A 62538-nucleotide genomic window follows, 5' to 3' on the forward strand; every position below is an offset into this window, starting at 1 on the left:
CTCTTGGCCTCCTTTTTAAATAGTCTTATTTGTCATGAATTGTTGAGCTTAAGCAATGGATTTGTTCTCTCTCAGGAAAAAAAAAAAGCAAAGCATACTTTTTCAAAGGATTCGAGCTCATGAATTTTGATCCTTCTTTGAAATTCTCATGTTGGTTCTTAAATTTCGAATAGAAAAGAAATGAGAATGGCATAAGTCATAAAGTTAGTGACATAATATATACTTAACAAAAGTATATGTAAAGGAGGTCAGCAGGGGAGTAACGTACGTAAATGAGGTTCAATCTCAAATCATTAATAATATCATACTACATCAGTCATCCCCTATATTATTATGTAGGAAAAATTGATTTAAACAGTCTCAACTATGGGCGTCCTGACAAAAACAGTCCCAACTATCGTTTTTTATTGTTCAGTCCCAACTTTAACCCCACCTTTACACTAGTGGTCCAACTGGACTGGTGACTTGCTAAACTGGTAAAAAACGAATTAACCCTTATTTTTATTTTTATTTCACCAATATTTTTACCCCTCTTCTAGTCCTTTCTCTTTCCTCCCTACTTCCTCCCATTCCCCTACCACCCCCACCACCATACATCCACCAATGCCACCACCCTCAGCCCTCCGCCCCGCACATCCTTCTCCCAACCCCCACCCCGCAGTCCTAGAATGCCCATACTATGTCCGTCCACCCTCTAACTCCCAACCCAATCCCCTAAATCCTCCCTATTTTTCTCTCATCTTCATCTTTAAAAGTTTTCGAGATGTGGCTTCAAAGGTGGCGGAGGTGTTTCGAGGGTGGGGCAGGTGTTCCGTGGGTGGGGAAGATGTTTTGGGAGTGATTTCGAGGGTGGGGGAGGTATTTCGAAGTGACTTCGAGGTGGTGGTAGCGGGACAAAGGAGTGAGTTTTAGGGCGAAGGAGGGGTAGCTGGAGCAGGGGAGGGGTTTGGGAACATAATTGGGTGGCTGGGGCAGGGGAGTTGAAGGAATGAGAGATTTCGGGAGAGGGTGGCTGGAGCAGGGGGAGTGGTGGCATGGGAGGGGTGGCAGGGGAGGGTCGGGGTTTCGGGTGGCAAGGGATGAGAGTTGGCAGGTCAGGGATGGGTGGCGAGGGAGGATTGGTTGGGGAAGGGGGTGGATAGCGTGGGCAGGAGGAGGGTTGGAGGGTGAGAGGTTAGGGGAGGTGGGGGATGGGGTAGTGGGTAGTGGGGTGGAAGGTGAGAGGGATGGGTGGCAGTTGAGAAGAGGAGGGAGCAATGAATGAAGGATGTAGGGAGGAAGAAGATAGGAAAAAAAAGGCAAATTACCTGCTACAACAGGTTTTTTACTTGCTGGGACTACTGTTATAAAACACCCTTCAAAGTTGGGACTGAATAATAAAAAACGATAGTTTGGACTGTTTTTGTCAGGACGCCCATAATTGGGACTGATTAAATCAATTTTTCCTAAATAATAATAATAATAATAATAATAATAATAATAATAATATAATAATAATAATAATAATAATAATAATAATAATAATTGTATTGTAGAGGGATATGGGGTAATCCCAAACCTTGGAGGGTGGTGGGGAATCAATCTAAGGGGAAGGAGGGTAATACTAATAAGAAAAAGGGGTAAAGGGTTTGGAAAAACACACTAACCAAATACTCACAAAGGGAAACAAGGAACTCAATTCCCTTTTTCTTTCTTGAAACCCTTCAACCAAACGCCCCCTTAGTATCTGTAAATGCATCTGGCAATTGGGTTGTAATACTTTGTTGATGAACAATTTTCTTGACTTATTGTTCACATGAATTTGTTCTCGAGTCTGAAAACGACATTTGCGATGCGTTCCATGTAATTTATGTTTTAATATTTTGTGGGTCTACTTTCTCTCCCCCTAAGGTTGGGAATAATGACTCATCAAAATGACAGTCGGCAAATCGTGCCGTAAATAAATCGTTGGCTCTAAACATTTGATAATTGATGGAGATTCAAATCCAACAAATATTCTCATCCTTCTTTGTAGACCCAGTGTAGTACGTTGGGATGGAGCAATAGGTACATGTACAATGCACCCAAAAATTCTCAAATGTGAGATATTCAGTTCTCGACCTGGTTGATTGTAACGGTGAGAATTTGTGATAGGTTGTCGACCTTAATCTTATCAATGATGTTGCATGTAATATAGCATGACCCCAAGTAATAGAGGGCAATCTTGACCTCATTATTTATGAGCTTGTAATTAATTGTACTCTCTTGATTAATGATTCAGCAATATCATTTTGTGTATGTACATGAGGTACAGGGTGCTCAACAACGATCCAAATAGACATGCAATAGTCATTAAAAGTTTGGGATGTAAATTCCCCTACATTGTCTAATCTTATTCTCTTTATTGTATGATAAGAGAATTGAGTTCTTAATCGAATTATTTGAGCCAAAAGATTTGCAAATGCCACATTTCTACTTGACAAAAGGCTCACATGTGACGATCGAGTAGAGGTATCAATTAATACCATGAAATAGCGGAATAGTCCGCATGCAGGGTGAATAAGCCCACAAATATCTCCATGTCTTCTTTCTAAAAACGTTGGAAATTCAGTGGCAATCATATTTATAGATGGTCTGATAATCAATTTGCTAAGTGAGCATGCAGAGCATGTTAATTCATTTGACCGAGAAATTTTGACATTCTTTATAGAGTGTCCAATTGATTTTTTAATGATTCTATGCATCATTCCTGTGTCGGGATGGCCTAATCGATCATTAGGGTTGTTCAATGTCGGATATCAGATCGTATCCGATCCAAAATTTCGGATCGGAGGAATTGCGATCCGAATCCGATCCGAAATTTTCAAATATTCGAACTTTTTGGATCAGATAACCGGGTTTTCGGATCGGATCAGCGGATTTTCGGATCGGACCGTTGACATTTTTGAAAATTCCGATCCAAAAACCTTAATTTTTTCGAATATCCGATCCGAAATCTTAAAATCGGATTGGATATCCAAAATTTTTGAATCAGATCGACGGATTTTCGAATCGGATATTTTTGAACAACCCTATCGATCATGCCACATGGATATCATATTAATTTCAATCGGACGTATATCTATGCGATATAGTCCCGACTAGGGATGGCAATGGATCTTGGACCCGATCCGGATCCGTGGACCTAGATCCATTTGCAGGGTCTCAACCACATGGATAGTTCAATGTGCCCATCAGCGCCTGACCTTGAGATGTGAATCATCCAAGGCACATTAGCATGTCCCAACGTATCACATAAGGAAGATATTGTAAAATTGTTCGGTTTTATCCCAAAAATTTTGACCCGATGAATCCGGGTTGGATCTGGGTCCAGATCTTATTCCCAGACCCGGATTCGGATTCGTGGATCCGTTTTTCCAAAAGAATAGGTGGGCACTGTGGGTCGTTAAAAAAATTATATGGGCTTATTTTTTTTATTTATCCACTCAAAAAGGCAAAACCCTAACTCTCTGTATTCACTCACAACTCACAGGTTTCTTTTCTCTCCAGCAGTCATAGATAAAGCCCTCCCTTTGTATCTCTCCAACCCCCACCGCCCACCTCAAGCCCCACTGCCACCTTGTGAATCACCCATAGAAAAAATTTTGGGGCTAAGGGTCGAACGTTTGGCAAAGACCTTTGACCCATGGCCCGAACGTCACAGGTCATGGGTCAAAATTCCTGGCCACATGTTCGCCCCCTCAATTCAAATTTTTTTTGTTAAAAGTCGAACGTCTGGCCAGGAAGTTCGACCCATGGCCCGAACGTCCAGATCAGACGTTCGGGACATGGGTCAAACGTCCTAGACAGACGCTCGACCCTTAGCCCCAATCAAAATCATTTTTTTACGGGGTGGGTGGTGGTAAGTGGTGGCAAGTGGTGGTAGGGAGAGGTGGATGGTGGTGGGGATGGCTAGTGGTGTAAAAAAGAAAAAGGTAAAATAGTAAATTTAAATTGGGACCGAGACGGTTTTAAGTAATTTTGGGACGATGTTTAACAAACTCCTTACAACACTACCCAACAAAACTCTACTGGTCTCACCTAATTGGGCTCGATGATGGACACATTTACGAAGCTCATGCCACTGGATTTCCAAAACAAAGGAATTATTAATCATTTTTAATGCTACATATAGAACTCAAAATGCAACTAAAAGTTAAGAGATGGCTACTTATCTAAATTCTAGTTAGTTAACTTGGTTCCATTTATCTAAAGAAGAATTATCTTATAACTTCGTTATGTGTAGGGTTTACAATTGCAAAACCTTATCATCAAAATGCATGCAAAAGTGTTACGATGACCCTCCTATCTAGGGATGGAAATGGATGATAGATCATCCATCATTCGCTTAATCCGGTTTTATTAAGCAGGTGAACACCCGAAATAAATGAATGAAAAGCAGATGGCGGGTGACGGATGCGGGTTGGATACAGGTGAGATTTTTTCCGTCCGTCACCCGTCCCATCACCTGCATAACACCCATCCATATTATCAATTACACATATTTATTTACTTACTTTATTAATTTTTTTAGTTGAAATTTAATAAGTACATATCTAATGACATAATTTTTTGTAAAAGTTCTAATATATCTCCTCACCCGCTAACCACCCGACCCACCCGTTCAACCGGTACATCATGGATAGATGGATGCTGGTGATGGATGGATACGGCTGAAACTCCACTCGCCCCGAACCCGATCCATTTTCATCCCTGCTCCTATCTGTTACTTTCTCAAGCCCCTTTTGTTCATCCCAAATTCTTTTTGGGGATAACCCTAAAAGATTATCTCACACTAATAAAACCGATAATATTTTTTCCATCATGTAAAATATTTCATGAACTCCACCCAACAAAAAATAACAAAACTCGATCATATGAACAAACAAACAAAGACGAATAAAATATTTAACTAACTAATATTCAGGCAAATAAAGTCTTTTTTTTTAAAAAAAAAGTGATTTAATAGTCCTTTAAAAGGGAGAAAAACAAAAAAGAAGTCTACATAGAAAGCATAATACTTCACACAAAAAAAAAGGAAAATTGAATTTTATAACCCAATCTTTAAGCAGTCTTCTTCAAACAGTCCCACTTATAATTTATTTTTTAATAATTTAACCTTTTGTTAGTATCTTCTCATAATGGTCCTTGACCTGTTTTGATCGGCAAAACAGGTCAAGTGTGACACGTGTCACACTATTATTAGTCAGACCATTTTCTCCCTCCTTTACCTCTTTTCCTCCACAACCACAACCACCTAGCCACCACTACCACCACCCCATGCGAGCCCCTTACCCCATCCCTTGCAGCTCTACCCCCCCCCCCCACTAGCACCCTACAGCTGGGGGTGTTCATTAAAAACCGAAATCGTACCGAAATACCGAAAAACTGGTCAAAATGGGTGTTAACCGTACCGGTAAAAATATATTTTAAGTTATCAAACCGATAAAATTAATGGTTAAATGGTATGGTTACGATTGTGCTTTTTGATGAACGGTTAACCGAAATACCGAAATATTTTTTTCTCTATTTAATTATTCTGAAAACACTTTCAAATAATTACATTAATATTAATATTTGTTACTAAGCTACAACAATTAGAGTAGGTATGCGATTATTTGGAAACGTTAGTACTAATATAAACACAATAATTAGGAAATGGAGTGAATTATTAGTGTTAGTTATGTTTTTCAATAGATTTATTATCTACTTTACAATACATTTTATAGTAAAATATATATAATATTAAAATATATGTACAAAATATTTTAAAATATATATGGACATTAATTAAAACATAATAGTATAACTTAAATACGGTTAATGGTTAACCGAAAAATCAGTTAACCGCTTAGGCGGTTACCGGTCCAGTCGATTACGGTTCGAAAAGAGTGAACCGGAATATTGTTTTGGAATGGTTAACCACCCATGAAAACCCCTACATGCAGCCCACCCCACCCCACCCCAAATCCCAGCAGCCCCGTCCCACCCCACCCCCCACCGACCCCAGCTTGTTGTAGCATCACCCCAACCCCACTCCCACCCCATCCCGCTGCAAACCTTAAACCCGACCCCCATCCCAGCCCCTACCCGGTTCTAACCCCCTGAACAGACCCCCCGCAATCCCTCCCACACCTCTCAGGTAGCCAACCACGCCACCCTCCCCCGTCTCGTATCCCTTCGTTTCTTTCCATCCCGTCACCCCTTCCCCTATGCTCTCCTTTCATCTCTTTTCACCCCGTATCCTCTCCCCCAATCTTTCCCGACACCATATTGTTAACGACAACGACCACCACCACGCACAACCACCACTACTGTTAACGCCGAAGATTACAAAGCGATTCTAGAAGAGAGAGAGAGAAAGAGGAAAGAGAGGAGAAAGAGAGAGACATGGACGGAGAGAGAGGGGGGCGAGGCCATTGGAAGGGATGGTAGTTCAAACTATAGATAGGGAGATGAAGGGGGGAGGAGAGAGAAATTAGTAGGAGGAGGAGGAAAAATTAACTGAAGTTTAGGTGACAAGTCACATGGGACCATTTTGAGAAAATACCAGCAAAAAATTGGATTATTAAAAAATAACTCATAAGTGGGACCATTCAAAGCATGGGGTAGGGGTTATGGTTAGGGATGACAAATGGGCGGGGCGGATGCGGATACCCCTAAATCCACACCCACCTCCACCTAAATTTTCCATACCCACCACCTACCCGCCAACCATGGCGGGTACAAGTTTCCATATCCACCTCCGCCCACGTGGGTATAAGGTTATACCCACACCCGCTCCACCACCCAAGTGGATATCCATTACCCACTTATACCCGCCCATCACCTAGGTGGATTTTCCATCCGCCCACCTGATTTATTTTCTATATATAATCTATTATATAAATTAGTTATTACAAACATCCATTTCAAAGAAAACAAAATACACATTCTTAGTATTCATATTTCTTAATTATTTTTTACAATTTTTTAGATTTATGAACATAATTCTTTATTTTATAAAGGGTAAATTAGTAAATATTAAAGGGTGCGGATGGATATGGGGCGGGGCGGGCGGATATTGAGCGGGGCGGGTGGATTTGGGGCGGATGTGACCTCATATCCACCACCTACCCACCACCCATGGCGGATTTGACTTTTCGTATCCATACCCACCCACTACCCACCAAAGTCATATACATACCCGCCCCAACTGGGGCGGATGCGGTGCAAAACCCGCCAAATTATACCCACCTGCCATCCCTAGTTATGGTGATGGTGGCGAAAAAGGTCAAAAGGGAGGAGGAAGCAGGGGGGCATTGTTTTATTTTAAAAAATATTTTCTAGCCTAAAAATATAATTTTGATTAAAAATTAAACAATTTCAAGGGAAATTGAATAGGTAATTAGTCATTTGACTTATTAAAAACAGAAGGGTATGGAACTTTTACTTATCCAAGGATAATTGAAGAGATGATTAATTTTCAACGGACAGACCAAAAGCTGGCTTATTTTTTGACAATTTTTCTAGAGCTGATCATGTTGGCCCGGTCCGGTTTTGGGCCGGATTTTTTTGACCCGCGGTCGGGCCCAGCCCGAATTTTATTTGCTTTTGACGGGCTTGGGCAAGCCAAAAAAGACTTTTTTTAACCCGAAATTGTGGGCTTTGGGCCAAAATTTTGACCCGAATTTTGGTATGGCCTGGTCCGATCCGATCAAGGGCAAATTTCTTTAGGGACGGTCTCGTCCATGATTACCTCTAAATTTTTTCCTTAAAATAATCACTACGTACGAAAACACAGAACCAACCAAAAGACTAATAAGGACTTCCTCCCCCCCTTCCCCTTCCAACCTCCCTCATCATTCATCAATTCAAACAAACAAACCCTTCTTCTTCACTCATCCCATTCTTCTTCCCCCACACCCTCATTTTCTCTCTCCTTCCCCCCAAAAACAAAACAATGGAAATCACCTCTAAATTCAAAGACAGAGATAATTCATCTCCTCTTAACTCCCCCACTAGTTGCAGTAACAGCACCAACAACAACAACAACAACAACAACAGTCTATCTCCATTACCCATTACCAGATCCGACCCAAATAGCCCATACCCAACAACATTCGTAACAGCAGATACCACTTCTTTCAAACAAGTTGTCCAAATGTTAACTGGATCCTCCGAAATCACATCCAACAACAACAACAACAATAACAACAACAACAACAACAAAAACCACCCAAAACACCAACAACAACCACAACACCACCATGAAAACAATCTTTCAAAAACATTTGTAATTCCCCCAATAAAAACAACCCCCAAAAAACAAGGTTTCAAACTCTACGAAAGAAGAAACAGCATCAAAAACTTAATTAGTCCATTAGCAGCAGCAGCAGCAGCACATAATAATAACAACAATGGTTTCTCTGTATTATACTCACCTCGTCATCAACCAGAGATTCTTTCCCCTAGTTTACTAGATTTCCCATCTTTAACTTTGAGTCCCGTTACACCCTTAGTTGAAGATCCTTTCGATAAATCTTCACCATCAATTGGTCGTGGTATTATTAATGCTAATGCTAGTAACAATGGAAGTAGTTCTTCATCATCTGAAGAAGAAAAAGCTATTGCTGAAAAAGGATATTATTTTCACCCTTCTCCCATTTCTACCCCTAGAGATTCTCAACCTCAGTTACTTCCTCTTTTCCCTCTTTCTTCTCCCAGGTGAGATATATATTTGAGATTCATTTCTCAAAGATTATATATATATAAATATATATTGTTGTTATTATTATTATGATTATAATGATTTCAATTTTGTGTAGTGATTTGTAAAACTTTGATTATTCCTCACTTTTTAATGTAATGTATGGTGGATTGGTGGTGGTGTTTCTATGAGCTAATATTTGGGGTTGGGCCCTTTTATAATCTAGCGCTCCTGAGTGTCCGTTAGCAGGCTTTATATATATTTATGTAGTAGTATAATGTGAATTTTGATTGAAAATTGTACAATGTAAGTCATGAAATGATGAAATTGTCATGCACTAGTTTGGATTTTGTTTTTACTTTGATAATAAAGATCAATTTGTATATTATATACTCAATTTGTTAGGCAACTTAGTGTAACTTGTTGCATATTTACTCATTTGGAGTCACAAAATCATCATTAGTGTAGTCGAGAATAACACTACAATTGAGAGAAAAATAACTTGAAATGTACTTGGGAGGAGCTAAGGTCTTTTTAGCATTAACGGATACTTTATAACTGCTAATTAATTGTGTTAGTTTGATTTACTAGTTGTTTATATTAGTTGATTTCAGAAGTTGAAAAATGTTTTGTGTATGTATATAATAGTTGATGGTATAAAATGACCAAATTGTTGTGTATTCGGTATGGGTCATTATTTTGGGCATATTTGTCATTTCATCTCAACATGTCCAATTATCTCTCATCAGTAGCCTTTTTAAAAACAAATTGAGATAGGTTCAAATAATTCTTCCAATTCTCTGTTATCAAACAACAAAATTTAGAAGAATTAGTAGTTAGTTTTTTGAACGGAGTCAAAAACACTTAAATTATACTCAATCCTCTATCAACCAAACACGCCATGCCTTGGATTTTGTATTTCCATTGCTCACTCTTTAGTTTTTGTATGAAAATGTAAAACTAATGCTTAAATATTGGATTTATTATTTCTATTGCTCATTCTTTAGTTTTTGTATGGAAATGTAAAACTAATGCTTAAAAATTGTAGGAAAAGTGATGCAATAGAGAATCATTAGAGCTCATTTGGTTACGTTGGAACTTAATTTTTATGGAAGGTCTTATTTCATGGAAAGTAAATTCTCTTGTCTATCTCTTAGGAAATGACTTTTGGTGTTTGGTTGAGCATGGAACGTAATTTTCGTGGAAAGTTTTATTTCGTGAAAAGTAAATTCTCTTGTCTATTTCCTAGGAAATGACTTTTGGTATTTGGTTGAGAATAGAAATTTTTAATTGACACAAGTATTTTTAATCATTGTTGGTGATTAATTTCCTACACTTCATAGGAATAATAAAGTTCCCATTTTGTACTCACTCCGTCCCAAAATATAGCTTCCTTTTTTTTTTATGGTAATTTAGGCAAGTAGAATCTAAGAGGAATGATAAAGATTTTTTGTTTATTTAAATAAATATTGTATTGAAAAAGATGATTTTAGGAGAGAGAATGGAAAATAATTGGTGAAAGAGCATTAATTATAACATTTTGGTTGAATAAATAAAGGAAAAAATAAAATTCAATAAGCAAATAAATGATGGGATACGGTTTTTGTTTTTCTAAACAAATTACGAAAAAATGTGGAATCAAATATGGAAATGGGAATTATATTTTGGGACACCCAAAATAGAATTGAAAACTATATTTTGAGATGGAGGGAGTATTTCCTAGAAAATCCAAATTCCATTGGAGTTTGAGGTGAACCAAACGTCTTAAATATCAATTAGCTACTAGCCTACTATGGTAACTATTTTTTAAGATTTTGAGTTTTAGTGCCCGTTTGGTTGAATGTAGGAAGCGCAAATTCCTTGGAATATTATTTTCCCATGTAATTGTATTTCCTAGGAATTGCTAGATGTTGTTTGGTGATTCAAGGAAAATGAAAATTCTCGTGGGAATTTCCACTTACCTACCTAGGTCCCCCTAGGTAAGTAACTTCCTCCATTTTGTGGAAAATGGAACTTCCTAGAAATTTTTACTTCCCATAAATTTGTCAACCAAACAATTCCAATTCTTAGGATTTATAACTTCCTATGTTAAATAATGTTAACCAAACAACCCCTTAATGTCTTTATCGTACCCAAGTTGCCAACTTGGTAAGCATTCAGGGAAGTATATGGCAGATGGAAGTATGAAATTCGTCAATCACTTTTGTAGCTTGTCATAAACAATTTAAATCACTTGGAATCTCACTGTGTCAATTTATGAAGGTGGTGCTAAGCTCTATAATTATTCTTAAGACAATGTAAAGCACTATATATTTGGTAAAGATCCTTTTTCTCGACTTTAGATAAGTTCTCTTTTTTTTCTTTTGGTGGTGGGAAAGGGAAGAAAAATTAGTGCATGATCTCGGATCATTGCTAGTTGTTTCACTTGGTTGATTTACTTTCCTGTTTTACATTATTGATTGATTATATTGACACTTCGATTATTAATAATAGTTGCCTAATTGTTAGATTGATTATAACTGTGTGCTTGTAAAAATCAATCATTTGTTGTTTTATGCAAAATAATATCAAAATTAATAATTTGAAGTATATTATCAATAAAAATATTATTAATAATTGTTTTATTGTGTGTTCAATTGTCTGAAAACATTGTTATTTTGTCTAAAATATTGTCTGAAAAAAACTTTTTGCCTGAACTTATCCAACTTATTTGTAATTATTTATATTTGTTTGAAATAAGTCAAAAGAAGTTGAAGTAAACAAGCCTTACCTCTAATTGGTATTTCAACTTTGAACTCATGATTCATTTTTGTTTTTTTTTTTACAATTTCCTTATTAATTATGCCAAAGCATGACATTGACCATTAATATCGTTTTATATGAGTTTGTCTTGTAAGAGACTGTTTACTTTTAAATTAAAATTAGACAATAATAAGCCCAATTTTAAAAAGAAAATTAGCCCAATAGCAACTAGTTTAATTTCTTTAGGTGACTAGTTTAATCCATTTAGTAATTAGGTTTATTTTTATATTAAAATTAAACCGTCTTTTTTAATAATTTTTGCAGATGATAATGTCACTTTTTAGATATAAGTAACTTAAAAAGTTAAAATGGTCAAAAACAAATATATAAATAGTGTCAAAAATCGACTAAAAAGCTGAAGGAAGTTTTCATCTTTCTTTTTTTTTTTTTTTTGGCTGGATCTTTCTTCTTTTTATTACCAAAATATGATATATGATCAAGCAATCAGCAACTTAATAGATAAAGCATATAAGTTGAGTTCAAATTGTAAAAAAAGATAATATGTTTATTACCCAATTTGACTTATTGCCAACTCTAGTTTGGCGACGTGAAAAGACAAAAACCAACTAATTAAACCATTGTAAAGCCAGTCATTAAATGCTCCATTTATAAAAGGGTGAAAAATTACACTCAACTTAAATTTAGCTCGCTAAATGCAATCCGTAGATTATACACCAAGGTGTAGGATGAGCATCCTACACCTTGTCCAAAACTACGTAGTTTTGATGGTTTTAGGGGAGCCAAAAGTTGGCAGGCTTTTGGTAGTATTTATGAAAGTGGGCCAGCTCTTTGTCTCTCATCACTCACTCATTCCCTCCCTTTCTCTCTCATATATTTTTCAAGAACCATTTCAATTCTCTCTCTCTCATTTATTTTGTTCTTCATTTATTTCTCCCTTATTTTCATTCATTTGTATTATAAATTTCCAAATGTTGATATTTGATTTTATTTTATGTTTTGCATTTTTAAAACTTTTTTTGATGTACAAATGCATATGGTTTGATGTACAATAATATACGAGTGTACATTTGGGGATTTTCAGTGATCAAAGTAATGACCATCAGTGTACATTGTGATTTATCCTTATTTACATTGGTTGCGGTACCTTTTTTTTATTATTAACTCCACCTACAGTTGCATGTACATGCACGTACCTAGCATGTACACTTTGTTGACATTCATGTACATTAACTGGGTTAACGTTACAATCATGTTGTTATGTGTTGACCTTTTGTTTTAATACTCGTATTGAGTTTTTTTTTTTGTTTTGGATGTCTATTATTGTTCATTGTGTGTTATTGACGATTTTATGGGGGGATGTCATTGTACATTTTGATTTTGTTAATGAACAACCACGAAGCCAAGAATGTACAAAGAAACATAATAGAATAAAAGTAACCCAATTCCTAAAGCTGATGTCATGAGTAATTTGCAATCTTTGTACACTGGTGTGTTGATGTTTATTCGGTAATGAAATTCAATATGTACAATTACAGTCCTATACCTCATAGTGCTCCAGGTGCCACAAAAAAACTCAATATGGGTATTAAAACAAAAGGTCAATACATAACAACATGATTGTAACCCAGTTAATGTACATGAATGTCAACAAAGTGTACATGCAAGGTACGTGCATGTACATGCAACTGTATGTGGAGCTAATAATAAAAAAAAGGTACCGCAACCAACGTAAATAAGGATAAATCACAATGTACACTACTGATGGTCATTACTTTGATCACTGAAAATAAGGATACATTATTGTTTGATTGAATGTTCACTGGATATGACTCAATGTACAATTATTCTAGCAAGATTGTTCAATTATTAAGCCTGAATGTACAATGTTGTTATGACTGAATGTTCAAGTTATTTTATAGAGCTGACTTTGTTCTGTGTACATTAAAATTGCGTTAATGATCATTGTGTATGACTAAATATACATTAGCTTCACTAACATGCATGCATAACATATTCTATAGACACAAACAAAACAAAAAAAAAAACTCAATATGGGTACTAGATTAAAGGGTCAACACATAACAATATGATTGTAACCCACTTAATTTACATGAATGTCAACAAAGTGTACATGCAATGTACGTGCATGTACATGCAACTGTAGGTGGAGCTAATAATAAAAAAAAAGGTTCCGCAACCAACGTAAATAAGGATAAATCACAATGTACACTGATGGTCAATACTTTGATCACTGAAAATCCCCAAATGTACACTCGTATATTATTGTACATCAAACCATATGCATTTGTACATTAAAAAAAGTTTTAAAAATGCAAAACAGAATATAAAATCAAATATATCAACATTTGGAAATTTAAAATAGAAATGAATGAAAATAAGGGAGAAATAAATGAAGAACAAAATAAATGAGAGAGATAATTGAAATGGTTCTTGAAAAATAAATGAGAGAGAAAAAGAGGGAATGAGTGAGTGATAAGAGAGAAAGAGCTAGCCCACCTAAAAATTCTGCCAAAAGCCTGCCAAATTTTGTCCCTCCTAAAAGCATCAAAACTACGTAGTTTTGGCCAAGGTGTAGGTTCCTCATCCTACACCCTGGTGCAGGATCTAAATTGCGCGCTAAATGTGAGATAGAAAAATGTATTAGCCTCACGAGTCACGATGGACTCTGATTACAGTATTGGACTCAATATGGACAATGCTACATCTACTCGATGGGTAGTAACCTATTAGAAATAGAACATTAAAAAACTATTAGAATTGATGAGTTGGATTCCACTATTTATTTATTTATTTCTATTAGTAGTGGGTTGTTGACCCACTGGGTAAATAAAGTTTTTTCCACTCAGACTATGTTCAGTTCACCTTATTTTTGCTTATTTCAGATCAAATCATGCTTATATTTAACAATCATTATTACTATTAAATATCTTTTATTACATATTAGTAAAAATTATAATAATTGAATATTAATAAAGTACTCATTAAGACGAATCAAACAAGACCCCACATGACTATATTTTTTCTTATATATTGAGAAAAATCTAAAGATAAGATTTTGTAATCAGATCAGATCAGTTCAGATCAGATCAAATCAGAAAAAATAAATTCAGATTAGATCAGATAAATTTAGATCAGAAAATTTCAGGTCAACTAAACATAGCCTCAACATATACTCAAGAGACAATATATTTCCATTGTTTCAGAGAACTACTCACTTTATTTAATTCTCATTATAATAAATGACATAATAATACCCCTTAATAAGCTCACACTAGTCTCTCCTTATTAAATAAAGTAGATAAACTAAGTGGATCCTAAATTTTATAATCTCTCTATTTTTAAATTAGTAGTTTTTTCATGAGATGGAGTAGTTTTTAACTAATTAAATTTTAGCCAAATAACCTCACTCAAAAAAGTAGAATGTTTTTACTCTTTTCATGAGAGTACATAGGCAAGGATAAGAGTTAGCTCAAGTGGGTAGAGCGCTCCCCCTTGGCCCCTGAGGTTAGAGGTTCGATCCTTACCCCCAGCATTATGTTGGGGTATTTCCTTAGCATGTTATGCATGTTTTACCAGCCAATGTGTTGGTGTTTCCTACAGGCTAGTAGTCTTGTAGGGGTTAGTCCTTGGGCTGACTTAATTTCCTAATAAAAAAAAAAAAATGAGAGTAAATAGGCAAAAGTGTTTTAGGTGTTGAAATCTTTATAACTTTTATCATACATACGAGTGTAATATGAGCATAGTGCCAGCATTATGTTGGGGTATTTCCTTAGCATGTTATGCATGTTTTACCAGCCAATGTGTTGGTGTTTTCTACAGGCTAGTAGCCTTGTAGGGGTTAGTCCTTGGGCTGACTTAATTTCCTAATAAAAAAAAATAAAAAAAAATGAGAGTAAATAGGCAAAAGTGTTTTAGGTGTTGAAATCTTTATAACTTTTATCATACATACGAGTGTAATATGAGCATAGTACACTTAGACTATTTTATTACTTATTGTTCATTTAAAAATGAGCAACAATTGCAGCATTGTAAAAAAGTACCAAACAAGCAAAAAATATTAACATTGGATGTATCGTATATAGTCATATAGTAGAGTTTGTCTTGTAAGAAACCGCCTATTTTAAAATTAAAATTAGGTAATGTAAAGCCCGATATTAAAAACTGAATTAGTCCAATAGTGATTAGGTTAATTTCATTCAGTGACTAGTTTAATTCATTTAGTGACTAAGTCTACTTTTATATTTAAACTAGTTATTAGGCTCGGGCTACGCCCCGAGTAAGGAAAGTTTTCATTTATTAATATTAAAATTTAAGATGATAACACTAAATATTATTTGGTCTAGTGGTTAAGACTTTAGTGTATGTTCTTGAGGTTTCGGGATCAAACCTTACACTATGCAATTTCTAATTTATTTTATTGTTGTGGATTATATGTAGTAAAACTTCCTTAGGGAGAGCGCCACGTGGCACCGTTTCTGACTTAAGCACGCCTTTTAATATATTAGTATAGATTAGATCGTCTTTTTAAATAATTTTTGTACATAATATATATGGGATGAATGCAATCTAGTCTTTTTAGTTGAATGCCATCAATTTCTTTTTCTCCTTTTGTCACTTCCGTTTTTTCGATATCTTATATTTGGAGGTGGGGGATGTTAGGAAAACTGGAAAGTGAGCTTTAATAATCTACAAGTGGAGTATTTTTCCATGAAAAGGTATCTAGTTCTGAGTCATGTGAGCAATGGTGAAAGTGACGTAAGTCCAGAAATAGAACATAGGAAGTTAATATGATCCGAATTCTGAACTGCAATACAAGAATTAAATTTGCCTATTAACATTGTATTGCCAAAAATAATATTGTGCTTAATATTTGTAGATCTGTTTTCTTGTTGCTATTACCCATTCTTTAGTTCATTTTTGTAAACTTGTTTGAGTTGGTCTTGTGTTAGATGCTTTGACTAAAAATATGTGCTCATACCTTTTTAAGTTTTTTCTTTTTTTGACCTTTTTCCCTCTTAAATTTTATATATTACTATTTTACAATTTACATCATTCTTTGTAAATTACAATAGTTTTCTTTTGTACTTGCCATTGTGATACTTTGAAACTTAATTTCTTTAGATAATTATTTGTTATTAAAATATATATAAAAGTTGATATCTTAAAATTTGTTGTCTGAGATGTATCTAGTTATATCATATGACTCAAAATTTATACCCTACAATAAGGTGTACCATAGACAAGTAATCATGGTGAAATGAGAATAGTGCACAATGACAATTTTATATGATATAGAAAAAAAAAGTGAAAATTACTTCCAAAAACACATTACTATATTTTGGAGATTCTCTAAAATACTCGTAATTTTCCTAAATTACACAAACATCCCCCGTGATATGCATGCTACTATTTACATATCATCATGATTATTTAAGACAATCTCTTTTTTTCACATTTGGAGTCCTAAAAATCAAAATTGTGCACCCTTTCAAAAAAGAAATTAGCAAATAATTATTTTCAAGTGTATAGGATAAATTGCAAACATGACTAAATATATGATTTTGCATAAATTGCTAACCATGAACAAAATGAAATTTGTGAAAACTGCAACAAACAAACTATTGCAATTGATAAAGAATTGAGACGGTATCCAACATCTACAAATTAAAAATTGATACTTCATGCGTTCTTTTTTAATTGCAACGTACGTATATTTGGAGTTTCATATTAATTGCGACGTTCTTTTTTTTGGTAATATATTATCACTATCTCTCTCCTATTATATGACCCCGCTATGTGGATGTCATCTAGCTTAGTTGGTGAGGGATATGTGGTAGCTTAGTGTAATACCACCCTGAATTCCAGGGCATTGCCCAGAGTTCGAATCATCATCGCAATAATATGTTTTGGCATTTACTTTTGGGTTGTTCAGCCTTGCACCCACCCTCTGAGTTGGTGTGTCCTACAAGCTAGTAGCCTAGCAGGGTGGTTTGCAGACCAATTATCTTTAATAACAAAAAACAATCTAACTTAGTTGGTAAGTTCTTGCGAGGGTGATACTCGAGAGTCGAGACATGAGTTCGAATCTCGTATAAATCAATGTAATTGCTCATTTACTCCAAAACAAAATATGGTTTCCACTATCTATCTCTATCTCTAATCTATCTATCTCATCACCAAGTAGTACTTGGTCTAGTGGTTTGGTTTGTATTTCACAACCTTGAGGTTGTGGGATCAAACTGCATTTGAGGCACTTTGGGGGTGGAAATTTCCCCTGCTCCCAAGAAACCTTGCATGTAAATCCAAATCGAGTTGACCTGTGCGAGGTTCCAGTTCGGTTAGGACGCCTTCTTCTTCCCTTAAAAGAAAATCTTTTTATCTTGTCTTCACATGAGTTTGTTAAAAATGCATGAATAATTTATTGCGTGCAATTATTATGAAAAAGAGGAAATATAAATTTCTTAACTACTATTAATATTTGTTTTAACTTGTTGTCGTGACCATTAAACCATATTTTCAAAAACTTGGCAACTTATTTCTTTTATTGATCACTATTCACTAGTGGTTTGGATATCAATTACTCATTTAAGTAGGAGGTGGGGCTACAAAAGTTAATAGTGTTTTATAGTGGGAAAAAAGTCTTAATGGTCCATTTATTTGACAGAGCACTCTGAAACTGTAGAGACTAGAGTAAGTGAGCAGGCAAGCAATCAAAAATTCATCAGTATGTAAACTTAAACTCACTACTACTGTCTACTAATGAGAAATGATAAACCTCTAACTGCTAGATAAAAAATTGTCAGTATACATGAAAAAAAGTTATCAGTCAAATAAAAAAGTAATCTCGAAAATTGGGCACTGTCAGAAAATTTCGATGCTAATATATAATGTTCATGCTACTACAACTTATGTTCGTGTAACTATAACTAGTGTTTATGCAACTAAAAATAGTGTTTATGTATAAACAGATAGTGTTCGTATTTTTTTAATTGGACACTGTCAGAAGATTCCGATGCTAATATACAGTGTTCATGCTACTAGAACTAGTGTTCGTGTAACTATAACTAGTGTTTATGCAACTCACAATAGTGTTTGTGTATAAACAGTTCGTATTTTTTTTTTTACATATCTAAATAAGAGATAGAGAAGAGTAAAATAAAAATATGATGAAATTATATCAAGATGGATGTCTATTTGTAGAGAATAAAAATATATGAATATTGGTATATTTTTTATTTTTTCTAAAATATATTTTTTGAGATATACAAGTTTAAAAAATTGGAAAAAGTAATTTGTTTGAATAAAGAATATAATGACATGTGTACCACTTATATGTTGCCACATGAATGTTAGATGTTTGGCAGTTAGAGGTTTATCATTTGTCGTCTACTAATACTATTCTATTGAACTGTCTTTAGAGCTTTTGTGGGACTTTCACACTGGATCCATCTTTCAAGACTGATGGAGTGTCAAGTGTGGGTCCCACTCTGACCCAATCTCTCTCACTGTTTTACGCTGTTAGATCTTTTTGTACCGCAATTTCACTACTTTTGTTTTTCTGTTTGAAATTATTCATCGCACCTTCGCAAGTACATGCACCATGTCTTCAAAGTTCAAAGGTATTGACATAGCGAAAACAAAATTGTTTAGGTATTTACAAAAAGTTTGACTCCACATTCATATCTTAATGTCTCTAATAATAAATAAGTAAAAATTTTAAAAAATTGATATTTAAATCATCCACGTTGAAATGAATCTAATAAGATTTCACAATTTTTTTCTTCCATGAATAATATCAAAAGAAATATTAATTCCTCCTATGCGCTAAACTTGAAATTAATTCCATGAATACCGTACACGTAGGACAGCACGTGAGAAATTTTATTTTCGGCAAAGCAATCCACTACTCAGAGTAGCAGTTAACTTTAAGTTAAGCCGCTATTGTTGGTAGCGGTTTACGAGGTAAAATCGCTACTCAGAATGCAAGAGAAGAGGAGAAAACACAGGCCACGTAGGATTGCGTCAGACACACTGGGATTGCGCTCCGCACAACCTTCCGGCGCTAGGCACAAGCTAGCTGCACGCCGATGCAATCCTACATGGCCTGTGTTTTCTCCTCTTTTCTTGCATTGGTTCTGATCTGTAATTTATGTGCGTGCCTTATACCTTGCTTAGAGACAAAATATAACCGCTATTTGAAGTAGCGCTCAACTTCGCATTATCGGAATTAATCGCTACTTGAAGTAGCAGTTTTATTAAAAACCCAAAAGTCTAGCGTGCTGTCCGACGTGGACAGATCCATGGAATTAATTTCAAGTTCGGCGCATAGGAATAATTAATACTCCATTTGACATTATTAATGGAAAAAATTCGATTTCACATGACTATATTTTTCCTTAAGTACAAATCACAAGAGATAGTCAAAGTCATGTGTGTGAATAGTGTCAAAAGTTAAAATGGAAAAACTAATAAAACCAGATAGAGTATATACTATACAGGTCAAAACGGGTGCGGTTTCAAGTCAAATTTTTGTGAATGTTTTTGTGAGTATGGATTGACGTTTTAGTGTATTGGTTGTAGTTTGTAAATTGATTTTTTTAGTTTTTGTAAAGTTTCCTCATTTGAGTGATTTGTATAAAGTTAATTATGCAATTCTATGATTTTAGTTGACTTGTGAGTGATTGTTATAATTTTATTTTCGGTATTTTTGTTTGAAGGCCCCCTTTAGGCTGTAAGTGAATTTGCGATTTAGAAAGACAAGGGGGGTAAAATAGTCTTTTCATTCGGGGACACCATAGCTCCCCTCCTTCCTTTATATAATAGAGATAGTGTAAAAAAATCTCAACATTATGATTAACACAGAACTGAGGAAGTATCTAATAGCATACCACAAAAACTGTGTTTTTCATATATGTTGACAAATTTTTGTATTCAAGATTTGATGTTATTTAAGAACAAAAGATTAAAAAAAAAGATAAGAGGTGTCTTGTTAAATTATAATTGGATTTGAAGATAGGCTTAGATTATCTATAATTAAAGTACAGATCAGTTAAATCACTTATAAACGCACCTAAACGAGGCCAGTGTCCATACATTTTTCATATATGTTGACAAATTTTTGTATTCAAGATTTGATGTTATTTAAGAACAAAAGATTAAAAAAAAGGAGTATTAAGAGTGAGTTCTTGTTAAATTATAATTGGATTTGAAGATAGGCTTAGATTATCTATAATTAAAGTACAGATCAGTTAAATCACTTATAAACGCACCTAAACGAGGCCAGTGTCCATACATTTTTCACCTGCGATCCTCTATTCCGTCATTAAATGAGGTTATTTTCTTACAAGAGTAGAATGTCTTAAACATATTAAGGACCTTTTGTTAATTACAAAAACAGACCCTAAAAGTAATACCACAATTCATAATTTATAACATAAAATGATTTATTACAAAATGATCATTTCTAGAGTATTTTTCCATAAAATAAATCACCTTAAAATTTAAACAGGGAGACAAAGAGAGGAAAGTGACAAATGTTTGACAAAAGTACATATTTTACTAAGTACTTTTACTAACAATGTTTAATGAGCTAGTTAATAATACTACTATAATTTATGTGTGTTTTTGAAAGGTAAGGTGCGTGCCCATGTGAAGAAGGGGGGCGGAGGAAATTCCTCATCATGCTACGGATAGATTCATTATTTTCCATCGCACAATCAATTGAATTCTACACCCATCTGAAACTCGTATATGTAGACTTGACTTAGAAAGACAATGCTTAAATCATAAATCCAAAGTCAAAATTATAATAGTCAGAAGATGTTGGGGATAAAGAGAAGTCAAAACTTTGAACACTTAGTTCAGGATATGTTTGATATGCTTCTAAGGGGGTGTTTTGTTCACTAATTCAATGTATGAGGTATGGGTTTGGAATGAACAAAACCCATACTTAGTGTTTGTTTAATTTATTTCTTAATTGTAAACCCATACCTCAAACCCATAAGGTATGGGGTTTAGAAACCTATGGGGGGAGGTGGGTATGGCTCATACCTTACCTCTAAGTATCAAATAAAAGAAGATTTTTCATTCCTAAATGAAACCAAACACAAGGTATTAAGTATCAAGTTCCAAACCCATACCACCTTGGTTTCATTCCTGATTCCAAACCCATACCATTATATGAACCAAACGCCCCCTAAGTTCTATCAACCAAATGTACTACTCTCTCCATTTCTTAAAGATCTTTCTTGTTACTGTTCCTACAGATACTAAGGAGGATTCATTTATGTGGGGTATGGCCGTATGGGGTGGGTAAAGTAGGAGAGAGAAACGAGTTAAGATAAATAAACAAATAAAAATAGATTAAAATAGGAGAGAGAAAGGGAGTAAAATTGAATTAATAATGTGATGGTGGACCATATGAAAGGGACATGAGAGAGTAAAGTAAGGGCCTGTTCTCCCCAACTTATTTTCAGTTTAGTTCAGTTCAATTCAGTTCAGTTCAATTCAGTTCAGTTCAGTTCAGTTCAGATCAGTTCAGTTCAGACCAGTTCAGTTCAGTTCAGTTTAGCTCTTGACAATACTTTTACTCTCACATATCACTATTCATTTCAGTTCAGTTCAATTCAGTTCAGTTCAGATCAGTTCAGTTCAATTCAGTTCAGTTCAATTCAATTCATTTCAGTTTAATTCAGTTCAATTCAGTTCAGTTCAGCTGTTTTATGCCAAAGAGAACAGGCCCTAAAAAGAGAAAAAAAATTCTAAATAAAGAATAAAGTAAAAGAGAGAAGATCTTTACGGAAAGAGAGAAGATCTATAGAAAACGGAGGGAGTAGTATATAATGTTTTCCATAGTATAATGTCATATTAAAATAAATCAGATTAGCCACCCCTTGAAATGGTGTGAAACTTTTACAAATCAGTAATCAAACCAATTTATGTAGTCTGAAAATTTTTCAGTTACATACGTTAACTTACAAAAAAAAAACTCCGATATAGATAATTAGGATTTAAAAAAACTCTACAATACAATAGTCTCTATATCAAAGTTATGGAGTCTGCATGTCTTATCAATCCTTGTTTTTCTAATGTATCTACTACTCCATTTCTCTCACATCCTTTGTGATGTATTTATACTTGAGACTTTTTTTTAAAAAAATAATTAATTGTCACTAGCTTGAAGTTTTAATGGATGTTAGTGCTTGTCATTTATGAAAATTTTACTACATATTATTAATTTTACAATTGATGAAAACTGAAAAGCATAGCTAATGTAGTGGTTGCAACCTTCCAAAATGTAAACAATAGCTAGTTACGGGTACGAAATTTCTTAGCCATACCAAAAGTTATAGCTGGAACAATGGCATCTAGTAATATGCAAAGTTGGCAACACATTGCTAGGAATACGTACTAACAAAACTCTTAGCGGCGCCAAAAATCCTAAGGGGATCAACAACCGCTTGAGCCGCTTTGGAACGGTGGTCGTCAAGCCTCTTTCCCTTCCCCTTCACTTTCCCTTGTTAGCTAGCCAGGTTTTTGAAGTTAGTTGGGTTTTCGTTCGAATATGGTGGTCCTCTCTTCAAGCATCTCTGACGACGACGTGTTTTAGGCGTTGCCAGGTTTCGTGTGTCTCGTTGTTGTTACCTTCCCTGCGTATTTCTTTTTCCCTTCCCTTGTGTCCTTCTCCTCCGTGTCTCTCTTCGTGCCTCCCCTGTTTGGCTCGCGCAACTGTACACCTCCCTCCCCAGCTGTCCTGACCAAGTGTTCCCCTTCCCCAGGTCCTTGTTAGTGCTTAGTGGTTCTAGATTTAGGTATCCCCTCCCATTTTCCTGGTTCTCGATTTTCAAGGTGTTTTAGGCACTAGGTTCCCTTCCCGCTCCCCTGTTCTAGGTTTAAGGTGGTTAAGTCTAAATCTCCCCTTCCCCATCCCCCTGTTTAGGATCAAGTTTAGTTTAAGTGTCCCCTTCCCCGTCCCCCGCTAGTGTTAGTTGGAGTCAGTTTGGTTAGTTTGCCAAGGAAGCATTCGTTAGGTTCGTGAAAGCTACGGTGTAGACTTTAACGGTGTTGTTACAGGCGTGGTTTTATGAGTCGGATGGTAGGTGTTTTAGTTTGTTGTGTTTCCGTTATGGTTTAGCCTTAGTTTCGTATTCTCCAGAACCAAGTATGCATCGGTAGAGGTTCGAGTGTTGGGTAAGATAAGAGGAGGTTGTCATTTTAACTCAGTTGTGGTTCGATCTTCTAGTTTAGAGATTGCTAGGTTTGATCTTAGGATCCGTAGTTCGGGTGAATCTTTTCATTCTAATTCACCCCCAGTTTATGTGATGACTTTTGAAGTCATTACAGTTCAAAAATGCATCTTGTGGGAGGCTCTTCAATTTAGTTTAGGAGCATGTTATGACCTCCACACATTTTGAATTTCAGTCTCATGAGACTAAACTCTAGAAAGCCTTCCATAAGGGTCAAAAGTCACCAAAGGATGTGGCTTCTTTGTTACTTCAATCAATAGAATCCCAGGAAGCTATTTCCATTCAAGGACCTTGGGAATATTTGTCTAGCATAAATTGGTGTCTGTTAGATGGGATGCAACAATTCGTTATGAAAGATCGTCTTGGTCTCGCCTCTCAACAGGTTCCCTCTCATATCGGGTGTTCTTCAAGACATTCAACCCAACCCTACCTTCAATCGCTCGTGACAAGTTAAGTTGGATTGGACTTGTAATAGTTTGTTTTTGTTTCCTAGAGTATGTAAGAGCAATTGAAGCTCCCTTAGCTTTGTTTGCTTTATTTTATGTTTCTTTGTATTAACTTTAGGTTGTACTTTCTTCTTCTAATTGATGCACGTTTTCTTGTTGTCAAAAAAAAAAGAAGTTGGCAACACAATAGAAAAAACAAAAGAAATAGATTTTTTTTAAAGGTCAGTAGAAGACGCCCTAACCGGACCGCAACCTCACACAAATCAACCCGACCCAGGTTTGCAGGCAAGGCCTTTTGGGAGTAGGGGGAATGGTAAGGGGAAATCCCCACCCCCAAAGTGCCTCTAGTGGGGTTTGATACCACATGAGATACAAACCAAACCACTAAACCAAGTACTACTTGATAAAAGAAATAAAAATTAATGTAATAGTCAAATTCAATTATAATTACTACTACTCTCTTTTCTTTGTCTCTTTAGGATTATAAATTTCTTGTTTAATCATAAAGAATATGGTTGGTCGTTTGGTCATTGATTTCATTATACATTTGGTTTGAACTCTTTTATAAGGAAGTTGGGTGTTTACTCTTTAGTCTTCTTAGTTAAGCAGTCCTTTTTTGACTACTAAGAGACCAAGGCTAATCTCAATGAGTGGCGAACACATCGTGTTGTGGACACCAAGGTATGGATAGATTGAAACAAGGAGTGACGACGACAAAGACTTTCATGATGATAATTGAAGATGAAAATAGACCATTATATTATTTATAAATTTAACTTTCAATTCTGACCATTATATTATAGTCCGTACTTTTTTTTTTCTTGACTTTGTACTCCGTATTACTTCCTTCATTTTTTACTTTATTTTATTAATTTTTATGTTTGACAGTACACTATTTTAACCATTTATCATGTCAAAAAAAAATCTTAATCATTTATTTTTGGACTATCTATTAGTATAATCATTTATTTTTTGACTATCTATTAGTAAAATTAAAGAAAAATTAATCTAGACATATACATTGAGATAAATTAAATAATGATTTACATGATATATTGAGTAATTTTCTTGAATAATGATGAACAAAGAAGTAAATCTCACTTGCTCTAGCTTATAACTTATTTATCACCCTACTTTCAAATAGGCTTGATCACTAGAAATATTACGGTTGTGAAGGAGTAAATTTGTTCACTAAAGTCCCTACTTCAGGTTGCGATTTGTATGGAATTGCTATTTTAGGAGCCATTTTTGCCTGTATTATTTTAAACAAAATTAAAGAAAATTGAATGTTTTTACTTCGTCCATTTTTTTTTTACTTGCAATATTTTTTTTTCCATCAATTCCATGTAAAATTTGAGTACGAGAAATGTAGAGAGGAAGAAAAAAAGAGAAGGCCCATGTCATTTGAGAGATAGAGAGAAAGGAAAGTCAAAAGTAAAAAGTGTTGCAAGTAAAAAAAAATGGATGAAGTAATATAGTCACTTGTGGTACCATGCCTTGCAAATATTTTCTACATTCATGTTTGTTCTTCATGATTATTCAGTATTTTGAATACTTTTCATAATTTTCTTTTAATTTTGATGCTATGATTCAACCACAATATTAATTGATTAATTGCTAGTCGAAACCTACAACATTGAATCACATCTAAATCAGATAACTTGGACAATCAAATCAACTTTTTAGTAATTTGACTTTAATTCAAAGTGATTACCAAAAAAATTTAGATCTTTAGCATTATTATATATTTTTTTGTTGCAATTAATTACTTGTAAAGATTAATGATATGTTATTAATATCTTTCAAAGGCCTTTTTTTTAGTAATGTGGTTCATGGCCTAATTGTACCCCCAATATCCGTAATCTAGTTCATGACAATTGCATTAAAATTGTTAATGGGGGTAACCACAGTTGGATTAGTCCCAAGCCTTCTTCCTCTCTACCCCTCTTTTCTTCCGCAGGCACGATCTTCTTCCCTCTCCGGCCAGCCATCTTTCTGGTCAGCCACCATGACTGACGGCAAGACCAATTTCCAACCTGCTCTTGTTGTTTCGAACATTCGAAACTATATTTCTATTACTTTGGCCATGGAAAATTTCCAATATTCCACTTGGGCAGAATTATCTAAGATTCATGCTCGTTCTCACAAAGTCATCTGTAACACCCCCACGACTCCTCCTTTTATAAACTAGGAGAAATTGCGGGAGTTGTTATGCCACGCATGATAATACGTAAGGCTAATCAGATAATACAGCGGAAGTCTTTTAAAATAAACTGAAAATACTTTAATACAACGGAAATAAGAAAGTATGTAAATGAATTACAAACTCCGAGACTATCCCATACTAGTCCCATTTCAAAAGTCAAACCTTGACCCCATTGGTCAAGTAAAGTCAAATATAAAATTCAAGATAACTTAAATAAAAAGTACTCGTGTACTAAAACTCCCATCCGGATGCTTATGATTTCCATGCACATCAAGAACTTGTACCTGCAACTTCTTCTCTAAACTCTGCTCACCAAATGGATCATCACAGGGTTGTTGAGGAAAAACAACAACCAAAAGAAACAAAGAAACACATACATCAGCAACGCTGAGTACATAACACAACTAATAATAGCGAATAATAATGCATGCAATCCTCAATCACTTCGGCTTGCTCTTCTTACGACTCTACATGCGACAAGCATATAACTGAACTTATAAATACTTTCTTTATTATTATTATGGCAATGAACGGGCACCGTCCTCCTCTTGGAGTCATACGGGCTACTATTTCTTGTGTAAGAGATCCCACACCTCTTACTAAAGTTCCATGAACTTTAAATAACTTGACTCGAGAATTTTAAGCTTGTTAGTAATGAAAGAGGGTGAGAGTGAGCCTCTAGACTCAACATCTCAGAGATAAAGAATACGAGTGACACCTAGTCCACTCAAAGATCTTGATAATTGGAATTCCATAAACTTGCTTGATAAAATAAAAGCATTAACATCGTCATGCTAAGCTATATGCAGGAGTATAGTTTCACACTAACTCCCCCCTTATGTTCAATACTCATGGGGATCCATCCCAAGAGTTTTATTGCCAAAGCCCATTATGTGAGACACATCACAATAATACATCTAGCAAATAAATTAATTTCTTATCTTTCTTTAACAAGTGAATGCAACAAACACCATAATTAACTCAATTCTAAATTCTTTGAGACCTTGCTCATCTTATTACTTTAATGACTCCATGAGTCCTTTTTCTTACTTTCTTAAGGATCCATGATCCAATCAATTGAGTCCTTGCTCAATGATTAAACTACTTGTGAACCTTGCTCAATAACTTTAACTTATGAGACCTTGCTCAATAACTTGAAACTTGTGAGACCTTGCTCAATAAATATATATAACTTCTATGAGACCTTGCTCAATAAATATATAACTTCTAATGAGACCATGCTCAATAAAATATATAACCTCAATGAGACCATGCTCAATAAATATATAACCTCAATTGAGACCATGCTCAATAAAATATTCTAGGCAAGCCCTAGCTTCAAGAATAACTTTAATAACTTTAATCATGCTCAAAAGCAATAACATAATACATGCTTTTCAAATATAGGAATAACTCAAAAGTTCCATTCCTAATCTCCTTTCTAAGTTCTCAACATATACTCAAACAATTTCAAGGCATAAGCCTCTCCTTACTCCTCATGCTCAATAAATATATATATCCTTTGAAACTACTAAAGTCAAGGTCAAAGTGTATGTACCTTGATTACACAAAAATCAACAGTTAAAAGTTTGACTGGCTTTAATTATTCTTGAAACCTACCAACAATAAAGTACTATCAATTAGTACTTCCAACAACAATTCAAAGCTACTAATAAATAAAAATCAGCATTTTAAATATAATAATAAAGCTGATTTTTTTCTTAAAAAGGCTTTAAAAACTATTTTAAAGTCATAACTTGAAAACCTTTACTAGTAGGCAAAACCCACTACAAACTAATACTTAAAACTTATAAAAACTACTATTTACTTAATAATTACTGCTGTAAATTATTAATAATAATAACAGATTTCTTTTTTTTTTTTACAAGTGGTTCGAAAACCACAAAAGCCAAAAACTTAACACTCGCCGGCGCCACCACGAGCACCACCTGCACCGCCACCAGCGCGGCAGCGGCAGGTGGCACTCGTCGTGCCCAGCTACTGCTGCTACACTGGCACGGCAGTGGCCACACCACACTCGCCGGTGCCCAGCCAAGCCCCACCGCCACAAGGTGGCCGGAAAACCCAAGGGGAGGGGGAGTCCGAAATTAAAGAGGAAGAAAAGTAAAAGAAGAAAATAAAATTCAGAAAAATAACCTTTCTACTTTCTTTTGGTACTTGCAAGATCTTCCTACAATTTTCAAAAACAAAAACTAGATTAGAACTTGAATCTTTGAAGAAATTGCTTAAAGGGTGGCGGCGGCGGTCACTGCGGTGGGCGCGGTCCGACAGGTGTCTCGACAACACAGGGGCAACATCTTGTCCAGCCTGTGTGGCCTTGGGGATGGGGTCAGTGGCCTTGTCCACCTTCTCCTTATCCCACTCTCCCTAGGGCCAAACATGGACCAGGCCCAACTTCTTCTCCTTGGACTCGTCAGAATGCAGCACCTCCCCCTCCTTATGGATTAGTAGGGGTCTTGGGATCCAGACCACCCCAACAGCACATGCAGTATGCTTATAGTGCCTCTCCAGTCCCCGTTTCTACCCCAACTGACATAGAGGCAGCCATGTATACCCTTGGGCGCACTCCTCCCGACCCCAATTGTTATATGGACACCGGGGCCACTTCTCACATGATCTCGGATCAAGGTGCTCTCTCGTCCTATTCTAATATGAGCAAATCTCGTGGTATAATTGTTGATAATGGTAGTTCAATTCCTATTCATGGTTATGGAGACACTCATTTACCCCCTCCCCACTCCTCGTTAACTCTCAAAAATGTCCTCCATGCACCCAAACTTGTCAAAAATTTAATTTCCGTCCGTAAATTTACCACTGATAACTCTGTTTCTGTGGAATTTTATCCTTTTGGGTTTTCTGTGAAGGATTTTCAAACTGGGAGGCATCTAATGAGATGTGAGAGTCGGGGCGAACTCTATCCTATCTCCACCATTATCCATCTACATGCTTCATCTTTTTGCCGCCTTGACTACTTCCTTGTGGCATGAGCGTTTGGGACATCCGGGAGCTCCTCTTTTAGATTCTCTTAGGCAAAATAAAATTATTGAATGTAATCAAACTCGTAACCCCAATGATTGCTATTCATGTCCCCTTGGTAAGCTTGTTAAATTACCTTTTGTTGCTTCTAAATTATGAACATTTATGCCTTTCGATATTATACATGCTGACATTTGGACTTCACCTATTTTAAGCTCATTGGGTCACCGCTATTATCTTCTTTTATTGGATGATTATTCAAATTTTGTGTGGACTTTTCCATTGGCTAAAAAATCTCAAGTTTACTCCATCTTTCTTTCTTTTAAGTCATTTATTCGCACTCAATTTGAACGAGGTATTAAAACCCTTCAATGTGATAATGGGCGGGAATTTGGTAATGGACCCTTACACGACTTTTGTGTGAAAAATGGGTTGGTGTTTCGTTTTTCTTGTCCATACTCCTCTTCCCAAAATGGTAAGGCTGAACGAAAAATTCGCACAATTAACAACATGATTCGAACTAGTCTTGCTCATGCCTCGATTCCTCCTTCCTTTTGGCATCATGGTCTTCAAATAGCAACTTATCTACTTAACATTCTTCCCACCAAGGGTTTAGCCTATCACACGCCTCACAAAATACTCTATCAATGGGATCCCTCCTATTCTCATCTTCGGGTTTTTGGGTGTTTATGTCATCCCCTATTTCCGTCCACCACCATTAACAAACTCCAAGCGCGGTCCACTCCATGAGTTTTCTTAGGATATCCCCCAAATCATCGTGGTTACAAATGCTATGACTTATCTTCCCGAAAGATTATCATTTGCCACCATGTCATTTTTTACGAGTCTCAATTTCCTTTTGCTACTCTACATGCTCCGAAAACACATACATATGACTTCTTGGATGATGGCATTCCCGCTGTCATTCTTCACTCCTTGGCTGCCCCCTCAACTCCTCTGGCCCAGCCCACTCCACCTATGGCCCAGTATCCTCCATTTCCCCCGGTTTTCACACCTTGGCTGCCACTCCACATACCCTATCCCAACCTACTCCACCTGTGGCCCAGCTGCTTCCGTCCCCCTTGCCAACCCATAACCCTCCTCACCCGTGGCCCTGAAGCCTTCTCCTCTGGCCCAACCCAAAACTCCACTTGTCAGCCCTCTCCCTTCTCCCATGCTGCCCTCCCTGCAACCCACTCCACTCTCATTCCCTCGCTCCACAGGCCCACACCCAGGCCCAACCGTGTCCTCCTCTCCCACAGTCAGCTCCCCTTCCGAGCCAAGTCCTCCCCCTCCAGCTCTCTCATGGCCTATCACTCGTAGCCAACATGGGACTTTTAAGCCTAAACGTCTTTTAAACCTCCACATCCAAGCTTCTAAATCTCCTTTGCCTCGGAATCCCGTGAGTGCTCTCTGTGATGTGAACTGGAAACTTGCCATGACTGATGAATATAATGCTCTTATTAAAAATAAGACATAGGAGTTGGTGCCCCGTCCACCTGATATGAATGTTATTCGTTCTATGTGGATTTTTACTCATAAAGAACATTCTGACGGTACTTTTGAGCGACATAAGGCTCGTCTTGTAGGTGATGGACAAAATCAGCAGGTTGACATTGATTGTGGGGAAACTTTTAGTCCGGTTGTCAAACCGACTACTATCCAGACGGTTTTTAGTCTGGCCTTGTCCAAATCCTGGAGCACTCATCAACTTGATGTAAAGAATGCATTCTTGCATGGGGAGCTCAAGGAGACAATTTATATGCATCAACCAGTCGGGTTTCGGGATCCTGCAAAACCTTCCCATGTATGTCTCTTGAAGAAATCTTTGTATGGCCTTAAACAAGCTCCACGGGCTTGGTAAATGCGGTGTGCAGATTATGTTGCCACCCTCGGGTTCACTCATAGTAAGTCCGACCATTCTTTATTTATCTACAAGCATGGTTCCACTATGGCTTATCTCCTACTTTATGTTGATGACATCATCTTAATTGCTTCCTCGTATACATTACGTCAGTCCATCATGGCTAGTCTTAGGTCTGCGTTTGCCATGAAGGACCTTGGGTCCTTGAGTTATTTTTGGGCATTGTTGTGGCCCGTCATGCAGGTGGTTTATTTCTGTCACAACGTAAGTATGCTCTTGAGATTATTGATCGTGCTGGTATGGCTTCGTGTAAACCTTCTCCTACTCCTGTGGATACTAAGCCAAAGATGAGTGCTCATGCGAGAACTCCTTATGAGGATCTGTCCCATTATCGTAGCCTTGTAGGGGCTCTTCACTACCTCACATTTACCAGGCCTGATATTGCTTATGCGGTGCAGCAGGTTTGCTTGTTTATGCATGATCCGTGTGAGGAGCACATGCATGCTCTTAAGCGCATTGTGCGTTATCTTCAGGGGACACTTGATCATGGCCTACACTTGTATCCATCCTCGACTACCACTCTTACCTCTTACACAGATGCTGACTGGGGTGGTTGTCTTGATACTCGTCGTTCTACTTTGGGTTATTGTGTGTTTCTTGGGGATAACTTGGTTTCTTGGTCCGCTAAACGACAACCTACATTGTCCCGTTCCAGTGTTGAAGCCGAGTATCGAGGTGTTGCCAATGTGGTTTCTGAATCATGTTGGTTACACAATTTTCTTCTTGAGCTACATTGTCCAATTCCGAAGGCCACTTTGGTTTACTGTGATAATGTAAGTGCCATTTATCTCTCCGGAAATGCTGCCAACCATCAGCGGACTAAACACATTAAGTTAGATATCCATTTTGTTTGGGAAAAAGTAGCTCGTGGTCAGGTCCGGGTTTTACATGTGCCTTTCGGACATCAGCTTGCTGATATTTTCACAAAGGGCCTTCCCTTGGTTCTTTTTAAAGATTTTCTTGACAATCTCAGCGTTCGACGATCTCCTGATTCAATTGCGGGGGTGTGTTAGAATAACAAAGAATATTATTAGAGAACATTCTTTAGTATAAATAAGTCAAAGTTTGTTATACTAGCATATCTCGTGTAATTAGGAATCTATGTATTGGTTTCCTGATTTGTAGCTTAGAAATCCTAAATTGTAGCTTAGCAATGTATATGTTGACAAACTGATTATGGAAATGATTAGGGAAAATCATTCTTTCATAAACCTACAACATTGAATCACATCTAAATCAGATAACTTGGACAATCATATCAACTTTTTAGTAATTTGACTTTAATTCAAAGTGATTACGAAAAAAAATTAGACCTTTAGCATTATTATCTTTTTTTTGTTGTTGCAATTAATTACTTGTAGAGATTAATGATATGTTATTAATATCTTTTCGGAAAAATTGTTTTAAATAAGTCAACCTTTGCGTGGTCTTCCAATTTCAAGTCTAACTTTTGATTATTCCTAGTTAAGTTAGGCTTGTAGGGCTATTTTCTTCTTTTGAGTTTTAACCTTTTTGTGACCTATTTAGCAGGTTACATGTGCCACGTGTCGTCAAATGATTGGTTTGTTTTTTTTTTGTTTTTTTTCTCACTAACCCATCCTCTTGTCATCTTTCTCTTCCCTCTTCCTTAGACCATCCCCACCCCTCCCCTCCCCCTGCACTCCCACCAGCAGCGTCCCCCACCCCATTCCTCCCCTCCCCTTCCCCTGCTACCTTTCCACCAGCAGCACCCCCCACCACCCTCTCCCACCTCGCCCACGAGAACCCTTCCTCCTCCCCACGCACCCCCACCACCACTCTTCCCCCCATCTCGCCCAACAGCACCCTTCCTCCTCCCCACGCACCCCCCCGCGCCTCCCCCTCCCCCAGTCTCGCCGGCACACTCGTCTCCATCCTCCTCCCTCACTCTCGCCGGAAGCCCGCGGCCGTAGTCCTTTAGATCATCCGCCTCCTCCGTGTCTTTCTGGGCAGAAACGAGGGTGGGAGAGGGGGAGGCGCGGGATTCGATTCGAAGGGGTGAGGACGGGGAGGCGCGGTCGGAGGGGTGGGGGAGGGGAAGCGATTTTACGGTGAGGAGGGGAGGTGCGGGATTCGAAGGGGGAAGGGAAGGGGGAGAGATTTTCCGGCAGGGGAAGGAGAGGCGCGGAATTCGAAGGGGGAAGGGGAGGGGAGCGATTTTCCGGCGGGGGAGGGGGAGGCGCGGGATTCGAAGGGGAGGGGGTGGCGCGGGATTCGAAGGGGGAAGGGGATGGGGTGGTTGGGCTGTTTGTGGGTGGGGTGGGGATGGTGTTGTTGTGGGTTAATGGGTGGTTTTCAGTTTTTGGGTGGGTTAATGGGTGGGTTTTCAAGTTTGGGAGGGTTAATGGGTGGGTTTTCAGTTTTGGGTGGGTTAATGGGTGGGTTATCAGTTTTTGGGTGGGAAAATGGGTGGGTTGATTGGTAAACTTTTTTATTTACCAATTTATCAGGTTACCGGTCATTTATCCTAATTAAAGTGAATGGTGCTACAAAGTTGACTTGACTAGGAATAATCAAAAGTTAGACTTGAAATTGTAAGATCACGCAAAGGTTGACTTAATTAAAACAATTTTTCCTATCTTTTAAAGGCCTTTTTTTTTAGAAATGTGGTTCATGGCCTAATTTGTACCATCACCCCCAATATCCGTAATCTAGTTCATGACAATTGCATTAAAATTGTCAATGGGGGTAACCACAGTTGGATTAGTCCCAATGATTTGTCCCTCTTCATTGTCCCTTAATTCAATTCAATCAACCGAACATGGTTTATAAATTTTCCTTGAAAAATATGTTGGTGATTTCATTCAAAATTCAACCCGTGTAGATGAGAATTCTTAGATGCTTGCACGCAAGACTGAACCTAAAGCAACTCTATATTATTTAGTTGTCAAATTTTACTATCAAGGTCGAACTCAGACCAATTGTGATACCTCATTAGAAGATTCATATATAAGAAAGACTTCTTCCGAAGCTATGTGATCAGAAAAATGAATTCGACGGACATCTAAGTAACAATATTACTATGCATGATAGTTTGAAGGGGTTGATTTCTTGGCCTTGACCTCCTTTTATACATGGTTTCCTAATACATAATTTGATAGCTAATTATCATATCTTGTAAACTTCTCTCTCCTCTCAAACTTTCTCTGCCTTCTCTCTAAACACAGCGCCCCTCACCTCTAACCCTAGGGACTCGCCGGAGTTCCGGCGCCGCGCAGGTTTCCGGCGGGTTCTCCGGCGAGTTCCTCTTCATTTTAATTGATTTTTTCGTTTCTCTGTGTCTTCTGTCTTCGCTTGTTGCCTGGTTCTAGTTGTGGCCTTCCCCCTCCCCCCTCCCCTTTTTCGTGATCTTTAAAGCCAGATCTGGGCTTCCCCTTCCCCATTGCGGTCCCGGATTAGTGTTTCGCGGTATAGGTTTGGACTTTAACATCCCCCTGCCGTCGTGTCGCCCACCTCAAAGTTCGAAGTTTTGGCCGGTATTTTCATCACTGCGTGTCGTCGATTCCCCTCCCTGGTCTTTAGTTATTCATAGTCGTTAGAGTTAGTTCCCCTCCCCGTCCCCCGGTAAGTGGTGCTTGAAGTTTTAGGTTGTAGCCTTCCCTTTCCCGATCCCCTGTTAGTTCTGGTAGTCGTAAGTCGTAAGCTCCCCCTCGTCGTTCCCCCGCCCTAGTGTGAGACTTAGAGTTTAGTGTCCCCTTCCCCGTTCCCCGCTAGTGTTAGTTGTTGGTTCGTCTGGCTCGTAGTGAAGTTTGTCTTGCAGTTTTCTGAAGGTTAAACGGCGTTGATATCGGCGTAGTATTATGTTTTGGGAATATATCCTTTGTCTTGTTTATGTTCCTAGTTTAAGCTTTAGTTTAGGTCTATTCAGATCCAGTTAAGTATTGGGTAAAATGAGAGGTAATGGCTCCATTAATCTTGTTATGGTTCGATCTTCTAAATTAGAGATGTCGTAGTGGGGTCTTCATATCCGTAGTTTGGGTGAATTATTTTATTATAATTCACACCAAGTTCATGTGATGACTTTCAAAGTCAGCACACTCAAAAAAATGCATCTTGTGGGAGTCCCCCCCAATTTAATTTGGGGCAAGTTTCGACCTCCACCCTTTTAGAGTTTCAGTCTCGTGAGACTAAACTCTCGTTACCCTCGAAGCAGGGTCAGAAGTTACCAATGGATGTAGCTTCTTTGTTACTTTATTCAATAAGATCCTAGGAAGCCGTTTCTGTTCAAGGGTCTTGGGAACTGCGGCAATCTATTTCTGAAGATTATATGGGTGTCGTCTCTCAACAGGTTTCCGTTCCAATCGTGTCTTCTTCAGTAAGACACTGTCCCCAATTCCTCCTATCATTGTTCGTGCTAATTTTAAGTCGGTCTAGATATGTAATAAGTTACTTTTGTTCCTTAGAATATGTACGAAAAGAAGCTCCTCTAGCTTCGATTTGCTTTGTTTTATGTCCGGTTGTACTACTGCTAGGATGTACTTCCAATTTTACTTAATGCAAAATTTACCTGTTGTCAAAAAAAAAAATATGATTTGATAGTCAGTTGCAATTGTTATTATGGTCATAGATTGCAGAACGTATAATCATTGCGAGGAGGATTATTGTGATCAAATCATGTATGAAGATTAGATATGAAGATTAATGTTCAGAAATGCGGGGAACTTATAAGTTCATTCTCGCATTGAATTGGGGTTGGATCATCACTTTTACACTTTTTACTTGCTACGCATTGGAGTAAATGCATGCGTTAAACTTGTTGATCCATGAGTTGTCTGAGTTTTTTTTTATCCATATGAGCCACGAAGGCGGTACAAAGTACAAAGAAAATGAGGGGGAATCGAACCTGTGATATATCGTTCACAGCACCTCAATCTTAACCACTAGGCCAAGACATCCTTGGTATGAGTTGCCTGAGTTAGATCAGCAAGTATAAGTTTTCATGTGGTATACTTGGTGAGTTGCTCTTATATAGATTTGGTTCCAGCAAAAAGAAAAGGATACACTTTCGAAATGGATCACCTGTAAGTTAAAAATGATTTGAGTTCAAGTGACTAACACTTCTAATCTTCTATATGACAATGGAAGACGCAACTCACTCCCCTACTCGTAAACTTAGATTTCATGTAAGCATGCCCAAATATTTAATCTGTCTATACTAATATATTAAACGGTATTTCTAATAAAGTATATGTTGTCATATGAAACCCCCCATTTACTAGAAACATGCCATGACAATTGACATATGCTTAACAAGGAATATGTACTACTTCCCTCCAAAAAAAACTGAGTTGCTAAATGTCGTCCTGTTATTTCTTACTAACGTCATGTATTTATATTTGTTACTTTTTTATATTATTTCACTCTCTCTCACCTTCCCACTCTCATACCCCACTCTCTCTCCCCCTCACTCTCATCACCCCCTTACTCTCACTGTCTCTCATCACCATCACCAAGGAACTCCGGCAAGGCAGCAACATTTCCCGGCGACATCATTTATGGCGAAATTATCACACCCCACCCCTCTTCTCCCCTTCTCCCCTCTGTTAAATTCCTTTTGATATAAAAATTCTAAAAAAAGGCTTCCACTACCCCCATGTGCTTCTCCCCTCTGTTCAACATGTTGAATTCATGATGCTTCTACTACCCCAAGTGCTTTTCAGGCTCTGGTCTCTTAGACTTTTGTCAAACCAATTTTGGGAGTATTTAGCTCTAAATACCTTACTGAGAAGCAGGCTTTCCTTGGTCTCCATGCACCATGCTTGTTTGAAGAGTAAGTCCTGATTCAAGGAGTGTACGTTCCTAAGGCTCAACCCTCCATACGCCTTACGTTTTTCCAATAATGATCTTTTTTTCCAGTAGATTGGTTTCCTGTCTTGGCTCGAGGCCCACCAAAACTTTAGTAGCAGTGAAGTGACTTCATTTAAATGTATTTTTGGAATTTAAAAACCGCCATAGTGTGGGAGGCATAGACAATGAGTATGTTGTTGATCAAAATGAGTTTTTCTATCTAGCTAAGATTCTTAAATTTCCAAGATGACATTGTGTTGGCAACTTTGGTGGGTAGACTCTTAAAATCATTCATAGAACGACCATCCACATCCATCGAACAACCTATATAGGAACCCAACTTATCTTTGTGATTGGGCCCTAATCTTTTACTAAGCAATCTAATGAACTTTGGAGTGGTGTTCCTGCTGAAAACCGTGAATGACTTTTAAATTCACCATTTCTCCTGAGGGTTTGCAAAATTGATCAAATGTTTTCTTCAAATTCCAGTTTTTATCCATAGTACCTTTCATGAAAAAAAGTGCATCTGCAAAAGAACATGTGGAACACTTGCGTGGGCGGTGGGCATTTCTTGCAATCTTTAACCCTCTAATGCTCCCTACTTCTTGTTGTAGGAGGAGATTTCTAGAGAGAGTTTCCATATGCAGAATGAAGATGTATGGTGACAAAGGATCTCCTTGTCTTAAACCCGCTTTAGGAGAAATTCTTCCAGTAGGCTCACCATTCACCAAAACTGAGTATGTTATAGTAGAAATGCATTGCATGATGAGGTGAACCCAAACTTCAGACCTATTTTCTTAAGGACCTTTTCCACAAAAACCCAACTAATGCGATCATACGCTTTATTTAAGTCCAAGTTTAAAAGAGACGCGTAATGTACATTTTTCTTTGTCCTCCGCTTTATGTAATTTGACATCTCATGAGTAAAGACACAATTATCATTGATTGATCCACCAAGAATGAAAACGGTTTGGAAATCACCTATTATATGCTTCATTATAGGTTGCATCCTTTTAACTATGCATTTGAGATTAATTTATAAGAAGAATTGCACAAGCTAATGGATCGAAACTGACTTACTTGATCCTGCTTTGGACTGAGCGCAATGTGAGTTCGGTTGGTTTCCTTCAACATGTAAACCCCTTCCAAGAAGTTAAGGGTAACTTGGCAAAATTCATCTTAGGGTATAACATGAGCTACACACTAGAGTTTCACTATATTGTGAAAAAATAAATAATTTCAACCTTCATTTTTTGTCTAGTAAGATACTCTAATATCAGAAGACCGTATGAAACCATTATAAATATTTTTCGCAGACTGCTCCCCAAATCAATTATATTATGAAACATTCATCCTTTGATTAGTGCCTAGCTTTAATTTCATGAAAGCAATTTATGTAACTGACTTGCGAGAAGAAAAAAAAAACTAAACTCCGCTTTTAAATAAGGTTTTTACATTTGCCCGCGCACAACTTTGACCATTAATCCAATTATGTATTTGTCAAAGTTACAAAAAGTTAATATTATAAAAATTTATTGAAACAAATCCAATAATATTTTACATAATCAGTTTTATTGTTATTTATTAGCAAAAAAATACGATCAAAGGTATGTAAATAATACAAAAGTTAAAATTTTGCACATAAAAATACATAAACATAAAGTATAAAAGAAAGATTTGTTCCCAAACCCAACTAAAAACCTGGTCCACTGAGTCTGAAAAAGAACCGCAATTTCATCAAAAAAGAAGCTCAAACTAATAATTAAACATAGACCATAACCTAAAGGCCGTATAAAGATGAAAAGACACCAAAAAATTTCAAATCAAATGATCAGAAAACAATCCAATCATGATTTATTTTGACAATAAGATTTGTCTCCTATTATACTCAAACTCAATTATAATAATAATAATAAAAGGAAAAAAGAGAAAGGAGAACACAATCCTCTTCAAGAAGGACCATCTTCCAACGAGTTCATTTATGTCATTGGACTTGGACCCACGGTTGTGAGAGCATTATTTGGTTGTGAAAAAACAGGGGAGGGGGGAAATGTAGGACCAAACAAATATAAAGGCAGCAAGAAAGCAAAGAAAATACAATGATTAGGAAGCAATCATAGTATATTTTGACAAGGAAATCTGCTCTCAAGTTTCACCCATGGCCTGGTGCACTGGGTGATGGATTCCCTTGTCACTCTAGATTCGCTCAGAGCGAGCAGAAATAAATTGTGGTAATAGTAATTAATTTATAGGTAATTTTATAATGTAAAACACATGTCAATGTTCATTATCATCTATTATCACTTTAAAGTTGGTATTGACTAAAAAAACTTGGGGTCGGCTAGCAAAAGGATCACAACTGCAAACGCAAAGCATAATAATCTTCGACAAGTTGATGCGTGTAATCTGTTGCTCTTTTGAACATTGAAGATTCATACAAAGGAGGGTCGAGAGATCTGCTTACACCAACATGGCAGAGAATCAACTTGCAATTATCTCTGGGGTTCATGGCAAATGTACATCTATTGATGCTTTTTCATTCATTCTGATCCTAGTTCACCTTCGAACAAAAGTGGAACTACAGTAATGAGATTAACAGCATACCTTATTGTAAAGTTGTCACAGAAAGATTACAGAAGTTGAAGTTTTATATTTCTGAGAATGAATTCACTGTCTTGAACCCATGCTTCTCTGGAAGAGGTCCATTTCCAGGGCGCACTGAAATTATAACTTCAAGACCTGAGACAAAAGTTAGAAACAAAAATATTGTCAACCAGGAGGAGCATGTGATGATACAAAATTTCGAACTGCAAACTACGAGAAGTTACCAGCTGCCTTTGCTGCCGTAGCTTCCTGATAGACATCTGTTACAAATAGTATCTCTGATGGGTCGTCTACCCCACCGACTGGGAGATCTCGACATAACTGTTCGTCTCTCTCTTGTTCCTGTAGTATAAGATATACCATAGTTCAATGACGGATGTGCTTCACGATAGATCCTTGGACCAATCAACTACAAGCCCCTTCTATCCAAGGGTGAATTCTCAATCCACTAGTCTTTTCTAAAACTCAATTACCCTTCTTTTTAGATAAAACGTTCAACAAATATGATAACTTGGCATAAATGGTCTGGGCTACACCTATAAAGGAGGAAAGCTGGACAGCTTACAAGCCTAAGTGGAAGTTGCATTCCAAAATGAATTGGCAATGGAACAAATCCTCAAACAAATAACAACAATACTGAAGATACCAATAGCCTGGAGTGTCTAGTTTTTATTTCTGGTGGTTGTTTAACAGTCCTCTGTCTCCGTCCTCTTCTGTCGAGCGCTATATGTTCTTGCAAACCTTGTTTATTCATATCATTTCTAACACCCTCTATCCAAGTCATCTTTGATCACTCCCGACTTTTTCTAAAATCTCCAATATCCTAACTCTCCACTACCGTAACCAATGCATCATTTAGTTGTCTCACAAGCCAGCATAACCAATTCTCTCTTATCTTATCCTCGATATTTGCAAATCCGACCCCTTTTACGAATTTCTTCATTACGAAATCAGTCTCTCAAGGTCCCACACATCCATCTCTACATGCACATCTCGCTAGACCTATCTTTCTAGTATGCTGCTCCCTAAAAACGCAGCACACAAACCCATATATAAATTGATGCTTGTCTAATAGTCTTTCTACCGGAATTTCCCAAATAGAAGTATGTGTAAGCATATGATGAGATCCACATATGTGATTTGCCCTTAATCTCAGCACAGTGGATCTCATACACAACAGCTGCATATTAAGGACTGGAATATTCAATGATCCAACCTGGGCTGCTAATTTAAATTTGCAATTGGGCCTGTGCCGCACCATGGAGGAGAGCTGGAGCACTCATAAGCTCAAAACTCCATCCCGAAACCAATTGGTGTCTTAAGCTTATAAGTTCTTCTCAAATGTGGGACAACTCACATAGTCACATACTCACATGTACATTTCACACAATGGTCTCATTTCCCACAAAAACAGTTTCGGATACTCCTACAGGAAAAGAATGTCAATGCTTACACAAACATCGCCAACGAAATTATCGGTAAAAGAACACTGGCATAGGTACCAATAGGCTGAAGATCTCAAGGATTATATTGAAAATTTTACAAATAGTACATGGTCATATTTTATAAAAGGTAATTTTTTTGAAGTTAGCCCAAAGTAGATATGGAAATACTCTTTAATAAAGTAGAAATAAGCTTTAATGTAGAATGGTCCTTCGCAGACGATATAACTTCAAGCACTTTCTACTTAGTGCCCGACGCCTTGGTTGTTTATTTAATTTATTCTGACATCATGTTGTGTAACATTCTAGGCAAACTGATCCATTAAAAGGTTACAGAATTTATGTTGCGGTATTGTAAGTGGACCAATGATCAAAAGAAACCATTAGCCATACAATTTGCTGAAAAACATAAACATCAGTTGTAAGCATAACCTAATGCATTATAAGTGTTGCATAACATAAGCACTTACCCAACTGTGGTATCAAAAAATCCACATAAATATTTTCTAAGATCCCCATATTTGGAGTTCCCAAAAATAAGCCTTTGTGCAAGCCTGCTGCCACTGGAATAGATATAAACCTAGAGCACAATGAGGGAGGATAACACAAAACTAGTTAAATCGAAATACAAATAATATGTTACTACTAAATTTTGCATATCTATCATATATGCAATAAGCCAATAACTAATAAGACCTTAAGTTATGTGCGTAACATTATAAATCACTTATTAAGAATTAGATGGAGGAATACTTAATATACAGGTATACAAAGTACATAGTATTAAGCAAAGAAAATTTTTAGTAGTGGAAATTCACTTGGTTACCTATTTTTCTAAGTGAATCCCCCATGCCTCTAACTGCAGATTAGAATATACTCCTCATGGCAAAATAGGGTGTAGTGTTGAGGCTCTATAACAAAAAAATTATATCCCTTTCCTTCAGACATGCAGTCTTCTGCACTATCCCCATATCAGTTTTACGAGGATACTCATCTTAGGACAATAAAATGCACAGTAAATTTGGTTCAATTTCAATTTAAATCTAGGGTATTAGAATGTTTTATCCTGTTTTCCTAAGAGCTAAAAATCTTATGTATACTATACTTCAGGCAGTTCTTCTCCATATTATCTTTCCTTATTTCTTAGTATCTGAAGACCTTTTACTTTGGTTTCCTTGTATTCTTAGGGGTCTTCTGAGACCCAAGTTGCAAGTCTCCATCATTTTGGCAACACATGATATTCATCACATAGAATGAGTTAAATTTCTTCCTGCACCTTCCTTTCTCTACTCTCTTCCTCCTTCCTCTTCCCCCTTACACACTCTACATCACTGCCCCAGCCCAAAGGTCAGACAAAAGAAGCATAACAAACTCCAAAGAGATTTCGATTGCTCACAATAATTTACAAGAGTTCGAACATACAAGAGCATGCCAATGTATCTAATGCAAAGTTATATGATACTACTTCATTTCCAGCAATCAATTCTCATTGACTTTGGAAGAGTACACTACTACTTCTAAAAGCACGAAAAAGTGAAAGATGACCTAGCAGAGTCATAGAGACACTCCCCATAATCATCTCCCCGGCAACGCCGCAACGGCGTCAAAAACTTGTTAGGGTTTTATTTTAATACAAGTGAACGGTGTCGTAACACATACGGGTTGAACACACGGAGGTGCAAGATTTAACACTAGTTGATTTTAGATTACGAAATAGCTATACAATTCAAATATCAAGAAAAGTCTATTAACTAATAACTAAACTAATAATAAGATATAAGGATAGGAGTTAGCTCAAGTGGTTGAGCGCTCCCCCTTGGCCCTTGAGGTCAGGGGTTCGATCCTTACCCCCAGCATTCTGTTGGGGTATTTCCTTAGCATGCTATGCATGCCTTACAAGCCAATGTGTTGGTGTTTCCTACAGGCTAGTAGCCTGGTAGGGGTTAGCCCTTGGGCTGACTTAATTTCCTAATAAATAAAACAAAAAAAACAAAAAAAACAAAAAAAAACTAATAATAAGATATGACAAACTTTGATATATATGATAATTAAAACACTAAGATTAATCATCACCACTAATATGAATTGATTAAAATATAACTCACATCCCATTTATTCAATTATAGCTTAGGCGAGGTTCATATTCCTTTACGACTCAGCAATAAAGCAAAACTGCGAACTTAAACTAAATCCTTTGTCATTCCTCCATACCTAGAGCTTTCGTGATAGCAAAAGGCCTAACTAACATTTATGTCTCCAATTTTCATGGCTTACACACAAAATTAGGAGCATTAAGAACCAATGTCAAAACACTTCCCGATTCTAAATCTCACCTATTTTCATGGGAGAAATCAAATCAATGACAAGACTATCTAAATTAAGACCCAACTTTCATTGATGAATTCTAACTGAATAAAATAACGATTACGCAGCAAATAATTAATTCTTAATTTTAACTCCAACTTTCATCGACAAAATAAATCTAGGGCTAAATCAAGATGCAAAATTGACAACAAAAACAATCTTATCAAACCTTAAGCATATAGTTCAACAAGATGAAAATAAGAGACAATTTATATAATCAATCCATACTAGGACTCAATACAATCTTAATTAAAAAGACTACTCATTACTCATAGCAATAAAATCAACAAACTTAATTGAAAACATAACTAAACAAAAAGAGAGAGGGGAAAGAATAAAACTTGATTAATGCTTGAATAAAATTTGAATCTGAAATCTTGATCAGAGACACAATCTTGAATATCCAAATTGCTATAGAAAAACAAACTAAGGCTAATATGGAAAACTAGAGAAAGAACCTAGAGAATGAAAATAACGTGCAACTTGAATAATGAATAATATATTTCATCCTCTAATATAAAATTGTATCTCCTAATACTTGTAGGAACCTAATTTACAAGATAAGGAAACCATTAAGTGGGCAAAATTAAAAAATACTAAACCATAGAGCACTTTCATTCAATACAAACCAAATCAAAACTTATACTCGCTCCCCCAAGCTAGGCTTGGGACAAAAATCAAATGAAACTAAGGGTTTGTAATGTAGGTATTAATTAAAAGCAGGGGGTTAGAGAAAGGATGATATGAAAACAAAAATAACTTTGAAGTTATGATCCTGAAATAAAACGCCTCGATCATCTCCAAATGCTTACAAAAACCAAGTGTCAAAGAGTAACAAGTCAAATTCAAGATCCATGCAACAAATGAGAAACTAATCACACATGAAAGAACAAAACCGACACATATACATCAAGTTATATGCACAAAAGCACACTTGAGTTAATGTACAATTTTATATTAGAGGATTTCTAATTAGGATAGAAGATATTATTAGGAGATACAATTTTATTTTAGAGGATTTCTAATTAGGTTAGGATATCGTATTCATTATTCAAAGTACACGTCTTTTCATTCTCTAGTTTTCGATATTTGCCCTAGTTTATTTTTTATTGCAATTTGAAGAGTCAATCTTGTGTCTTTGATCAAGAATTTAGATTCATCTTCTATTCAAGCATTATTAATCAAAGCTTTATTCTTTCTTTCTCTTTGTTTATTTTAATTTTGTTTCCAATTAAGTTTGTTGTTTTTATTGCTATGAATAGTTAATAGTCTTTTTATCTAAGATTCAGTTGAGCTCTGGTATGGATTGATCATATGAATTTTCTCTAATTATCATGTTATTGAATTATATGCTTAGGGTTTGATATCATTGTTTTTGTTGTTAATTTTGCATCATGATTTAGCCCTTATTTTATACTCATTATCAATGAAAGTTGGAGTTGAATTAGGAGTTATTCATTTGTTGCTAGATTGATATTTTATTAATTGAGTTCATGAATGAAAGTTGGGTCTTAAATTAAATAGTCTTGTCATTGATATGAATTCTCCCATGAAAATAGGTGAGAATTAGGATTGAGAATTGTTTTGACATTGATTCTTAATGCTTTTAATTATGTGTGTAAGCCATGAAAGTAGAAAACATACATGTTAGTTAGGCCTTTTGTTATCACGAAAGTGAGCTCTAGGTATTCAGGAATGACTAAGGATTTAGTTTCGGTTGGCAGTTGTTCTATATTGTTGAATCATAAAGGAATGTCAATCTCGCCTAAGCTAGAATTGAATAACTAGGATCGTATCTTGTTATTAGTTTATTTATTAATTAATAGACTTTTCTTGAAATTTGAATTATATAGCTATTTCATAATCTATCAACTAGTGTTTAATCTCGCACCTCCTTGAGTTCCACCTATATGTGCTACGACACCGTTCACTTGCGGTATTAAAATTGTACAATTGTAGAATAAATTGGCTTTCGATGACTGGATGCATTTAGCATGAAGTTGAAGACTATGAGCAATAAGAACTAACTTTTTTGCCTGAAGTGTGCCACCTCTCAAGAGCTTCTGGTACATCCTCAAAGACTACACCCTCCAGCTCATTATTCTGGAATCCAGTTCTCCATATATGACCCTGTGTGAAAATTTGTTATCAGAATTCAGATAACATAATAGACAGGCTAGGTTATTCATGCATCTTCCCCTCACCTGCAGCTGCTTCAATGCAGTAATTTTTCTGTCAGCTTTAATCATAGCTTCCACATTAGCAACCAAAGCTGCAATAACCTCCTCTTTACCCTCGTCACTGGAAGGAATTGGAATAGCGCCAACAATGCCTGCTTCAAGATCTTCTTGAACCTGCAAAAAGAATGTATTCAGAAAACAAATAAATAAATTGTGAACCAGCAAACAGCTATCTGACCTATCAAATAAAGCAGCAGAGTCCAGATGTTCACATAAAAGTGAGCAAAGATGACGACATATCTCATATCAGACCCTAATTAATGAAGCACATGCAATTGAATGATAGAGCTCAGCTGTTAGCAGACAATCTCAAACACCAATAATGACACTCCTCAGAAATTTGTCAAGAGTCAAGACACACTGAAGGTCATGTTCTGGGAAAGAAATAGTAAATTTACAAGTGTCCAGCACTGCTACATGCCCAACAAGGTCAATACACACAGAAATAACTTTCAGAAAAAGAAACAATAATAGAAGTCAAAAGAGGGTGAATAAAGCAAACATGATTCTCACAATTAATACTTAATTTCTCTCGTTTAGCGGTCAGCTTTTCTACCTTTATCTAGTATTATATAATTGGTGCTAGTTGATTTATTGCCTAACTTATCTTGCCATGTTATGATCTATTTTGAAAAAGATTTACTCTTGACTTCTGGATTAGATTGGACTAGATTGAAATAGGCAAATAGCTCAGATTTTCTACTAAATAGATTGGTCAAGTTTTCAGCTTCTAATTTATTGCCAAGTTGGTTTAATTATGTATATCAGACTAAGAGTATTGGAAATAGCTTCCCAATTATTGTAAGATAGAGGTCGCGTACATCTGATTCCTCCCCCTTGCCCCCCTTTGCCAAAAATCTCTTAAGACTTAAGAGGCATTGAGGTAGTGTAGATTGATCATTTGAAGTTGTATATTCATCAAATTAGCATTTCCAAATCAGAAACAGATTCCGGAAGTAGAAAAGGAGATCTCCGCTTCTAGTAAGATACATATACATTGAAGGTCACCAAAACCCTAAAAGTCCTACAACTTTGTAAACTGAAGTGCTCACTTCATAACCTTCGTAAAGGCATATAGGTGATTGCATAAGAACTTCCATTCTCCCTCAGAAAACCACAAAAAGAACAAAAGAAAAGCCCTTGTCTTGGTCAGGTTTCTTTAACAGTTGAACCACGAAATAGAATTTACTGTCCATAATCCATTAAAAGAGACATTACACCTACAGATAGTAAACACCTTATTTCTGACTTCTTCAATAACAGTAAATCTCTCTGGTACACTTCTCAGAATATTTCTAGTTGCTTTGAGGGTATTCAAGGTTTTGAGCTCGTGAGACAGTTAATGGAGGTGCTTGGTCATTAACAATTTCAATTAAATGAGTTGACTCAATAAACCCAATTCATAAAGGCAGATCTCCGAAGAGTTTCAAACAGGATAGGTTATTTGAGAACAAAAAGTTATTTCACGAGATGACGAGCAACACTACACATCATGTTATCATATCTATGCTGTCGAGATTATTGTTGCTATTCTCTGAGATCTGTATGCTAGTATGCTGCTGGAGATTGGAGTAGTGAATATTTTATTAACGCTGAAGCCAGTGATTTTATGTGCTTTTGTCATAAGGCTGCTTTCCGGATTTTATAGTCAACTGCTTTGAAGCACCCTATGAATTGTTGAATTGTTTCATCACTTCCTTTGGAGAATGCTTACAATGCAAAAGCTTAACTGGTCGAAAATACTACTCCCTCCGTCCCAAAATATAGTTCCCATTTTATTTTGCACAGTCTCCAGACATACCTTTGACCTACAATATCTTCTATTTCTTATTAGTAAAAAATATAAAAAGTTGATATTACGAATTTACACATTGAGACGAATTTAACAAGACCCCTTATGAATATGTTTTTTTGTATACATGAGTAAGAATATTTGGTCAAAGTTTTTAAAATTTGACTCCCAAAATAGAAATGGGAACTATATTTTGGGACGGAGGAAGTACTACCTTTGTTCTTTGAAGAACCACACTTTCCGTTTTGGTCTGTTTTACGAAGAATTATTCACTATGCTTTATTCCTATTATAGCAAAAGATATATAATCCTTAATCATCCTTAGCCATATATCCCTCTCTTCCATGCTCTCTATCCCCCTCGAAATAATATAGACCCACATTCTCTCTCCTCATTGATAAAGTAAAGAAACCAAGTGGACCCAACTTTTTTCATTGTCTCTCCAATTTGCCTTTGAGTGTATCTACAGTAACCGAGTAGTTATTCCTAAGATGGAGTGAGTATTAGTAAGACAGGAACAGAAGTAGGACATAAATAATTAGACTCTTAACGTCTCAAATTAATCATTCAAAATGCTAATGCTATCTACAAACATCTAATTTACCAAACACTTGTGTTGAAACATCTCAGGGTGTCAGGCAGTCAAATCAGATAATACACTATCAGATGATACTCAGCTAATTTGTGACATCTGAGCTACACTAAGTAAATAATTTTTACAGCACAATCCATACAACTCCATAGTTGATACTCACCCAAGAGCTTCCGGTGCTAAGTATGCTAGAGGAAACCATACATAATTAAGTTTAGTTCAATTGACTACAACTTCATTGGTGATTAATTCTAATGACAATTACCACTTATAGATTCACAACAAAACCCAGTTTCAGTAGCAAACTAGCAACTGCTTTGCAACCATAACTATATCCTGATTTCCTCTTAAGACATCAGTATAGCAGGTGCTCTGGGCATATATGGAATAGTAGTCTCGCAGATTTAAAGCTAAAAAAGCACTTTGGCAAGTCAATTACTGCAGAGAAACATATGCCTTAGTGGCTGAACCTAAGCCAAGACATGAATCCTTACTACCAAGAACCAGAAGGTCAATAAAGCTGTAACAGCAAGTTCAAACTAGTGCAATGGTATCAACATAGATTCAGAAAGGTAAGCATAGTCATACTTGAGCACGGAGTAGCTTAATGTCATCTTGAGTTTCTGGAGAGTCATATGTAGAACTCAAATGCCTTCCAACATTATCACGAGCATATGGAAAAAGGATGTCAGTAACAAAAGATATTGGAGTCGTGGTCCCTTCAATGTCAAGAACAATGCAGCGCTGCACAAAAAAATCAACACACGGTCATTTTCATTAAAATACCTGCCAATTCAAGCATTTGCCCCTTTCTGCACCTCAACTGTACATTTCAAAATTCTATTGTGCTCCCTGGAGCATGGTGCACACGGTACACCCGGTAAATTTGTTCTATTTTAGATGAGTAAGTGTTCTATTTCAATAAAAGTTCGTTTTCAAAAAAAAAAAAGTTCTATTTCTGTCATGATAATAAACATTACTAATGCCTGATCATGATGAAATTCTGCATTCATTACAAGCAAGCCCTGAATACACAGGGAATCTAGTACGTGGTATATAGGAGTTCAGGAGAATCGAGTAACCTTCAAGTCTTTTGCTAGCAAACAGGAAGTAAGGGCAGAAACTCAAGAGAACCTAATGTAATCAGATCCAAAAGAAACATTTCAATGGGCCATTGTACCGATTTTTCAGGAATGATAAAGATTACTACTTACTCGCACTGGCTCCCCGGGGTTCAAACCAGAAGTTCCAGCCTTCACAGATATAGCTCTGTTTTCACCACTTCTAGGAACTCCTTGAATGCTCCTTAGAGGACCATGGGTAGGAGTTGACCAATCAACACCCATTTGATAAAGTTTGATGGCAGCATCAAATAGATAGTGGTAGCATTCAGCCTAGAAAATTCACAATTTAAAAGGAATTGAGAAACAGAAAAAGACTCGATAAAATACGTCATGATTAGATATGATGATCATATATAATCATTAGCTAAACTGAATTACTTTTTCCAAGTTAACAATTAAATATAATTTAAAAACTTAACAGCTAACATAATAAGAAAATTACATTATATTTAATAGGCGAACAATCAAACTTTTATTTTCAATTTCTTCAGCCCACCCACCGCACGGATTTAAATCTAGTAATAGAACAAACTAATTTCGGTCTTCAAACCTTGATATGTATGGACAAATATGAGGATGAGACAGAAAGATTTTATCACATATACCTTGACATGAAAATTGATGCTAAAGTTGCACCTCATAACCAAATAGTATTTAAGAGTCAAAACAGACAAATGTTAAGGACAATTTAAAGAAGTCCGCTGGAAATCGGGTTTTCACTATCTTTTAGCATGCTATAGGTTTAAAAGGTCAACCAAACCATTATCATAGTAAGAATAGCGAGCACTTAGTGTACAGCAGTTATAGTGCGCAATGATCATAAATAAATCTGCTACAAAACTAACCTGGGTCTTGGCACTGATCCAGGAATCTCCCCACACATAAATGCCGTGGTTCCGAACAAGTACAGCAGTAGTTTTGGGATATGCTTCAATCTGACAGATATTTGATGAAGCCTGATTAATTAGAAGCCATACTTGGAACCAGAGTATATTGACACAGTTACAATAAGTTATAAAGTACTCCGCCCATTTTATTTGATTGTTACGACTTACGCTTTCCTTTTTGGCCGTTTTTTTAATTGTTACACTTTCACATTTTCCTTATATGGTAACCTATCACATCAACTTTTTACATTTTTCTACCTCATATACCCCACCACCATTTTAATAATCCATCTAAAACATTCCCACCTACCCTATTTTTCTCTCTCCTACAATATTTTAATGCTTCTTTTACATTTCCCAAAACCAAACATTCTTTTTTTGTACTTCTTCCTTGTTTTTTGCACAATTTTCTTGGTTGTCCCCCAAAGTGAAGTGTAAGAATTAAAAAGAACGAAGGGAGTATTTTTTTTCTCTCTTACTCCCTCAATGTTTGGTCTTACTATGAACTTTACAACTGTTCAGTTTCATCCTCTTTGCATTGAGACAGAGAGTGTAGTTAATTATCAAAGGTAACGCAAAAGCTCCGAAACAAATAGATAGACCTCGTACCATAAGTGAACATGCAACTTTGCCATTGGAAATATGACATCAGATTTACTCCTTCAAAACTACCTAAAAGCTGTAATTTAGATGTAAGTATAAAAAATATTGTTACTAGCTCCCTCCCCTTTCAATTGTTTAGCTATGAAATCTGTGGCTCACAATGATATTTTGAACTTATGAGCCAAGCTAACAAAAATTTGGAATAAAAGAAGCATATGATATAGGACTTACAGCTGCAGCTAGAGAGTCTGTAAGATCTCGCTCATGGGCTGAATTTTCTATGATTGGAACCACAAGCTCATCATAATAGCCATGCCCTTGAATACCTTTGATCATTTCCATGTGAGTGATCTATGAAAATCCAAGAAAGAACCACAGAAGAAACTTAAATACAAAATATATGTATAAATATAAAATCAAACTTTTGTTTGAACATTGAAAACAAGGATAGCTCAACAACCTGGCAAACACTCACAGGCAAGTACTAAAGACAATGGATAAAGTATGAAGAAATTGCCTAGGGGTCACGGTAGCATATCATCCCTCTAAACAGCTTGAGAGAACTATCATTAACTCGATTGAACCAAGATGATTTACAGAAGATTTTTCTTGAAAGATCACTTCAATACAATATTAATTATCATTTAAATATTCAAGTGGTCTGGACCAGGTTTCACAACAAATTTCAGGTATGCAACAAGGAAGGGCAACAAACTACAACTGCATTTCTTCCCCCTTAAATTTTCTAACAGATTAGAGAATGATCAAAGGGAGTATAAAATGTTTCTATAATCTATATATAGGAGACGTGCAAACTATAATGTTTAATCTAGATTAAAAAAAAAAAAAAAAACTGGTTCCTAAACCACAAACATAGAGAAACGAAGACATGAACTGGTATATTCTACTAGCTGAGTTGAGGAGAAGAATTTACTAAGCAACTTGCAATGAACTGGTATCAATGGTAGGGGTGCTTTAGACATTATCTTTATAAGTTAGTTATGTGTAGCTTGGGGAATAAGCTAACGAGTCTATTAGGGAAAATCAGTATATATATAATGATAGTTGGAAAGAGGGAAAGGCTGTTGGTAATTGCTGAGTGTTTTGTTGAGCTTTTAAGAGTTCATTGGGAGAGAATCAAGCCTCTCGAGAGCTTGAATATTTTTTACATTATTGCTGTTCTCCAGTTATTCATCGATCAAACTTCATCTTCTTCATATAATTTCCATATTTCCTTGCTAAAATTTGTCCTATGCCAAGCTAATTCTTAACACAACACAAACCAATTCAATTAGTAATCTTTCACACGATTAGAAGAACATGTGACAGAATTCTACTTATCCTTTCTTATGTTCACATATAAGAATATCTTTTTTTTTTATGTGTTTTGACGTCATATTTGGTGACTGATGCATTACAGTCAAGCAACATTGTCAAAGTCAAAAAAGAGAGAGAAAAGAAAAGGCAAAAAAGTCCTTAAACTAGTAGTGATTTATACACTTTGCTATCTTTGCATGTCTGAAGATCAAATTCCCTTCGAAACTTAAAACAATAGCTAACCAAAGCTTACAGACTTACAAGAAAAATAGACCATATGCTGCTCACCTCAGATATCTCCAGGAACTGTGTCACTCCCTTCTGTTCCCCTAGAGGCCTTACAAATATTGTCACAAAAGTACAAGAAAAAAGCCTATGGTTGCAGTACACAGTCTAAGTCATTTTCTATGTTCTTCCAAAATCAGAAGAGCATTTACCAAATGCACAGTTGCATGACCTATAAACTACACAAGTGAAGTATATCATTACGCAGGGCTTAAACTTTCAACAATGGAGATTGAAAACACATCACAAGCAATACTGAAGAGAAAATTGAGAATCAAACAAGACTCGACAAACATATAAGTATAGCAGCAGTAGTTCCTATACATAAACACACGAACAACTTACTCGGAACTCTTTTAATGTTGGATTCATCATTGTTACTAGACAACTTTCCATTCCGTGGCTGTGTATGACAGCTCCCGCACTTCGCATCTGGTATGCCTGCAAAAGACAGGGACTCGATATCATAAGCTCGTAGTTGATAACCTTGGATCCCAAGCAGCATTTTCCACACACAATACTACATCAGAAGGACGGGACAGTCTGTAAGCACTCATGGCCAATAGTATTATCAGCAAATTTGACTAGCAATTCTTTTAGACATCCACATCGGAGACTAAACCTCGTCAGACCACTCAAAAGTGAGAAAATATAAATGATTAGATAATCAGCCTGATCATTTATCAAAACCAACTGTTACAATAAACAAAAGGACATTCCCGCCATCCTCATGGGTAAAAGAATATAAAATTTAGTGTTACTGATTATTAAGCAGCAAATCTAGTGTGTGTTTCATGCAATGTACATTGATCAACAGCTAGATAGTGACGTACAAAAAGCAATCCTACTCGATTTCACCCAACTTTAGACAGTGAAGAGATCACCTTCATGAAGAGAGGACCACAATCAGAACACTTGGGTGGCTTGTGGGGGTATGGTTTAGGACTTGGCGAAGATACTACGGACCCGTCTGATGAGAGCACATACATATCTTCTGAAAGCATTCTTTCCTTCTGGACCCCTACCCACAACAAAAGCTCAGATGGATCAGACACAATACAAAAGCTCAGTAAGATCACTAACAATAGAAAACATAAAAGGGCAGGCAATATCAGGAAACTGTAGAATGCATCCCAGAAACCAAAAGCAGCAAAAATTGGCAGAACAAGCACCACTCACCATTAATTGAAACACAAACAACACCCAAAAACCAAAATTCAAGCTAGAAGCTTTACCAATTCAGATTACAATCAAACACTTGCATAACAAAAAAAAAAACACCCAGATGAAAGCAAAGAGTAACCATAGCCAACCTACAAAGTCACACAATATGATCAATCAAAAAACTTGCAAATACATAAACCATTAACATTCAACAGATTAAAAAAAAGGTACCCACATCACAAAACCACACAAATTAATAAATCAGACATACAAAACAAAGATTCCCTTCATTAATATTCTTTCATTTGCGACAAAACGATTTCTTATGACGATTCATGTTAGCAGACCCCGAATCATTTTAATTCTTTGTTATTGTTGTAAAGAAAGAGAGACTACCAGAAGGGGACATAACAATGAGTTGCTGGGTTTTAGGGATGCAATCATCGTGAACTTTGATAGTGATGCTGCCACCTGTGCCACCAACCCAACCAAGATGATAGAATTGGCGGCAGAGTTCAGTGAGTAAGGCCTTTGACTCTTGAACTGGCTTGCTTTCAAGATATGCTTGTGTTGTTGTGGCCGCCATTTTCATGCTGTTTCCTGCAACTAATGGTGCCACTGCTGCTACTGATGCGAACGCCATTCTTCACTCTTTCTCTCTCTTTTTTACTAATTATATGGAGACTGGAGTATACGCAAGAGGGAGGAAAGGAATATCAGAATATGTAGACTTTTACAAAGTTTTTGGGATTAAGTTATGAGCTTATGACTAATTTTGGAGAAGAGAAGTTTAGATTGTTGATTTTTTTTATTTTTTTTTGTGTTATTGATAGGGAGAAGAAACTTAAACTAGCCTCTCAATCTAGAGCCAGCTTAAAATATCCTTTGCGGATGATGAGGGAGAAATTCATACGGTAAGCAGGGAACCAATATAGCAAAAAGGTAATCATGCTCCTTCCTAGCCATAAAAGCAGCAGTCTTATTAGCTTCGCGAAAGCAGTGACGAAACTGCCACACCTATCCACACTGAGAAATCTCGGAAGGGATATAAGAAAATTGGTATACTCCGTTTTAAAGAAAATGAATTAGATACCAACAACCTAGTGGTCGTTTGGTTCAAGGTATGATATAGAAAAGGAATGGAAATAAATAGAGGAGAGGAATGGTAACAAAAATCGTTAGTTTTATTAGGTGTTTGGTTCAAGCATGGAATGGAATGGTAACTATTACTAACAAATAATGTGTTTTGTTACTTGAGGGGGAGGGAAGGGTAACAAATTGGGGGAGTCCGTTTCCACCAAGTAATGGTAGTGAATTGATAAGGGGTTAAACCAAACAAAAACAAAGGGAATCGGTAATTGATTCCGTTTCTTGGAGCCCATAAATCACGAACCAAACATGTAAATCGTCATTTCGAATGAAATAAATTGAATTCCAGATGATTAGGATAGGGTTGTAAAAGTACAATTGGGAGAAGGATGAAATATAACGACTTCGAGATGATAAGAGGCGGAATATTTAAAGAAGACAACTAGACCTCGAAGGCAAGCCTTAATTCTATTTTTTTTGGTTGTAGATAGAGTTACAAGGGCAAATGATATAGATGATATTTGATCTCGTATCTTGGACACCCACCTTCCAAGACCTTAATCAACTAAACTAGTTGACATCTATAAGCCTCAATTTTAATTGAATAAACATGAAGAAGTGTAGTTCCAAAGTAATCAAGGAGTATTTCGAAGAGCCAGAGGAGAGATCATTGGCTCCACAAGGACACAAAATGGTGGAAATGAATCGTATAAGGAATAGTTTATAATAAAAGAAAAAGTGACTTGGCAATGAAAAAATGTATGAATGAAGAGGATACTACAAAATATAAGGAGGTAAATATGAAGGTGCACAAACAAGGTGTCCAACAAGAAAAGTCAACGGAATGTTTGGAGATCGATATACAATAAAACTAAAGTCGGGGAATAGTGAAATTAAATCCGCAAGATAAAAGAAGAAGACAACAAGGACCATTATATGGTGAAATATGCATGTAACTTGGTTAGGGGGAGGAAATTCAATAGTTTGTTTGATGATATTTAAATGGCGGTTACAATAGATTTTTCCAGTAAGGAGTGGAAAGTCAAACGAGGCTACTTGCAAAGAAAAAAAAATGGAGGTTGAGAAGGCAATAAGGAAATTGAAACTTAAAACAGCCAATATCCCCAGATGGTATCCTTATCGACGTTTGGAGATGCATAGGGAAAGTTGGTATTGATTGATAAAAGAACTTATTTCAATAAGATTTAGATGACAAACATGATATCGCCTGATTAGAGTAGAAACACCTTGGTATCAATTCATAGTAACAAAAGAGATGCTCAATGCTACTCAAACTATTGGGCAATGAAGCTTATTAGTCGTTTCATGAGAATTGTGGGAGATAGTGATAGAGTATATATGAAAAAATATATATAAGCAATTTGGAATTATGCCACGAAATGATCTAATATAGAAGCCATACATCTTGTATGACAATGATGAAATATTACAAGATAGAGCGCAAAAATTCGAACATATTTCCTCTGTATCAAATTAAATGCAACAATTCAGGTTGCACTGTCTCCTAGGCAAATTTTCTTAAGCGTTAATTAAAAAAAATGAGGACAAGTGTTTAGTGTATTAACCACCACCAAATACCACCACCACCTAATGCTGCCACCACGAACTGTCGCGGCCACCACGAACTGTCGCCACCACCATCAAAACACCTTCATGTTGCCCCCGAAATTCGAATCCAAAATCAACCAAAGGCGTTCCTACTGCCTCCACCATTAAAACACCGTCAAAAAACACGTTCCCCCATCAAAACACCTTCCTACTGTCCCCATCACCACCATGAAAACACCTTCCAACTGCCCCCACCAGCCACCACCCATCGTCAAAACCCGTTCCACCTCCACAACAACTTGAAGGCGAGAGAAAGAGATCGAATAGAGAGAAAGAGATGCAGGAAAGAGAACGAAGGAAGATGGAGGTGACATAACGACGAGAAAGGAGATCGAAGGTGGTAGGATGGTTGTGTGGTGAGGAGAAAGGAGATCGCTGGAGGATGTCGGTGAGAGAAAAAAGATCGATGGAAGATGGAGGTGAGAGAAGGAGATCGATGGAGGTTGTCGGTGGTTTTGGACTAGTGGGAGAGGAGATCGAAGGTGGAGTATCACGAAGGTGATGATGATGGTGGTGGGTGGCTGAGGACGTATGAAGGACGCCGATGGGTGGCACACTGGTCCACTGGTGGATGGGAAATGACCGCGACAGAGCGCGAGAAATGACGGCGGTGGAGCGAAGGTGGTTTTGGGCTGGTAGGGGAGGATACCGAAGAGAGTTGATGATGATGGTGGTTTTGCGCAAGTGGGGGACGCCGGCGAGATTGGTGATGATAATGGTGGTGGTGGTGGAGGGGAGAACAATGGTGATGAAAGATGGAGGATGTAGTCATGGAGATGGGAGCATGAGGAGAGAGAAATGGTGGTGGGTGGTGGAGTGAAGGTGGTATTGAAGAGAATGGGGGGGTTTATGTTTAGTTTGATTAATTTTGATTATGTTTGTAATTAATTTGATTTGGATAGTATAATATGTGTCTTAGTTTTTTAATAAGGACATTTGGTAATTTTAGGGGTAAGAATCATACCAAAAATAAAAAGAAGGAAATTGTTGCATTTAATATGAAATAACCATTTTTACAAACTGTTGCATTTAATTTGATACGGAGGAAGTATTTTGATTGATCCTTGAGACAAAATAACAAGTTTCGGGATTAGTTTGGAGTGAAGGGGAGATTTCCCTACAATTGAAACACTGTATAGATATCTATATAGATGAATAAACAAGGACTATATATCCATAATGAGACATCATGGTGTGTATTGTTGTGGATAATACTATATTCATATACGAGATTAGAGATGTGGGGTTGATTCTAAACAATTCGTCTTGCTTGGACCCGGTTCATACTAAAAATAGTGTGGACCAGGCCCAGGCACGTGACCGGTTAAGAAGTACTCACTTTTAATTACCAAAAATAGATACAATATATCAAAAATAGATACACTTATGATACATAGGTACACTATATCAAAAATAGATACACTATATCATAACTACGTACACTATATCATAACTACGTACACTATATCCTATAGGAACACTATATCATAACTAGGTACACTATATCCTATAGTAAAATATTTAGTTAAACACATTACAGAAACATACACTATATCAAAAATAGATACACTATATCAAAAATAGATACACTATACCAAAAATAGATATATTATATTATACATAGATACACTATATCAAAAATAAATATACTATATTATACATAGGTACACTATATCATTTTAACATACACTATAACATTTTAACATATACTATATCATTTTAACATATACTATCCTAAACTCACGTGATATGGATCGGGTGCACACTAATTAGTGTGCACTGGGTTCATATTAGTTTTTTTAGATTCTAAATTGTAAGGGTGGATGCAAAATTTAGAAATGTAACGATTTAGTGCAAGCATCTTGAGTTGATTCTATAAAAGAATAATATCTCTATTATATAAGTAAAGGGGGAGGCATAATGTCCCCTATTAAATCACTATAATATCCTTACTCTTTTATTACATACATAAGTGAAGGGGGGAGGCATGGTGTCCCCCTGTTAAATCACTAAAATATTCTTACTCTTTTATTACATTAATTTTCTATTTTTTTAAAAATAATAATGGGTAATCAATAATCATCAAAATACTTGCCATTTTAAAGAACTAGAATTAGAATGACTTAATATTTAAGGTTTGAAAAAAATAGAAAACTAAAAAAGTTCGCAAAAAAAAAAAGATAACAAATTCCTTTAACAATATCAAAATCTTCCATCAAAAGAAAAAATTGTCAAAATAAAAGATCAGCAATATACTTCCACAACATTATAGTCATGTAAAGAAATGATCATTATTGGGTTTATATAATTTTAATTTTTGTAAGTCAATTATATAGAGGATAATAAGGTCAGATCAAGAGAACGTACTACATTTGAAGTTTTAGCTACACTATAAATGACATATAAGTAAGAGTTAGAACTGAAAATAGTTCACAACTAAATCATAATTCGAAAGAAGACAAAAGAAAAGCACAAAGATATGAAGGTAATCTTTGCAATTATGGAGAACATAAACAAGAATCAATTTGGGATCAAAATGAAGAAGCAAAAAAAAAACTTTTTTTATTATTTAATTTCCACGAATATATGATGATAAATATATTTGCAATTATGAACTAATATGCTAATCAAATCAAAGAAACTTGACAAAAGAGGTAATTACACAATATTCTTATGGACATTTTTTTAGTACTATGTATGAAATATTTATTAGAAGTGCATGCTTTCTTTAACTACTTTAGTATATTTCTATTCAACTTATTTTTGCTTATCTGAACTAATACAAACTTAATTCTGCTAAAAATAACTTCTAATAAATTGACGAAAGTAGAGCCTTATTGAAATAACTTGTCAACTTAAACTATTGTAGCGAGCCATTGCTACATGTACTACGTGCATGTAAAACTACATACTCGACATTACGAAGTATCACAATGAAAAAATTATCGTCGCACAAATTGCATGCTTAGAAAGCTAGCTGACCAATATGTAAGGATGTAAATATATTAAAAGGCGTTATTATCACGGGAACAGTGCCACATGACACTCTCCAATGTATGTGCCACGTGACACTCTTTTCAAGTTTCTAATACACATGTTTCTGAACTTATTTAAAAATATTAATAATGTGTTAGCTACTAGGAATCGAACTCATGACTTTTGATATAGAATATGAGAGTTTAATCACCAATCTACTATAATTTAATTTTAATGTTTCAAATTAAAGTAAAACATGATAAAGACTTATATTTATATGTAACTATAAAGACATAAACAATCAAGTTTTTCGATCTTTAACACTTTATAAGGTAATAACATTCTCTTACCCCAATTCCATTTAAATCGTGATTTTTATCCCCAATTTCTTAGATGTTTATTTAAACAACTTTTCATGTCATAACATCCATTTTTCAATTTCACACTAGATGAAAAATTACGAAAAGCTAATAAAATCAATTATGATTTTTTTGGCTGCAGAAATAAATGATGACACTCGTGGTGAGTCAATATTCAATTATTTATTATCCTATAACATTTAAAATTTTCTTCAATTTCGTGTGAATATTCAGGAACGACCATGCCATAAATTTGACTCATTTCTAGACCTTGTTATATATATATATATATATATATATATATATATATATATATAGGGTTGGGTTCCAGTGAGAACCCTTTTATGGTGAGAACCGTGAGAACCACTTAAAATGAGCAAAAAAAGTAACAAATGAGCAGAAACATAAAATGACTAGAAAACATTAAGTTATGAAAAACGTAAAATGTACAAAAATGTAAAAGAATAAAACTTAAAATGAGCATAAAAAAGTTCAATGAGAAAAAAAAAGTAAAATGAGCAAAACGTAAAATGAGCAAAAACGTTGATAAATGAGCACAAAATTGTTAAATGAGCAAAATCTTAAAATAAGTGAAACAAAAAATGAGCAAAAATGTTATGAAATGATCAAAAATGAGGAAAAATTAATGGTTCTCACGGTTCTCACCATAAGGGTGGTTCTCATATGAACTTAAACCTATATATATACATATATACATATATATACATATATACATATATATATATACATATATACATATATATAATATATACATATATATAATATATACATATATATATATATATATATATTATATATATATATATATATACATATATATACATATATATATATATATAAGTTAAGGACATGCAAAGTATCAAAAAAAAAAAATCATTTGAAAGCTACATCATAAATCGAATAGGAGTAGTTTCTTTTTTTTCTTTTTTACTAATTTATGAACATAAGAATATTAGACTATGTTACTATATGGGTCCAAATGATGGTCATATGGCAAGGAAAATATAAGAAAAAGTAGAATGGTATAGATGTGTATATTGAGATGGTTATGTGGTAACACCTTAAGGGATATATAATTCAAAATGAGAATATTCGAAAGGAGGTTGGAGTAGAGGTGTCAATCTGGGTCACTGGCTGGGTTTGGGTTGACCCAGGCTGGGTCGGAATGATTTGGGTCGGAATAATCTGGGTGACACCGTGTCATGGGTCGGAACTGGGTGGGTCGGGTGAACTTGGGTCGGGTGAAACTGGGTGAGAGGATCTCGGAACTGGGTCGGAAATGGGTCGGGTGAGACTGGGTCGGCCGGTATCTGGGTTGGGTGAATTTGGGTCGGAATGGAATAAGGTGAAGTCGGTCGAAATCGGCTTTCGGAATGACTTGGGTCGGAAGAAATCGGCTTTCGGAATACTTGGGTCGGAAGAAATCGGCTTTCGGAATGACTTGGGTCGGAAGAAATCGGGTTTCGGAATGACTTGGGTCGGAAGAAACAGCTTTCGGGTTACTTGGGTCGGAAGAAACGATATCGGAATAACTTGGGTCGGAAGAAATCGGGTTTCGGAATGACTTGGGTCGGAAGAAAACGGCTTTCGGGTTACTTGGGTCGGAAGAAATCGATATCGGATAACTTGGGTCGGAAGAAATCGGGTTTCGAAATGACTTGGGTCGGAAGAAATCGGCTTTCGGGTTACTTGGGTCGGAAGAAATCGATATCGGAATAACTTTGGTCGGAAGAAATCGGGTTTCGGAATGACTTGGGTCGGAAGAAATTGGTTTTCGGGTTACTTGGGTCGGAATCGATATCGGAATAATTCGACTTCCGGAATTACTAAGGTTGGAAGAAATCGGCTTTCGGGTTACTTGGGTCGGAAGAAATCGATATCGGAATAAGTTGGGTAGGAATAATGCGGCTTTGGCCATGTGTTTTTCGGGTCCAGTTAAAAATTAATGCAACAAATAAGTGTTGTCGGCACTTCCAAAATTGCCTCAAAAAAACAGTTGTACTTCATAAAAAGTGAATGAAAGTGACATCGGTTAAAGTGTACTTTATTACTTAATATATATGATTTGGAATAAGACAAATTTATGTTAATGTCTTACTCTTAGTGTATTAGTTCAATGGATTAATATATCTATAATCGACATAAAATAAGTTGATTATGGATTAGCTCAAGGTATCTATGTGAATCGATAAGTGAAATCAAGATAACAATACTCCATTTAAGTTAATCGTTAACAAGCTATATTCAATTTGAAACTCACATATCTTAGCGAAACTAAAAGAAATTACAATTGATATTAGATTAGATGAATGTATCAACGTAAGTCGATAAAGTAATTGAAACTCAAAATGTTTACTTAAATTGAAACATGTTGTTATTTGAATGAGTGTATCAATGTAAGTCGATAAACTAGTTCAAGATAATAATAGTACTCTACTTAAGTTAATCATCTTTTTAAGTTGAATTCATTTCGGAACTGAAAGCATCTAATTGAGTTGCAACAAATGTAGAACAATGGAACTCAATAGATTGGTTCAATATAACAATACTCCATTTAAGTTAATCGTCTCTAAGTTAAATTCATATTGAAACTCAAAACATCTACTTTAACAGTACCCTAAGTTTAATTCAAGATAATAACAGTACTCTACTTAAGTTAGTCATATTTAAGATGAATTCATTTCAGAACCGAAAGCATCTAATTCAAACAGATGTAGAACAGTATAACTCAGTAGATTGGTTCAATATTACAATGCTTCATTTAAGTTAACCGTCTCTAAGTTAAATTCATATTGAAACTCAAAACATCTAATTTGAATTGAAACAAGTTAATATTGGATTAAATCGATGTATCAATGTAAGTCGATTAGCTAATTCAAGATGGCGTAAGTTCGTTTAAGATAATGGATATTGGATAATATCAACAAATGTATCAA

The 62538-nt window shown here is 36.1% G+C and overlaps 3 protein-coding genes across 3 annotated transcripts; 2 read left to right on the top strand and 1 right to left on the bottom strand.

Annotated features, from left to right (window-relative positions):
• The first annotated feature begins 7811 nt into the window (after positions 1-7811).
• On the top strand, positions 7812-9097 carry LOC104891509 (VQ motif-containing protein 4). Its single transcript, XM_010677216.4, has one exon. The coding sequence runs from the start codon at positions 7961-7963 to the stop codon at positions 8726-8728; it is 768 nt and encodes a 255-aa protein (XP_010675518.2). The 5' UTR covers positions 7812-7960; the 3' UTR covers positions 8729-9097.
• A 22239-nt stretch (positions 9098-31336) lies between these two features.
• Positions 31337-32322, top strand: LOC125496484 (uncharacterized mitochondrial protein AtMg00810-like). Its single transcript, XM_048641950.1, has 2 exons — positions 31337-31397; positions 31493-32322. The coding sequence occupies exons 1-2, from the start codon at positions 31337-31339 to the stop codon at positions 32320-32322; spliced, it is 891 nt and encodes a 296-aa protein (XP_048497907.1).
• A 7018-nt stretch (positions 32323-39340) lies between these two features.
• Positions 39341-54298, bottom strand: LOC104908622 (probable bifunctional methylthioribulose-1-phosphate dehydratase/enolase-phosphatase E1 1). The gene is given in 13 exon segments (XM_010697747.4): positions 39341-39853; positions 39943-40017; positions 40020-40060; positions 41631-41740; positions 45553-45654; positions 45729-45878; positions 48737-48892; positions 49363-49542; positions 50118-50207; positions 50994-51113; positions 52710-52805; positions 53249-53385; positions 53925-54298. Coding segments are annotated over 13 exon segments (1596 nt in total). The 5' UTR covers positions 54172-54298; the 3' UTR covers positions 39341-39761.
• Between the last annotated feature and the right edge of the window lie 8240 nt (positions 54299-62538).

This window comes from Beta vulgaris, chromosome 4 (assembly GCF_026745355.1).
Source record: "Beta vulgaris subsp. vulgaris cultivar EL10 chromosome 4, EL10.2, whole genome shotgun sequence".
In the NCBI taxonomy this organism is placed as follows: domain Eukaryota; kingdom Viridiplantae; phylum Streptophyta; class Magnoliopsida; order Caryophyllales; family Amaranthaceae; genus Beta; species Beta vulgaris.

Coding starts and splice junctions, on each gene's coding strand:
- LOC125496484 (XM_048641950.1), top strand. CDS start 31,337: ATGGCTTATCTCCTACTTTATGTTGATGACATCATCTTAATTGCTTCC. Junction 31,398..31,492: donor TGCTTCCTCGTATACATTAC/GTCAGTCCATCA, acceptor CCCGTCATGCAG/GTGGTTTATTTCTGTCACAA.
- LOC104891509 (XM_010677216.4), top strand. CDS start 7,961: ATGGAAATCACCTCTAAATTCAAAGACAGAGATAATTCATCTCCTCTT.